A 72,089-nucleotide genomic window follows, 5' to 3' on the forward strand; every position below is an offset into this window, starting at 1 on the left:
TGATGTAAAACCTCTATTGCTCTCCCTCTTGGGCCGACATCCCACTCGACATGTGACTGCAAAACAGCTGCGACAGCGTCTTCAGCCAGAACCAAGGGATTCGGACTCTGTGTGTATTGGTACACGACGGAAGCTCCACCACCGGATCTTACATTTGCCTCGCAGTCGGTGGATGACCGAAACGCCCTCTGGATTGATGCATGTGAAACATCTTTTGCCTCATCAAGGAAGTCTGCATACCTCTCAGCCAGCAGTCTGTCACTTACATTATCCTTCACAAAAGGCAATCGGCTCAGGGCATCTGCCACAATGTTCTGACGGCCTGGGACATATTTAATATCAAAGTCATAGCTTGCAAGTTTAGCCACCCAACGTTGTTCACAACAGTCCAGCTTTGGCTTGGTTAAAATGTGGGTCAAGGGGTTGTTATCAGTCCAGACGGTGAACTTGTGACCTTTGAGCCAATGACTGAACTTGTCGCAGACCGACCACTTTAACGCCAGAAACTCCAGTCTGTGTGCTGGATAGTTTCTTTGAGACTGAGACAGTGATTTGCTGGCAAAAGCAATCGGTCTGGGCTTAGTTCCACCGTCCTGGATTTGAGCCAACACTGCTCCAATGCCATCCAGGGATGCGTCTGTTGACAACAAGAAGGGGCGAGAGAAGTCTGGGTGAGCCAAAACGACTGTATTTAACATCAAACTCTTGAGCTTCTCAAAAGCCTCCTCTTCTCTGGATGTCCAATCCGAAGCACTCAACTTCCTGCACGGCCGCCTCACCTTAGTTGTTCCCTTGCCCTTCTTCACAGCACCTCTCAGGAGTTCGAACAGAGGTCTGGCAACAGCAGAGTACATGGGGACAAAGTGTTGGTAGTAATTAATCATCCCCAAAAATGATCTGACCTTTCGTTGGGAAGGAGTCACTCCATCAGTGTCCATGAGGTCCACGCTCCTCATGTTCGTGATAACTTCAACCTTGGATGGGTCTGTTGATACTCCATTTTGATCGATGATGTGACCAAGGAACTTCACAGATTTCCTCAGAAAGAAGCACTTTCTGGGAGCCAGCTTCAAGTTATGCCCGCGCAGCCTCTCAAACACCATTTCCAGGCGCTGCAAGGCAGTGTCCTCGTCTGGAGCAAACACCAGGAGATCATCCAGATAACACAACAGGCTCAAATAATTCTGGTCACCAAAGATGCTGGTCATCATGCGCATGAAGCTCGCAGGGCTGTTGCACAGACCCTGCGGCAGCCGATTATACTCATACAGGCCCATGGGCGTGGTGAAGGCAGAATATTTCCTGTCATCTTCATGCAGCGTCATGTTGTAAAAGCCAGACGTCAAGTCCATGGTACTGAACAGGCTGTTTCCCCCCAAAGCAGCCAGACAATCTGCTTGATGTGGAAGAGGATGGGCATCCTTCAGGGTTCTCTTATTGAGCCAGCGGAAATCGTTGCAAATGTTTAGGTCACCATTCTTTTTCCACACGAGCACCAATGGTGATGCATACTCACTGGTCGATTTCCTGATGATGTCCCTCTCCTCCATCTCAGTCAACACTTGTCTCAGCTTCTGGTACTGACTCGGGGGCACACGCCTGTAGGGAAGTCTGAACGGTCTGTTATCTGAGAGGCGGATGCGGTGCACAAAGTCTTTGGCTTCCCCGCAGTCGAGATGATGTCGGGAAAAGACATCCTCGTACTGCAAAACCAGGTCAGCCATCCTCTCTTTACACTGTTTCGATGTCTCACAGGACTCTATGTCAACATCCCCAAGCCCAACAAGTTTGAGTTTCTCCTCCATGTTGGTGGGCGTGACTTGTGGCGACATGGCCGACTGATGGCTGCTAGCCAGAGTTGTCTCGTGGAGCGCTGAAGCATCAAAGTCCTCAAGCGCCACACAAGTGTATACGTCCGCTAGTTTGGCGTTACGCCGCAGGTGTACAGGCTGCTCAGACACATTGATCAGTTTCAATGGGACCCATCTGTCACCCCACAAGGGAGTAACCAATCTAGCAACCAAAATCCCTCTGGGTGCTGAGCGGGATGATGAGGGCTCTGTCATCACTGTGCTGCCAGGGGAGACATTGACATTCTTTGGTAGTTTTCCCCATAGCAGATATTCGCGACCCGGTTCAAGGGACACAGCTGAGTTACACCTAACCGTGCCTACTCTGTCCGGGACGTCCAAATCTTTCCATGGGGTCAAACCAGAAAGCATAGACAGAAAGTTTTCAGTCTCAAGGTTGGTCTTAAAGCAATTACTGGAGACCGTGCTCCAGTAGGGCTCACAACGTTTAGACTGGTGTAATATGTGCTTTATGACATTCGTCCCCAGTATCAGGCCATCAAGCTGCCCCTGAACTACCAGGATGGGAACCATCATTCTGCAGCCATACACCTCCATCTCCACATTGAGGGCATACTTAGGCTTCACACGCAGCCCTCCACACCCAACAAGAGTCACATCCACTTTGATAACATCTTGATCAGTTATCAGTCCAGACTCACGCAGCGTCACCTCAGCTACTTCATTCATGCTGCAGGCCATGGAACCACTGTCCAGCATACCACCCATTTTCAAAAGCCCACCGAAAGTGACCGGAGTGTAGAAAAGACTGTCACTATTGCCGACTTTGTGAATATTTTGAAAAATAACTTCAGAATCATTGCATTTTTGTCTGGCCTCTTCATACACTGACTCCGCATCACAGATATCAACAGTTTGGGAGTTACCCGTAAGACCTGCACTGCCTCCCACCGAATACAGGTCGGCTAGTTTCCCTCTGGCTGGACCTGGTTAGACGTACTAGCCGGGCAGGACAACCGAACATGGCCAGGAGCAAAGCATGAAAAGCACAGTTTATCAGATAGGCAGTGCGATGCTGTGGTATGTCTCGGATCACTGCAGACTCTGCAGGCATCCTCTCTCCTCCGTCCATTTCGTGAGAACTGATTAAACGCCCCTCTCCTAGGTCTCTGAGTGTTGTGGTGCTGCATTCTCTCCATCATGGCCTGAAACATATCCACCATCTGACCCATGAGCCTTTGCTCTGACTGTTGAAGATTTTGGCTCACTGCAGTCGAAGGGGGGAAACTCGGGCTACCGATGAGGGGCTCTCGTGTTGCGGTGGAGGGGAACGAGTCCACCAACCCCTGAAAACCTGAGGATGGGGGCGAGAAGCTTCGGAAGCATCCCTCCGGCGCAGCAGCCGCAGTTGAGGCGTTCGGGTGCACGGCAGTGATCGTAGAATTACAGCCCTTCAACTGTGCAGCGCCGCTGGCTCTGCCATTAGCTCTCACCTCCCTTTGATAATCATCAATCCGTTGTTGCACGTCCCGAGCAGTCCACTCATGGACGGGCTTGCACTTGAAGACATAAGACAACTCGGGGTCAGGACAATGTTTCACGAACATACATGCTACTTCATGGGTTAAAGGGGTCGCTGTCTGCCCCTGTCTGCGTAGCCCCTCTATGGCTAGTTCAGCAGCCTTGTTCAGTCTTATCCAATAATCTACCGGGTTTTCACCTCTGGTAGGGAGTGTTGCATAGAAGTCAGCAAGAGGGAGGCACGATGAAGAGTCACTGAAATAATGGCGAAGGACACCAAAGACCAGATCAGGCTTCTGTTTGACATCAAGACCTGGGTCACTACGAAGAGCCACTCTGACCACATCCCTGGCCTTCCCCATTAAGTGGCTAATAATTTCGTCAGCCTGACCATGAATGGGGACCTCTTGCTTCCATAGGTAAGTCGTTGCCATGTCAATCCAGTCCTGGACCGAACATCTGTCTGTGCCATCACCCCTAAAAATTTGAAGCTCCTTATTGGGCTTAACATGAACAGTTACATGTGGTACATCTCGAGCTGTACTGTTACATTGCTCAGTTTGAGTCTTAGAGTCACCAGTCAGATTCACAACACCAGCTGACAACAGTTTAGTAACAATGGTTTCACCTATCTGGGCTCCTATTTGCTCAACCATGTCAGTAAAGCTGTGTACAGCATCACTGTCTCTAATTGGAGTGGAAACTTGAGGCAAATCACCCACACCTCTACCGATGTGAATAAAACTCGGGCTTTGGCCTAGCCCAGTGTCACTGCTCACAGGACCAAACTGTGTGACATTACTGGTGTCAACTGCATGAACTAGTCCGGCACCTCTACCCTTAGGTAGTACTGGAGTGACAAATTTATCCATCCTCAAGTCACACACTTAAGATAATAACTGCACGTGCACTCCGTTAGGGGGAGAAAAAAAAACCAGAGATAAAAATATAAAAAATAACAGTATAATAGCAGCAAAACGAGGGAAAGAAAAAAAATAATTTCCAAACAATTCAAGCGTATAACCACACGTTGTATATCAAAACACAGACACTTTTACCTTTGTCTTATTTCAATCACACCTCTTCACCTTGGTTTTTTTTTTTTTTTTTTTTTCTCCAAAACTCACTTGGTTAAAACAACCCACATTCAACTTGTGAACAGCAGGGGAGCAGAACAGCAGCCACGGCGATGAGCATCAAGCTGATCTGAAGATCCGAATGGTCACGGCACCAGTGTAACGCTTCCGTTCTTCACAAATCACAGACGCTCAGTAGGGTTGGCTGTTCACGGTTTATTCTGCACAGTACAAACGTGCCTGCAGAAGACATAAAACACATTCAACAGGTGTCTTCTGATGGTACCACGATTGCAGCTCCCTCACAGTGCAAGTGCGCGCTGTCAGTTGACAGTCTTACAATCTGCTTTTTAACAAAGAAATAATGGAAAATAATAATTTACTCCCATTTTACAGACTGTCACACCGTACTTGAATACAAAAAGAAATCTTATCACTTATAAAAATACATTTCACAACTGTATAAAACAAAATAACAGGATAACAGAAGTATCACTGGCTAAACATTTCCCTCTAGTGGACAAATTAACGGTAGTGCACTACATTTTCACTTGCTTGTGCTTTACAGACAAAATGACTATTAACAAGCTCACGTACCTGCAGAAGACATAAAACACATTCAACAGGTGTCTTCTGATGGTACCACAATTGCAGCTCCTACAATGTAAAACAATATTACAAAAAGCACAGAAAAACAGTAAATGCAAACACATTTACTGCTATGCGCAGCAACCACTAGAGGGCTAACAAAAGCTTACTGCCAAAGAGCATAAATACGGCAGAAACACTGTTTAACAGCAACCATCCTTTGTTTCGGTTACACAGAAACATTCTAACATCAATATAAACCTATATACATCGGCATGTACAACTTCTGTAACAACATTCACACCAGAAACCATAAAAATGCCAGAGCCTTTCATTACCGAACTTACCCTCACAGTGCAAGTGCGCGCTGTGAGGAGCGGAAGCCTTAGCAGCTTCTAAACGTTAGAATGAGATCCGGTTTCTGGGTTTTCAAAATAAAATACAACAAAAATGATAAAATTCACACTTAAAAAAAATAATAATTAAGACCAGGTAAGTGCATGTTTTTCAGATGTCTTTTTTAACTCCGTTACAACAGCACTTTCAGAAAGACATCTACTTTGATAAAATCTACTCTCCACTGCTGTGTAATCAATTATTGTAAATGTAAATGTTATCAGGAAATGATCAGATAGCAGAGGGTTTTCAGGAAACACTGTTAAATGTTCAGTTTCTATGCCATATGTTAACACAAGATCTAGAGTGTGATTAAAGTGGTGGGTGGGTTCTTTTACATTTTGAGAGAAGCCAATTGAGTCTAATAACAGATTAAATGCGATGTTGAGGCTGTCATTTTTAGCATCTACATGGATGTTAAAATCACCCACAATAATTATTTTATCTGAGCTGAGCACTAAATCAGATAAAAAGTCTGAGAAATCAGAGAGAAACTCTGTGTAAGGCCCAGGTGGACGATAGATGATAACAAGTAAGACTGGTTTCTGAGTTTTACAGCTGGGGTGGACGAGGCTAAGCATCAGGCTTTCAAATGAATTAAAAGTCTGTCTTGGTCTTTCGTTAATTAATAGACTGGTGTGAAAAATTGCTTCCACACCGCCCCCTCGGCCTGTGCTTCGAGATTTCTGGTAGTTAGAATGACTCGGGGGTGTTGATTCATTTAAACTAACATAATCATCCTGCTGCAACCAGGTTTCTGTACGGCAGAGTAAATCGATTTGTTGATCAATTATTAAGTCATGTACTAACAGAGACTTGGAGGAGAGAGACCTAATATTTAATAATCCCCATTTCACTGTTTTACTCTTTGGTTCAGATGTGGATACTGTATTGTTCTTTCTTTGTGATTTTTTATGTTTAAGTTGTTTATTGCTGGTTTTTAGTTTGTTTTTTGTCTGTTTGGGAGCTGACACAGTCTCAATGGAGATGGTTTCTTTTTTGGGGGGGGGGGGGGGGGGCGGGGTAGCAGGAGGAGAGAAGCTGCAGAGAGGCGTGTAAGACTGCAACTCTGCAGTTCTTCCTGTCCACTTTCTGTTCCAATACTGAGTGCTTGCTCATAATGGGTTTCCTGAAGCATGCACTGATAATGTATTTGTTTAGCAGCCAACCCAACAAATCCTTACTTAAAGATGGCCCAAATTAAATATTTTTTCTACTTCTGCTATATTGGAGGACTGACGTCTACCGTTAAAGTGGAGTGGATCACATAGATTTTACTCAGGTTTTGATCATGTGGGGGCATTTTGAGAAAACTGGATGGAGCATGTATACTGTTTTAGAGCATGTGGTGAGGTTTTGCGATCTGATTTTAGGTCCCCACCGTGAATCAGGTCACAAGGGGTGGTGTGTATTCAGGTCAAAGTCCCCACCTGGAACTGTTTACAAGTACACTAACTCTCACACACTCACACATGCACTCACACACACAGAAAGTGAAAGTAAGCAGACCTGCTGACATATACAGGATTTACTGTAAATCACGTGGTCGATGTGTGTGGGGGTGGAGTTGGGTTTCTTTATATAAGGAGGCAGTTTGAGCAACTTTGAACAGAAGATCAGCGGTTGGGAAACTGCAAAACTGGAAGAGCAGAGCTTCTGAAGGCTGCAGGTAAATATTTCTTTCTTCACTCTAAATTGGTTTTGGTGACTGAATATTAACCTGAATGCTGTCAGATCATTTCTATCTGCAGACTTCTGTTCATTTAAAGCTTTTATGTTACTGATTAGCTCATTAGAGGACTGTAAAGCAGTTATTAGTCCTCACCAATAGGTGTTGTGTTGGTTTCCTTTTAAGAGAGAAGACAAATAAACTGACAGTATATATGTTCTTCAATTTATTAAACATGTCCAGGTGTGAGTGGGCTCTGTGTACGAGGTACAGGATGGCATCCTACACTACGACATAATGATTCTCTGGAAAAGAGTAGAATTCTTAGAACATAGTTTATTACACAGTGTCATATGAACAGCAGACTAGTACATTTATTGCAGAAATAACACATAGAAAGCAAGCAAAACAAACAAAAAGCAAAGCAACCCCAGGGTGAAGAGCCTTAAAACATAGACAGAAACAAACAGAAAAGACAGACAGGAAAGAAGCAGCAGAAAGAAGAACCAATGCATATCGTACTCATCTTATATATCCCCCCTCCCATTTTTAGGTTTCCTTTCATCCTCCGTTTTTTCTCTTTTCATCTTCCACTTATGATATACACAACCCTACACCATACTTTCTTGCAAACCAATCTCTCATCCATCATTGCATAGGGTCTCTTTGTCAGCTTTATGGCCAAAGTGAGTCTGAAAGTCTATAGAAAGGCAGTTAATCAGTTAATCCATCTAACATGGTAGACATAAGTTGCTATTAAGACTGGGCGATATATTGAGTTTAAAAAAAAATATATCAATATACTTTTATATGAGACATAAGGTGTGACAATATTGTTTATATCGATGTAGTCTATGTTGCGTTGTAATTACACTTGTGGAGCCTCTATTTTGCCTCTCTCTCATCTGGGTTTGTCTGCCTTGCCTCTCACCCTCACTGAACACAACACCCCCTCCCCCATCACTACACCTGCAGTCTGTGAAAAGATGGACATGGTAGCTAGCAGGACCTGGTTGGCAAAAAGAAAACCAATGACTCAATTATTTGGAGATGGATTGGATTCAAAGTGTCAGATGAGCAGCAGAATAATGTATTCTGTAAAGAATGTATATGATAGAAAAAGTGAGAAGTGCTGGGAAATTCCTTGAGCAGTGGTCTATCACATCGCTAAAGACATGGTCCCCATCTCAACTGTGGAAAAGAGGGCTTTATATAGCTGCTAAAAACCCTTGACCGAAGATACCATCTAGTCGGAAATACTTCGCCAGAGAATGTATACTGAGTCTCGATGCCCGGCTCACCAAAATGTCTCACTTCGCACTGACCACCGACATGTGGTCCAGCAGGACGAGCATACATGAGTGTGACTATACATTTCATGGAAGACTTGGGAACTGAAAACTGCCTGTCTCCAGACCAGCTCAAGACCACACCGGAGAGCATTTAGCTGAAGCCCTGCATGATGTCCTCAACAGCTGGAAGCTCAACCCGACGGGACTGGTTGCTATAACAACTGACAACGTACCTAATATTGTTAAGGTGGTTAACTAAACAAGTGGCCGAGGGTCCAGTGTTTTGGTCACAGGCTTCATCTGGCCATTGGTGAGTGCAATACTGAATCAGTTCATTTGAAAAAAAAAATGCTAATAAATGAAAAGTTTATAGAGTCACTTGCCAAGCTAAACATGCCTATGGACCACATGACAAATATTTTCACAAGTCATAGACAGCAAATACATCTATCACTTAGAAATTGAAAGTTAGTTGAATAAATAAATAAACTATCCCTATTAAATCCAGTAAACTTATTGGAGTGTATTTGTGTTTGTATTAGATTGAGGATTGTGACACTAAATGAGGACCCCAGCTGAGAGGAGACAGGGATACATTTTTAAATACATAGTGAGACTGAGAGGATGTAAAAATATACAGTGGCTTGCAAAAGTCTTCGGCCCCCTTGAACTTTTCCACATTTTGTCACATTACAGCAACAAACATGAATCAATTTTATTGGAATTCCACGTGAAAGACCAATACAAAGTGGTGTACACGTGAGAAGTGGAAGGAAAATCATACATGATTATAAAATATATCATATAAAAATGTGTTGTTTATGGGCATAATGTGACGAATCTTTTGTGCGCCCTATTAATGATCAATGGTAATTGAAGAGGAAGCTTGAACCCTGGCTCTGGACATAATCATGACAAGTGACAATGCAGACATCTACTAATGAGAGAACATGTTTTTTCATCATAAACACTGTGACATGAAGCATCATTAGTGTCACTTCAGTAATGCTGATGGTAGAAAGAAGTGTTGACTCATGTTTTTTAATGAATGGATGACTTAAAACACTAAACTCAAATTTTAGGGGTTAATGAATGCTTGAATGCTTAATGGGACAGAAGTAGAAGTCACTTTTTACTAACACATTGTAGATAAGTTTATTGCTGAAAGACACAGCTAGCAGTCTCACACACTCTAGGTTTTTGAAGTTTTGTGTGTAATGTTTTAGTCTCTCACACCTTACAATTTTCAGTTTCAGTTTTCAGTTTTCAGTTTTATTTGTCATATGCAAGTTAGCACAGGGTCAACATCGCAATGAAATGTGTTTGACGAGCAGCGGTCTCTCAGCAGCACGATACAGTAGGAAAAAAATATAATAAAATATAATATAATATAATAAAATAAAATAAAAATAGAAAAATAGTAAAGAGCAAAATATTAGAGAGACATGGTAAAAGAGAAAAGATGACTAAATATATATGTATCTATAAATATAAATATATGTACACTAGTGATTAAATAAGAAATCTTGAAAAGAAATATGAGGGGGGGGGGCAAATGGGATATTGCACAGGAATGAGCAGCAGAAATTTACAGTATTGCACTTTTTAAATATAAATATCAATAACAATAAAGTGGAGTGACCAGTGCAGATTAAACAGAGTACTTGTGAAGCTGCAGGGTAGCTTCTGAGTCCTGTGGACTGTGTGTGTGTGTTTAAGTGTTATGGTTGAGGTGTCGTATGGCTTGGTGGTAAAAACTGTTTTTAAGTCTTGTAGTGCGAGCAGGCAGACTCCTGTAACATCTGCCAGATGGTAACAAGGAGAACAGCTGATGTGCTGGGTGGCTGTGGTCCTTGATGATGCTGTGTGCTTTACGGAGGCATCGCTGGAGATAAATGTTCTGAATGGCAGGAAGCCTCGTGCCAGTGATGTGCTCTGCTGCCTTCACCACCCTCTGTAGTGATTTACGGCTGCTGGCAGAGCAGCTTCCGTACCAAACTGTGATGCAGCTCGTCAGCAATCTCTCAATTGCACACCTGTAGAAATTTGAGATGATGCTGGCGTTCATGCCAAACTTCCTCAGCCTCCTCAGGAAGTAAAGCCGCTGGCGAGCTTTCCTGATAGCAGTGTCTGTGTGAGGGTCCAGGAGAAGTCCTCAGTGATGTTGACTCCAAGGAACTTGAAGCTGCTGACCCTTTCGACCTTGACACCGTTGATGTGGATGGGCTGGTGTTCTCTGACTGGTCGTTTCCGGTAGTCCACTATCATTTCTCTAGTTTTGCTGATGTTGAGAGTCAGGTTATTTTCCAGGCACCACTCGTACAGTGCCATCACCTCCTCTCTATAGGCCGTCTCATCATTGCCTGTGATGAGGCCTATGATGGTTGTGTCATCAGCAAACTTGATGATGATGTTGGACTCATGTTTAGCAACACAGTCGTGTGTGAACAGGGAATATAGGAGGGGGCTAAGCACACAACCCTGGGGCATACCTGTGTTAAGGATGAGTGATGAGGAAGTGTGCTTACCAACTCTCACCACCTGGGGCCTGTTTGTGAGGAAGTTTAGAATCCATCTGCAGATCGGTGTTCCCAGCCCAAGGTCGACGAGCTTCGTGGCAAGTTTTGAGGGGATGATGGTTTTAAATGCCGAGCTGTAGTCGATGAAGAGCATCCTTGCATATGTATTCCCTTTCTCCAGGTGAGTGAGGGTGGTGTGTGTTGCCAGGGCGATGGCATCCTCTGTGGCTCTGTTTGTCCAATAGGCAAACTGAAGAGGGTCCAGTGTGTCAGGGAGGGAGGAGCAGATGTGACCTTTGACCAGCCGCTCCAGGCACTTCATGATGACGGATGTTAGTGCAACAGGACGGTAGTCATTCAGACAGGAGAGCACTGATTTTTTGGGAATGGGAATGATGGTGGATGCTTTGAGGGACGTGGGGACCACTGACTGCCTCAGGGAGAGGTTGAAGATGTTGGTGAACACCTCTGCCAGCTCGTCTGCACACACTCTGAGTAGCCGGCCTGGGATGCCGTCCGGTCCTGGAGCTTTGTGAGGATTGACCTTTTTAAAGGTCCATCTCACAGCTTCTGTTTTCAGAGTTAAAGTTGCAGCCTCACTGTCCTCCTGAGGGTAGAGGATCTGCTCTCTGTTGTCTGCATCAAAACGAGCATAGAAGTTGTTAAGCTCGTCTGCGAGAGATTTTCTTCATACAACAGCATGATTCCCAAAGTTCGGCTCAGTAAACAAACGAGGATACAGAAAGATACAGTTGGAAGATTAATTATTGTGTTTTGTATGATGTGTTTGTTTGAAGCTTAAGTTAAAAACAAGAGAAAAAACTCTAAATACTTTACATTAAAGTCGTACATTGCGTTTCTGCGCAGTGTACCAGGGGCATGTGGAAACGTTGTCGTACCATATGCACGAGGAGTGTGTGTGTGTGTGTGTGTGTGTGTGTGCCTTAGAATTATACATTAGCCACACTTACAAAAAATGTTTTTAATTTCATTCAGAACTGAGATTCTAAGTTGTAAGCAGAAATCTTATGCTCAGCCAGAAGCGTGTTTCCCAAACATTCACAATCCTGAGGTGTCAAATCCACGACCCTCAACACATGGTTTGTCACACGCGGGGCAAAAAGGGCAAGCTTTACTTACACAGCCTCACACACTATAGATTTTTAAAGTTTTTGTGTACAATGGTTTAGCCACAGATGTAACTTCTACTTTTGATAAAGGTCACTCCATCTGCATATTTCTTAAGAAATTAAACATCTTTATTAAGGTCTTATTTAAAAATGTCTGTAGAATAATAGACACCATGTGCTATGTGACATTATAGTCTTCTACTTCTGCTTTCATTGGTTTGCATTTTAAATTCCCAACCTTTCAGGTTGTTATGAGCGGCTTATATTTCTAACATTTTGTGATGTAAAAGTGAACCATGCGGCTTTTTTTATTTTCTGTATGATGGAATGACTTAAGACACGAGTTATTTAAACAATTAGAAATGACAGTGTGATGGCCATAGTACTTTACGTGGGTCAAATATGTTAAGGATAATGTTTCTCAATGTAAAATTGCAACAAACTTTTGGATAGGATACAACATCTTGTAAACAGTTGCCTCAGAACTTGTCGAACCTCCTCAGATCCTGTTTTTTCACCCCTATGTATGTAAGGTAAAACTTTCCACAGTACTTCCACTTAAGTAAGTAACTAAACACATAAAGTCACCCTTACCAATAATCCACTGCTCCTTGAAAAAAGTAGCACAAACAGACAACTGACTCAGCAATGATAAGCAGTGTTGGGTAAGTTACTTTAAAAAAGTAATTAATTACTAATTACTAATTACTTAATCAATATTGTATTTAAAATACTTATCTAATTACTGTGTCTGAAAAGAAAACTTAATTACTCAATAAGTAATTTAACTAAATACTTATTAAAATCCCTATAAACCTTGAGTGGACAAACAATAGAAATTAAACTCTTTAAATAATAAACAATTTAAAAAAAAATACGAGTCAACATGAAATAGTTTAGCCTTTTTGCTTCCTGAATCATCTTTATTACATTCTTTAAAAACATTCTTTAATAATTACATTTTTACATAATTACATTACTCAAAGCGTTCACTTGACAGTCTGTTCCTTCTGGGTGTCAGCACAAGATTGCCGAGGCTAAAAAGCCTTCGACTGGTGCGCTCGATGGTGTGGCTGTGTTGTACCTCAGTGAAATGGCCTTAATCCTGGGAAACTGGCTAAGAACACCCAGCTCAGACCCAGCAGATTTCAAATATTCCATCACCTCTGTTTCAGCAGAGTAGGTACAGTCGTCCTCCTCAAATGAAGAAAAGTCATCAGTGGAGTTAGCAGGGTTCTTGTGATCTTGAGCAGGTTGTTGGTCTTCAAGAGACAACCCACGGCACTCTGTAGTAAGCATTGCCCTAACCATGTCTTTTTTCTCTTCTTCTCTGATCCAGCGTAACTTAAATTTAGGCAAAGTGACTGCAGCCAGGAGAGCTTCTTTATTGTCCATCATTGAGGAAAAGCGCCTTTATCGCCTATGAGAAAAAAATACATCAGACACTTCACATAAGAGCATGATAAATAAAACAAAAATGTATTTTAGGGTAAGGCTATATATAGATTACCTTAACAATGATATCAGGGAGGGATGCTGTCAGCTCGTCCTGCAGTGCGTCCTGGACATTAGAATCTCCAGAGTTGGAAGAAGGATTCCAACATAGCAGTTCTCTTCTCCTTGCAATATGTCTAGTGCAACAGTGAGTGGCTTCAACACGATACAATACTCCTTTAGGAACAGATACTCCCGATCAGTGAAGCATTTGATTCCAAACTGAGTGCAGACAGTATTTAATTCAGCAAGGGGAATGTCAGTGATACTGGAGCGTCGTGAAATGAATTCCATCGTGTTGAAACAGGTACTCTGAGTTTTTTCTTGAAAAAATTATCTACCAACTCTGAAGCAACAGAAGAACGGTTTGCTTTTGTCCACATTGCAGAACACTTTGAAGTTGCACTTCTGTAGATGAATTTTGCTTGAAGCCATTTCTCAACATCATGAAAAATTAAGTTCAGTGTGTGTGATGCTCACCTTAAGTGTGGAGGGAGAGAAAACTGTCCTTCAGATTCTGTGGAGAGGGTCTGCTCAACATCAGTAAATGTCACCTCTTCATCTTCTGATTCCTCATCAGAGTCTGATTTCTGGAACATTCTAAAAGCTTTGATAAAATAGGACCCGTTGTCTGTTACGGTGGCTGTCACTTTAGAGTTCAGTCCATAAGCCGAATGTACTTGCTCGATTTCATTGCCGATGACATCATATGTGTGTCTCCCTGGAACTCTTTTACATGCTAGCGCTGCATGTCCTCATACAAAAGTAGAAGGATCAATCCAGTGTGCCGTCATTCCCAGAAAACTTTTGTTATGGCAGGTCCAAATGTCAGCAGTCGTGGAAATATATTCCAAACTCTCGAATGTCCCTTTAAGGTCCATTTCCATGTCAGCATAACACTTATCTAAGTAAGTAGAAAACGTTTTTCGATCATGCAGTGCTGCTTTTTTGCCACACACAGGTATTTTGTTTAATGTGCACCTAAAAGACGGAGACTCTACAGTACGCAGCGGTAGCATCTCTTCCACAACGTAGCCTGCAATCATTTTCTTAAGCTCACCTTCAGACACTTTCTGTGTTGCTGAAGTGAAATCAAAGTTTCGTCTGCTTAGCAGGAGTTCCCGCGGTGTTATCCATGGATGATGAAGATGGCTCCCTCAGAAGGCTTTGTCTGTGCTGCCGTGTCAGGTGCTTCAGCAGAGTACTCGTGCTATTGACAGCGGCCGATAGTTTTTTCTCCCCAGGACATAGCTTACATATTACCGTAATGTTTTTGTCTGCTTGTTTTAGAAAAGTGAAGTGACGGGAATATGTCCATTTCATAAAACAGCCACTCGCTTCAGCCGAGTCCGACATCTTCCGCTGTAGAATACGACTATGCAGCAAACTGGCGCGAAATGACGTACAGCTGCACTACAGCGATGTTAAAGCGGCAGAGTTTACTTCTACGTTTAATAATGATTTTCAGCGAGTTTAGTTATTTTACAATGTAATGCAAGTACATTTTAAGTAACTGTAATTAAAATACCTAAAAATGAACAGTAATTAGTTACTCTACTTTTTCAGTGGAAAAGTAATTTAATTACAGTAACGCGTTACACCCAACACTGATGATAAGTAGAGCTACCTGAGGCCGAGACTCAAACTGAAGAAAATTAAAAGTTGTTTACACACACACACACACACACACACACACACACACTCCTCGTGCATATGGTATGACAACGTTTCCACATGCCCCTGGTACACTGCGCAGAAACGCAATGTACGACTTTAATGTAAAGTATTTAGAGTTTTTTCTCTTGTTTTTAACTTAAGCTTCAAACAAACACATCATACAAAACACAATAATTAATCTTCCAACTGTATCTTTCTGTATCCTCGTTTGTTTACTGAGCCAAACTTTGGGAATCATGCTGTTGTAAGAAGAAAATGGTAAGGTGTGAGAGACTAAAACATTACACACAAAACTTCAAAAACCTAAAGAGTGTGTGAGACTGCTAGCTGTGTCTTTCAGCAATAAACTTATCTACAATGTGTTAGTAAAGAGTGACTTCTACTTCTGCCCCATTAAGCAATGGTTTAACAAATTTCACTGCAAACTATAAAAGGAATCTGGATTAAAATAGAACATAGTAGTGATGGATTAAGTTTAGGAAACACTAGTATAAGGTGTCTATGAACACCAGCCATAGTGTTCATCTGTTGTACAGATTAAAAAAACAAAAAACAAAACAGTACTGGAAGGAATGGCTTGTCAACGGCATACACAGGATAAGTGATCTCTATTTGTGTTTATGTAATTTGCGGAAATAACCCCAAAACATGGTTTGATAAGAGAAAATATGTTTTGGAAATATTTACAAATAAGGGATTGTATTACCAAAGGAAAATTTACTCAAAGCACAAATATCGTGGTGGAGTTTTTAGAATTGCCCAGTGCAGCACAAAGAGCAGCGGTTTTCTACAAACTCTTTAGCAGTCTAAAAAAGGAAATATGTGAAAACTTGAAGACTAAATATATGAGAGGCCAGGGTTAAATTTACTCAGTACAAATTAACTTACAGATGGTACTTCACTCCTTCTAAACATCACAGAATGGGAATCATGCCCAGTAATATCTGCTGGAAATGTAGCTCAGATCAAGGGACATTTATGCATGCTATTTGAGAATGTGGAAAAGTTCATCCCTTTTGGCAAAAAGAATTAGACAGAATAGGAAGTTGAATTGGTTTGATAATACCCATGTCACCAAGACTGTGCGGCTTAAGAATTGGGAGTTTGCCTTGTAATCGGAAGGTTGCAGGTTCGAGCCCCGGCTTGGACAGTCTCGGTTGTTGTGTCCTTAGGCAAGACACTTCACCCGGTGGTCAGAGGGCCCGGTGGTGCCAGTGTCCGGCAGCCTCGCCTCTGTCAGTGCGCCCCAGGGTGGCTGTGGCTACAATGTAGCTGCCATCACCAGGGTGTGAATGGGTGGATGTCTGGATATGTAAAGCGCTTTGAGGTCCTGAGGGACTAGTAAAGCGCTATACAAATACAGGCCATTTACAAGAAGTCCGTAAAATCCTTTAAGAACACAGTAGCGGGGCCAGGAGGGCAATAGACTAAAACACAATAAAAGATGTTCGTAGAGCCAACCTTAATTTTTTTTAGACTCAACAGAAGAATAGTTTTCAGTTTGCATGTGTAACTGTCCTTAAGGACGAAGGCAAGTCCTCCACCACGGCGACCTAAACAAGGGGGGCCCAAGTAGTAAGGTGAATAAATTAGGAAAAAACAGCTCTCTTTTCACCATGACGGGCTGGTACAGTGTCCACATTACTAGACCAGTCTGTCTGTTGATATCCGCAGTTACCCTCTTCCCTCATTTGTGAATGAGACCCAGAGACACTTAAACTCCTCCATTCCACTCCTCCAAGTTATCCCTGACCTGGAGTGGGCACTCCACCCTTCTCTGGCTAAGAGCCATGGCCTTAGACTTGAAGGTGCTGATTCTTGTATGACAATTGGCTGCAAACTGTTCCGGTGTGATGCTACCACCAATGAAGCCAACAGTACCACATCATCAGCGAAAAGCAGAGTCGAAAGAATGGCTTCAACTCAAGTAAAAGTCTTCCAGCATGTGGCTACACCTAGAAATTCTGTCCGTAAATATGAATAGAATTGTGACAAAGGACAGCTATGGCAGAATCCAGCACCCACCAGGAGCAAGTCTGACTTGTTGCTGGCTATATGGAACAAGCTCATGTGAAGATAGAAGATAAGAAGATAACTCTTTATTGTCATTGCACAGTCATACATACAGTACAGTACTGTAGTACAATGAAATTGGAAACCTGTCCTACATTGGCACTACGAATAACACAACACAACACGATACGACACGATACGACACATCACAACACAACACAACACAACACAACACAACACAACACAACACAAACAACACAACACAGTAAATTAACTCAGTAAAAAAAATGAAGAATAAGTGTATTTGTATTGCACACTGTTATTATTGCACATTAATTACTATTGCACCTTGTTATAAATATGAATATTATTATTGTTATTGTTTTTACCGTTGTTACCTCCCCCCAAAAAAAGTCCTGGGAGGTAGCCAATCAGGTCAGCTATTTGCAGAATTAATTATTAATTCTATTAAAAAACAATATAATAATAATAATAATACTATCTCCCTGAGAAGTTTTATTGTGATGCTTAAGTTGTTTCAGTTTGCTGGAATAAGTTGATGTTAATTTCAGTAGACTACTGATGTCACCTCTACATAAACCGTTAAAAACACCTAGAAACAAATCTAATCAAACTCTTTCTGAGAACTGCAGCATTTTTGTTCATCATGTGCGGAACTTTGAAGTTTTACTGTGAATTCTAAACTGGTAACCTTCCCAGAGTGCAATCCACTCCCCGCCCTTTGGTAGCTGGGATAGGCTGTTATCGACTTTTCTTTTGAGCTTCTGGTAATCCAAGTAGTGACAGCCTGATTGGTCCTGCAGCATCATTTGGAGTAAACCGTAGTGCCATCTCCCGACTAAAGGCCACGTTCCATATAAGGGATGTGGATGAGGGATGTCAGAGACAGACTGTGAAGTGTGAAGTGTGTCTTAAGAAGACAACAGCACTTAGGAACCAAAAGCAGTCTTCCACAGACTTCCAGTCAAGGTTTGCAGGATCATATGATCAACTGCTCTCTACACTACTATTCAATCAAGAATAGTTGATACATAGCCAGTGTCTGGTCTCAGAGGGCTGCCAGGAAGCCTAGCATGACTGCCATTCACCATCAGGCCCATTTGTGATGGTGTCAGTAACATGTGCACTAGAACCTGAACATGTGGAGGAATGGTATGTTCACTAACAAGTCCATATTGTGTCTACAGCTGTCTGAATACATTTTTAAATAACCAATATGTCTTCTTTTATCAGACTTCCATCATCCAATCTAATAAATGACACAAAATAAGAGTTAATAGCAGAATACACTATTTGGCATTTTCAGATAAGAGGTGAGATTTATAAGCACAACCCACATACTCAATTCTGCTGTCCAGCCCTCAAATGCATTTTCCTTACAAATGTGGCACCATTTAAAGGGAAATAAACAGACTTTCCAATTGTATAAGATTTATTGCCAAGGAGCATAGGTAGGGTTATTGTAGGTAGGACCATAATCCACCAAACACACATTTCCGGACTTTTTCTGCTACAATTACAATTTATTTCACTGTCATATCACTATAGAACCTTATAATGTGTTTTTTTTTACTTCCATGTGTACCCTTTGTAAAGAGAAGGAGCGGACGAGATTGAGTATTACACCACAATGGCAGAAGGTGAGGGATAGCCTGAACTCAAACCTCAGATCCTACCTTTGGAATCTTACATTCATTGATCCATGAATGAAATTTAACCAAACATTGATTATTGACCAAACATTGACCAGAAATTGATTCTGTGTTTTCTTTTTCTTCATCCATGAAGATGCCGTAAATGAGAACAAGGAAAGCTGCAACCAAAGTAAGACCATCTTGTCCGATGAGCTGTAAAATGTATTTCCATGATTATGTGGAAGTGATTAGATTTTTAGTTGTACATTTTGTGTTTGCTGGAAAATCTGGAATGTTTTTTTAATGTTTTTTTTTATGTGTGTACTGATGCAAAGTTTTGTACAAATTGGTGGATCAACTTTATTATACTTTTTTACTGACTTCTAAAAAACATATGATTCCAAGTATGTTGTTTGACATTTTGAATCATATGAGAAGAAAAGTGCAAATACATGATTGTTTACTGTTATGAAATTCAATAAAATCACATTTATATATTTATAAATCACAACAACAGTCGCCTTAAGACATTTTATATTGTAAGGTAAAGACACTTCGATGATACAGATAAAACCCAAACAATCATAAAACCTTGTGGGTGACGGTACTTGGTCACAGTGGGAAGGAGCCTCCAGCAGAAATGGGCTCAGCCAGGGGCAGTCATCTGAGAGACTGGTTGGGGCTTTGTGTAGCTATGGATGTGTATATTTATAGTGTGTGAATGTGTGTGTGAATGGGTGGATGACTGGATGTGTAAAGCGCTTTGGGGTCCTTAGGGACTAGTAAAGCGCTATACAAATACAGGCTATTTACCATTTATTGAAGGGTGGAGCAGCTGCGTTGGCTTCATCCTTCTGCCGTGACCTTGTTCGGACCATCATCAGTCTCTGAGAGGCTGAACCAGCTTTAGTCCTGCTCTGTCTCCAAACTACAAACTACTAAACCCTGACAGGACTATGTGATAAGAAAGATAAGAAAATAATGTCACATTGCAGGCCTGCTTACACCCTCCACTCAGGATGGAGATCACAGGGAGAAAAACAAGAATTAAGCTGAATGAAACTGAGTTTTGCAGTAAACCCGATGCATGAAGGAGCGTTTCCGCAGGTCCTTCCTCCCTGCAGCTGTCAGACTGTACAATCAGAACTGCTCCCAACAATCATAGATGTTTACATCTGCGCTGTAACTTGCACTATTTTATCAACCGATTCACACTATAACCAGGGTTGCCTCTTATCGTTATTTAATATAATAACAGTATGGTACTTAGTTTTTGGTAACCATTGTCCTTCATGTAAATATGTAAAAATTGTGTATATTTCTGTTCTGTGTCTTGTGTACTGCTTGTTTGTATATGTGTCTTTATCGCTGCTGTTACACCCAAATTTCCCCTTGTGTGACAATTAAAGGATTATTCTATTCTATTCTATTTCATTCTAAACACCTTAGACCAGGTTCTCTAATGCAAAGTCTGCTTTGGCATTGTCAGGGGTTTATTAGGTAAAGATAATGCCTGCACTGAAGAACAAGGAATGTCTGTGAAGATTCTCAGTCATCCAGGTCATCGTAGTCTAAGGAGCTTGGAAAGAAAAGCGTCTGGACTTCTTTAGGTTGCTTGAAGATGTTTCACCTCTCATCCGAGAAGCTTCTTCAGTTCTAGGGTAAAATGGTGGAGAGTCCCAGATTTAAACCCAGTGGGAGTATCCCCCTAAAAGAGGAAGAAAAAGACCCCCTGATGATCCTCTAATCACCTGAGCCAAGGTGTGAAAATCGGTGTGGGTCACAATCAGCCAGGGTTTCGGGTGAGCTCATTGTGAAACCTAGCCCCACCCTATCATGTGATTTCCTGGGGTCAGATGGCCCAGGGTGTGAGTGGGCGTTAAGTCGTCTGGGGAGGGAACTCAAAACTGGATTATAGATGGCAGACAGTTGGTGTTGTAAGCCACCACCTCTGTTCAAAGATGGTCGCTCACAGTGGACATAGATGGCCTCTTTCACTCCTCTTTCAAACCATCTGTCCTCTCTGTTCAAAGTGTGAACATTGGCATCCTCGAAAGAGTGACCTTTGTCCTTTAGATGCAGATGGACTGCTGAGTCTTGTCCTGTGGAGGTGGCTCTTCTATGTTGTGCCATGCGCTTGTGAAGTGGCTGTTTGGTCTCTTCAATGTAGAGGTCTGGGCATTCCTCACTGCACTGTACAGCATACACCACGTTGTTAAGTCTGTGTTTTGGAGTTTTGTCTTTCGGGTGAACCAGTTTCTGTCTGAGTGTGTTGCTGGGTCTGAAGTACACTGGGATGTCGTGCTTGGAGAAAACTCTCCTGAGTTTCTCTGATACACCGGCTACATAGGGGATGACAATGTTGTTGCGTCTGTCTTTCTTATCTTCCCTCGCTGGTGTCTGATCTTCTTTTCTGTGCATCTTTGCTGACTTATTAAACACCCAATTAGGATAACTGCATGTTTGAAGTGCTTCCTTTACATGTGTGTGTTCCTTCTTTTTCCCTTCAGGCTTAGAGGGAACATGTTCTGCCCGGTGGTGTAGGGTCCTGATTACTCCAAGTTTGTGTTCCAGAGGGTGATGGGAGTCAAAGAGGAGGTACTGGTCCGTGTGTGTGGGCTTCCGGTAAACTTCGATGTTGAGGTTGCCATTCTCTTCAATGTGCACAGCGCAGTCCAGGAAAGGCAAACAGTCGTCCTTAGTGTCTTCCCTGGTGAACCTGATGTTCTTATCCACAGCGTTAATGTGCGCTGTGAAGGATTCCACTTCTTGTCTTTTGATTTTGACCCAGGTGTCGTCTACATATCTGTACCAGTGGCTGGGTAATCTCCCTTAAAAAGAGCCAAGAGCCTTTTTTCCTCTTCTTCCATGTAAAGGTTGGCTACAATAAGTGACACGGGGGAGCCTATGGCACAGCCATGTTTCCATCTGTAGAAGCCTTCGTTGTATTTGAAGTATGTTGTGGTAAGGCAGAGGTCTAACAGTGTGCAAATCTGATCGGGTGTGAAGTTGGTCCTGTCTTCCAAGGAGCTGTCTTCTTGTAGTCGTTTTCTGACAGTCTCCACTGCGTCCGTGGTGGGTATGCAAGTGAAGAGAGAGACTAAATCAAAGGACACCATGGTTTCATCTGGATCCAGGGTAAGTTTCTGGACCTTGTCGGTGAACTCGGCGGAGTTCTTGATGTGATGTGGGGTGTTCCCCACGAGTGGTGCTAGGATGGTAGCAAGGGGTTTTGAAATGTTGTAAGTAGCTGAGTTTATGCTACTGACAATAGGTCTGAGTGGGACTCCTTTGTGGATCTTAGGAAGTCTGTAGATGCAGGGTATGGCATCCCCTGGGTAAAGGCGGTGATATGTAAGGCGGTCAATGATTTTGTCCTTTTCCAGGTCTTGAAGGCAAGCTATAACTTTCTTTTTGTAGCTGCTTGTGGGGTCTCGCTTTAAGGCTTCTTAGGTATTGTTGTCACTGAGGAGAGTAGTGATCTTTGTGTGGTAATCCATTGTGTTTAGGACCAGTGTTGGTCAAGTTACTTGAAAAAAGTAATCAGTAACTTATTACTAATTACCTCCCCCCAAAAAGTAATCCCGTTACTTTACTAATTACTTATTTTCAAAAGTAATTAATTACTTAGTTACTTAGTTACTTTTTAAAAACACGATTTACAACCTGAATAATGGTAATAAAGCAATAGATCTTTCAGCCCAATTCTGCTTTTTCTGCATAATCCATCATACAAAATGTATTTAAATGGAAATCTCCAAAAGTTTATTCTGTTCATCTGGACGTAGCGTTTGTGAGAGAAACATTTCGTCAATCATCCAAGTGACTTCTTCAGTCTCAGCTGACTGCAGGTTTCCCCAAATCTTATAAACAGTACATTTGCATAATGACTGAAACAAGCCCACTGAAGGAACAATGGGCTGGGAGGTCAAAAATCAAATGGAAAAGTCTCTTTTTAAAACTTGTTTTATTAGTTTTAATCTTTTAACTTTATGCTTCAAGCAAAAATTAAATTATATGCAACATTCTTTGACTCGAAGAAATTTGTTTAACATTTAAACAAATGGTGCAGGTATGCCGCAGCAGTCAGTGGAAGAATCCGCGAGTTTGTCTGTGAATATCCCATTCCCTGGTAGTATACTCGGAGGTTTAGGGGTTTTTTCGCTGTAAAAAGAAATTTTCTTCCCAGGCAGTGGACAGCAGACGCTAATGTTTTTGTCACTTTTTACAGAATCAAACTCAAAGTAAGGTCAGTACTTCCACGCTTTAAACGCTGCACGCTCATACTATCTCCCGCACTACATATATTATCCATTGTTGATCTGCACACAGCTGCTGCCACGAACGTCGCACTCGCTTACATCATTGTCATGAGACACTCACAAAAGAATTACGGTTTTAGTAACGAAGTAACGCAGCGTGCTTACGGGAAAGTAACGGTGATCTAATTACCTTTTTTGCAATAGTAATCCCTTACTTTAATGAGATTCTGGTCTGAAAAGTTCTTCACCCGTTTTTCCTGACTGTCCTCAGGTGTGTGTTCTTCTCTGAGTTGTGTAGGTTCAGACTGAAAGCAAGGTGTGGAATTTCCTGTGTTGTCTTTCTTTTCAGGAAAAGAAAGACAACGCTGAGCCGTTGAGCCTTATCTACAAACTTGTAAACCTCTTCTAGGATAGGAGAGGGTAGAAGGGTTTTCAGTTCCTGCAGAGTCTGGCTAATCTTGCTCTGGAGGGCATCTGTAGTGAAATGGACCTGTCTAATCCTTTCACTTAGCTGATTTTGTGCTCTCCGTAGAATCAAATCTGCTCTGTATCCCCTGACAGTGGATCCAAAGCACAAACTCTTAGGAACAACTCTGCTTTGTCTGCATCTTAGGTTAAAACAAAGATGGTTCCTATAATCCTCTAGTTTCCTTGATACCTTTTCATACTCCCACACCAGGTGAAGGGTGTTCCTTAGTCACGTCCTTAGTCACCCATGGGGCCATCAAAGCCCTCCTCAACGACAAGAAGAGGGCTTTCAGAGGGGGCAATAAAGAGGAGGTGAGGAAGGTCCAGGGACAAGATCAGAGAGGCTAAGGACAATTACAGGAGGAAGCTGGAGTGGAAACTCCAGCAGAACAGCATGAGAGAGGTGTGGAGGGGCATGAAGACCATCACTGGATTAGGCCAACCAACAGCAGGGGAGCTGAGGGAGGTGAGGATAGAGCTAACGAGTTGAATCTGTTTTTCAATAGATTCGACACCACAGTGTCACAACCTCACCTGTAGTCAGCCTGGAATCCAGAGCCACACCACTTTGCCAGCCTCTCTCTTAACATGGCCCTGTTGCCTCTTGTGAGATTCCTGACACCCCTCCCCCACCCATCACCTTCACTCAATACCAGGTTGAGATGCAAATGAGGAGACTTTACTCAGGCAAGTCTGCTAGACCAGACGGAGTGAGTCCCTGCGTCCTCAAGGCCTGTGCCGCCAGCTGTGTGGAGTCTTTCATAAACTATTTATGCTGAGTCTGAGTCTGAAGAGGGTACCAATGATGTGTGAGACATCATTCTTCGTCCCTATTCCAAAGACGCCACGTCCCAGTGGCCCCCAGGATTACAGGCCTGTGGCACTGACCTCCCACATCATGAAGACTTGGTGTTCGCTCGCTTTGTGGTAGAGTATCACTTCCTGTTCCAGCTCAAACACCGTGGTGTTTCTGAGTAGCTTTTCTGCTTAGCAATTTAATTAAAAACTTTTAAATACATTCCTTTTTCATAGTATAATCTTTACGTGCTTCATCCGAAGCACACTTTCTGTGTGCTCACTACCTAATTTATAGCCAAAGTATTCACTCACTGTCTCTTTACTGTTTCGCTAGCTTAGCTTAGCTCGTAGCCGACTCGTTAGCACCATGGCTACTTCACCTGTCCCTCCTGCACTTTCCTGCTCATTGTGTCAGATGTTTAGTTACTCCTCGGCCTCCTTCAGCAGTAATGATACCTGTAACAAATGTAGCATATTTGCAGCTCTGGAGGCCAGGATTACTGAATTGGAGACTCGGCTTCGCACCCTTCATTCACCCGTAGCTAGCCAGGCCCGAGTAGCTGATGCAGCCGAAGATAGCGCAGGCCCCGCTAGCTGTTCCCCGGCAGACCCCAAGCAGCTGGGGAAAGAGGGCGGCTGGGTGACGGTGAGGAGGAAGCATAGTCCTAAACAGAAGCCCCAGGTACACCACCAACCTGTTCATCTGTCTAACCGTTTTTCCCCACTTGGCGGCACACCCGCCGGGGGTCAAACTCTGGTAATTGGTGATTCTCTTCTCAGACATGTGAGATATTGAATATTGAATCTGTGTGTAACTTTGCCAAAACAATGTGGGACTCTGTAGTTTTCTCTGGTCCCTTCCCCAATCAGACCAGGAGTGACATGTTTAGCCGCATGTTCTCCTTAAATTGCTGGCTGTCTGAGTGGTGTCCCAGAAACGATGTGCGCTTCATAGATAATTGGCAAACCTTCTGAAGGAAACCTGGTCTTGTTAGGAGAGAAATATGGACAAATTTATTAAACCCCCCAAAATATGACTATCCAGAGTTGGGACCAGGAAGCAGAGTTGCAGTCTTACACGCCTCTCTGCAGCTTCTCTCCTCCTGCTACCCCGCCCACCCCCAAAAATAGAAACCATCTCCTTTGAGACTGTGTCAGCTCCCAAACAGACAAAAACAAACTAAAAACCAGCAATAAACAACTTAAACATAAAAACTCACAAAGAAAGAACAATACAGTATCCACATCTGAACCAAAGAGTAAAACAGTGAAATGTGGATTATTAAATATTAGGTCTCTCTCCTCCAAGTCTCTGTTAGTACATGACTTAATAATTGATCAACAAATCAATTTACTCTGCCTTACAGAAACCTGGTTGCAGCAGGATGATTATGTTAGTTTAAATGAATCAACACCCCCGAGTCATTCTAACTACCAGAAATCTTGAAGCACAGGCCGAGGGGGCGGTGTGGCAGCAATTTTTCACACCAGCCTATTAATCAACCAAAGACCCAGACAGACTTTTAATTCATTTGAAAGCCTGATGCTTAGCCTCGTCCACCCCAGCTGTAAAACTCAGAAACCAGTCTTACTTGTTATCATCTATCGTCCACCTGGGCCTTACACAGAGTTTCTCTCTGATTTCTCAGACTTTTTATCTGATTTAGTGCTCAGCTCAGATAAAATAATTATTGTGGGTGATTTTAACATCCATGTAGATGCTAAAAATGACAGCCTCAACATTTAATCTGTTATTAGACTCAATTGGCTTCTGTGAAAATGTAAAAGAACCCACCCACCACTTTAATCACACTCTAGATCTTGTTTTAACATGTGGCATAGAAACTGGACATTTAACAGTGTTTCCTGAAAACCCTCTGCTGTCTGATCATTTCCTGATAACATTTACATTTACAATAATTGATTGCACAGCAGTGGAGAGTAGACGTTATGAAAGTAGATGTCTTTCTGAAAGTGCTGTAACTAAGTTTAAGAATATAATCCACCCACTGTTATCATCTTCAATGCCCTGTACCAACATAGAGCAGCTATCTGAATGCTACTCCAACAGAGGTCGATTATCTTGTTAATAATTTTACCTCCTCACTACGTACAACTCTGGATACTGTAGCTCCGGTGAAAACTAAGGCCTCAAATCAGAAGTACCTGACTCCGTGGTATAATTCTCAAACACGTACCCCAAAGCAGATAACTAGTAAGCTGGAGAGCAAATTGCGTGTCACAAATTTAGAGGATCATCATTTAGCCTGGAGAAATAGTTTGCTGATTTATAAGAAAGCCGTCCGCAAAGCCAGAACACCTTACTATTCGTCTCTGATTGAAGAAAATAAGAACAACCCCAGGTTTCTCTTCAGCACTGTAGCCAGGCTGACAAACAGTCAGAGCTCTACTGATCCAACCATCCCTTTTACACTAACTAGTAATGACTTCATGAGCTTCTTCACAAATAAAATTCTTATCATTAGAGAAAAAATTACCAATAATCATCCCACAGATGTAATATCGTCTACAGCTACTTTTAATACCATTGATGTTAAGTTAGACTCTTTTTCTCCAATTGATCTTTCCGAGTTAACTTCAATAATTACTTCCTCCAAACCATCAACGTGTCTTTTAGACCCCATTCCTACAAAACTGCTCAAAGAAGTCCTGCCATTAATTAATTCTTCGATCTTAAATATGATCAGCCTATCTCTAATAATCAGCTATGTACCACAGGCCTTCAGATGGCTGTAGTTAAACCTTTACTCAAAAAGCATCTCTAGACCCAGCTGTCTTAGCTAATTATAGGCCAATCTCCAACCTTCCTTTCATATCAAACATCCTTGAAAGAGTAGTTGTCAAACAGCTAACAGATCATCTGCAGAGGAATGGCTTATTTGAAGAGTTTCAGTCAGGTTTCAGAGCTCATCACAGCACAGAAACAGCTTTAGTGAAGGTTACAAATGATCTTCTTATGGCCTCTGACAGTGGACTCATCTCTGTGCTTGTCCTGCTAGACCTCAGTGCTGCGTTTGATACTGTTGATCATAATATCCTATTAGAGCGATTAGAACATGCTGTAGGTATTACAGGTACTGCGCTGCAGTGGTTTGTATCATATCTATCTAATAGACTCCAGTTTGTACATGTAAATGGAGAGTCCTCTTCACACACTAAGGTCAATTATGGTGTTCCACAGGGTTCAGTGCTAGGACCAATTCTATTTACATTATACATGCTTCCCTTAGGCAGCATCATTAGAAGACATAGCATAAATTTTCACTGCTATGCAGATGACACGCAGCTCTTTCTATCCATGAAGCCAGGTAACACACACCAATTAGTTAAACTGCAGGAATGTCTTAAAGACATAAAGACCTGGATGGCCGCTAACTTTCTGCTTCTTAATTCAGATAAAACTGAGGTTATTGTACTCGGCCCTGAAAATCTTAGAAATATGGTATCTAAGCAGATTCTTACTCTGGATGGCATTACCTTGGCCTCCAGTAACACTGTGAGGAACCTTGGAGTCATTTTTGACCAGGACATGTCCTTCAACGCACATATTAAACAAATATGTAAGACTGCTTTCTTCCATTTGTGCAACATCTCTAAAATTAGAAATATCCTGTCTCAGAGTGACGCTGAAAAACTAGTTCATACATTTATTACTTCCAGGCTGGACTACTGTAATTCTTTATTATCAGGATGTCCTAAAAACTCGCTAATCCAAAATGCTGCAGCAAGAGTCCTGACAGGGACTAGAAAGAGAGAGCATATTTCTCCTGTTTTGGCTTCCCTTCATTGGCTTCCTGTTAAATCCAGAATTGAATTCAAAATCCTGCTCCTCACATACAAGGTCTTAAATAATCAGGCCCCATCTTATCTTAATGACCTTGTAGTACCATATCACCCTATTAGAGCACTTCGCTCTCACACTGCAGGCTTACTTGTTGTTCCTAGAGTATTTAAAAGTAGAATGGGAGGCAGAGCCTTCAGTTTTCAGGCCCATCTTCTGTAGAACCAGCTTCCAGTTTGGATTCAGGAGACAGACACTATCTTTACTTTCAAGGTTAGGCTTCAAACTTTCCTTTTTGCTAAAGCATATAGTTAGGGCTGGACCAGGTGACCCTGAATCCTCCCTTAGTTATGCTGCAATAGACGTAGGCTGCCGGGATTCCCATGATGCATTGAGTTTTTCCTTTCCAGTCACCTTTCTCACTCACTATATGTTAATAGACCTCTCTGCATCGAATCATATCTGTTATTAATCTCTGTCTCTCTTCCACAGCATGTCTTTCATCCTGTTTTCCTTCTCTCACCCCAACCGGTCGCAGCAGATGGCCCCGCCCCTCCCTGAGCCTGGTTCTGCCGGAGGTTTCTTCCTGTTAAAAGGGAGTTTTTCCTTCCCGCTGTCGCCAAAGTGCTTGCTCATAGGGGGTCATATGATTGTTGGGTTTTTCTCTGTACCTATGAAGCGCCTTGAGGCAACTTTTGTTGTGATTTGGCGCTATATAAATAAAATTGAATTGAATTGAATTGAAGACCCTGGAAAGGCTCATCCTGGACCAGCTGCGACCCATTGTCAGACCACATCTGGATCCCCTTCAATTTGCCTATCAGCCTCGTCTCGGAACACAGGAATAATAATAATCAATAAAGTATTCTGATTCTGATTCCTCCCAAAATGTACGGCAATATGTCTGTGAACGTTCTCAGTCATCCAGGTCATCGTAGTCTTAGGAGCTTGGAAAGAAAATGGTCTGGACATCCTCGAAGGAGTGACCTTTGTTACCTTTGTCACGCTTTCGAGGATGCCAATGTTCACATTTTGGACAGAGAGGACAGATGGTTTGCTATAGGAGTGAAAGAAGCCATTTACGTCCACTGTGAGCGACCATCTTTGAACAGAGGCGGTGGCTTACAACACCAACTGCCTGCCATCTATAATCCAGTTTTGAGATCCCTTCCCAGACGCCTAAACACCCACACACATCCTGGGCCATCTGACCTCAGGAAATCACATGATAGGGTGGGGCCAGGTTTCACAATGAGCTCACCCGAAACCCTGGCTGATTGTGACCCACACCGATTTTCACACCTTGGCTCAGGCGATTAGAGGATCATCAGGGGGTATTTTTCTTCCTCTTTTAGGGGGATACTCCCACAGGGTTTAAATCTGGGACTCTCCACCATTTTACCCTAGAACTGAAGAAGTTTCTCGGATGAGAGGTGAAACATCTTCAAGCAACCTAAAGCAGTCCAGACGCTTTTCTTTCAAAGCTCCTAAGTGTAAATAACAAGGAATGGACATGAACCACGGCAGCTGTCTGGTCGCAATTTTAAAGCCAACATGAATTTTATCCAGTCAATATTAATTAGGTTTAGCTTTTTAGGTTAAATTAAAATTAAACCGATCAAGTAGATCCTCTGGAACAGGGTAGCGTTCTTGAAACAGAGTTCACCGAACAGAGTCATATGAACATCAAGACATTACATATGAGCAAGAAGATTACAATACACAGAACAGCCAGACAACACAAAGCAAAGCCAATTTCCAGGGTGTTGAGCCTTAAGCACAAACAGCAGAGAGAGATACAAAAACAGAAGACACTAGTTGGAGCATATCTGACTAATATTATTAGGGTCCGTAACCCCTCCTCCCTTTTTTAGGTAACTTTCCATGCTTTGACTTCACACTTACTGCATTTAAGTATAATGTTAATATATATGTATTTTCACAATTATGTCTGAATCTCTGAGCTTTTTTCACAGACCTTAATCTTCCCTCATTTTTATGGCTAAGGTCAGCTCACAAGGTCAAAATAATGGCTTTTAAGCCAGCCTTACAGTAAAAACAAATCATCCAACTTGAAATTTTTAAAAATTTACTTAAAAAGAAGTTTTGCTGCCAAAAGTAATTGTACTAAGCGTAAAAAGTTACACTTTAGTTCTAATTATGAGATCTCAAAACAACTCATGTGCATCAGCACGTGCTTATGCAAGAATAGTGTAAACTTATGCAGATACTACTTGACCTCAGTATATGGGCCATAAATAATTTCAATACATGTTTCAATTGCTTAACATTGATATCCCATAAAATATAAAACAATCCAGAATGGTCATGGCTGCATAGCTGTAGCTCAGTCATTGATTAATTGGAAGGTTAATGGCTTGATCTCTGGATGCTCCAAATATTCTTGGGCAAGATACTAATCCAAGATGCTCTCCAATGCTCTGCATTCAAGTATGAATGTGTGCGAATGTTAGCTAGAAAGCATAGAAAGCACTTATGCATCAAAGAAGTTCTAGCATGAATAGGTGCGAAAGGTTAAATAAGACCTGTTGTGTAAAGTGCTTTGAATACTCCAGGAGAGTAGAAAAGCATGTTATAAGAATCAGTGCATTTACCATTTGTAATGTAAACTGAAAAGACCACAAAGTCTTCTTTAGTCTCCAACATAAAACGATGACTTTCATTTTCACCTCTTATACTGCCCTTATCTTGCATTACAATTACATAAAAAATAATGATAATAATGTAATTGAAACTGACTTAAATTAATGCCTGAAATTGGCAACAATGATTCATATATGAAAAATGGAAAACCAGCAATATCCTGTATGTTCCACATAGAATCTTTCTGTCAGATTTTTCCATTCTCACAGGCAGCAGAAAGAATAATCACTTCTTTACATTTAGAATGATCCTTCCTAAACACTGGTTCAGTTTTGAAGTTGCACTGTAATAACACTGAGTTATTCATTCCACCTGTTGTTTTTCTGGTTCAGGCAGTCACATTATCTGTCTTTCTGCTCCATTTTTATCATGCAGGTCCCTCACATGATGAAGACAGTGGAACAATGGTAGGAAAGTCCACATCTCACAAGATCTTAAATACTATTTTTATGTTATCACTTGTAAAATTCTGTATTCTGTAATCTATATTCTTGCTTACAAAGAATGATGAACATCTACATTTGTAAGTTCAGGTGCTGGGTGCATTCACTGCCTCTGATCCTCTTCCAAAATCATCTGCCAGAGCAGTAGGTTTGGAGATGAAGCCTGTTTCACTTAGTGTAGACATCATGTTCATCTGTCTTTTAGAGCTTTTAAACAGAGTGGTGCAGTACAACATATCCATTGATACAGGTTCTTCTAAGATTTCTGACAATGCCACAGTAGGCATTGTTTGCAGGAGAACCTGATTAAAGTGGTTACTAAAACTACAGAAAGTATGGCTCACTAGTCCTGCTTTGATTATTGATGGGAAATTATTGAATGCTGGCCTATATTACTGCTGTTTTCACGACCCCCCTGAAATGTTCTCACCATTTTCACACTTAGAATAAAAAAAGAACTGAAACTCTGCTCTTACTGGTTTATTTTCTAAACACCAGTAATTTCAACAATTTAAGATAAGATAAACCTTTAATAGTTCCACACAGAGGAGATTTTCTGGTCATGGCAGAAAGTACAAGTTTAACAGCAGTAAAAGTTAAGAAAAACACAAAAGAATAGGATAAGATAAAATATTATATACAACAGAATAAAGTACTATACAAAATAAAATAAGATACTGTACAAAATTGTCATCGTCCTGGGTTGGTGACCCAGTGTTTTTCTGTTTTGTATTATTTATCTTTGATTTCATGATGTGTCTTGTTAGTTTTTTGGGTTTGGGTTCTGTGCTCCCTCGGTTTTGGATCTTGTCATTCCCTGCCTGGGTGTTTCCTCCATGTAAATCACTGTAAATCACACAAGTGCAAAGTCTGTGTCTTTGCACTTGTGTTGAGTTTCCTGTTTTATTGTGAAGATCAATGTCCTATGTCAGTTTATTCAGTTTGTGTCCTCCTTGGCTGTGTCCCAATTAAGAGACCGCACACTTGAAGTACACGCACTACGCGTACTACGTACAGTGCGTACTATAAGTATGAGAAGTGCAGAAGTGAGAGCCTTGTGAAATGGGACGGTCTAGCCTTCGTCGCGCTGTTCAGGTTGACTAGCAACCATGATACTAACCGCGAGAAACGTTACATACAGCTTTGTGTGACAGAAATGAAGGAGAAAAAATGTTTTTTTGTTAGTTCATTTTTGTCATGACATCACTTTGATTAGTTGAGTATCTGAGGCTGAGACCACGGGACTGTAAAACATGATTGTTGGGCTTCATTTCTGTGCTGAACAGTCATTTCAAGATTAGTTAGTAAATAACAATTAGCTAATGTTGTTCATGAGACATCTCACTTTGGTAATGTAAATATAATACGGCCAATATTATAGTTATTGTCAGAGTATTATGATATATTACAGCAGTGAGCTTGAACTCTGGGTCAAAGATTCAAGTTGCAGTTATTTATATTTCTAATCACCTTATATCTTCACTCTTTTTTTTTTTTTTTTTTTTTTTTTTTTTGCCTGTCCTGTTTGGCTCTTTTGCCATCAGAATTATTGTCTAAAGGCGAAGAAAGATGTCGAACGGATTTATTTTACCAAATGGACCATCCCAGCCTTGCCGCTATGGTCTGTTTGATTCACCTTTTATTGTTTATTTTATTTTATTTTTACTTGTTAAATACGGGACAGACTTGACTGGGGAAAAGAAAGGGGAGAAAGAAAGAGGGAAAGAAAAACAGCGGGGAAGAGGGACGGGGATAAAGGGCAATAAACAAAAAACAACAAACTAAGCAGACAAAAAATACATCTATCAATCACCTGGATAACCTGTTGAGAAAGAAAAAAGAAAACTAGCAGAAGAAAGAAAAAAAGAGCAACATAATAAACATCATCATGATGATCTATGGGAATGTAACAGTAAATACTAAATATTAAACATTATTGTGCAGCAAATAGGCCTCCATACCTTGGAGGACCTGAGATGTCCCTAGAGAGGTGGCGTCTGATACCCGACCTGACATATAGACACAGACATACAGGCACACACAGATACAGACATCCATTCCCACCCTCATGCTCTCAATTGCAATTACTCCACACTCACCCAACGTGGAGACAGACATAAAGAGATACTGTACACAATATAACACAATCACACTCCCCAAGCGTACTCTAAGCCCCAGGTCTAGGTACCCTTGCCCCCAAAGGGGGAAACTGCACCAAGACCCAGGTGGTGTTACCCTCTTCCCTGGGGTGGAGAGAAGCAGACTGCCCCGGCTTAGCAGCAGCAGGGAGGCCCCACATTGCAGACCCCAATCGGACGGCCAACTTCTGCTCCCAGCCCCCCCCCCTCCAGCAGGCCGCAGAGAACGGGGGTGTGAGAAGACTCCAAACCTCCCTCCACCCGCTCATATGTAGTGTTGATGCATGTGTGTTCTAAGGTACATTTAAAACCCAGGAGGGCATGGAGCTACCTGCCAGAGAGCAGCAGGTAAGCGCATAGCCCCTCCTGATAGCCCTCAATGTCTTTAAAATTGGGAGGTGGGCAACAACGCCAGGGGTGAGGTTGTACACCCTGATGGTCTTATGGAAACCGTGTAGCGTGCCCACCTCCAAGATCCTATATGTATGTGTAATGAGAGTGTGAGTAATGTGAATGTCTAAGTTGTGGGATAAAATTGAGGCACAGGCAGCCAGAAGGGGACAGGGGGGGGGATGTCTCCTCTGCACCCTGGTTACACACCTTTACCCCAAGGCCCTGCATGTGCGGGTGATTGTGGTGGAGCGGGAAGAGGGAGGCAGCTGGAGATGGGGAGGGAAGGAAGGGAGGGGCAAGTGACCCCTCCCTGGGGCCAGCTCCCCCGCTGACCCCAGTAGGCACCCCCATACTCTGCAACCCTCCAGGGAAAAGGGGGCCCAGGCCCATCTGGACCGGGAGTCTGGGACAGCCCACCCGACCCCACCACAGAGAAAATTGCACCCACCCCGTCATCCACTCATCTTCCAGACTACACAAGACAATAGACGCCCAGGCTGAGATCTTCCTCCACCTCTCCTATATCTCCCCCTCCTGTAGAGTGAGTTCCTGAAGAGAGGAGACCTCCTTCAAGATGTAACAGCCTCCCCCACCAGTTGAAGAGCCCCCCAGGTGGCTCGATGAGCTGGCAGAACCCTGCGCCAGGGCTGAAAATCATACCATGTCATAACTGCTTTAAGTCATACAGAATAGATATCAGAGCCTTAAACAGACTGACTTCTGCTAAATGGGTCAAACTGGGCAGAAAGTCTACAAACACATAACATCCTTATAGAATATGATGTAACACTATAGATCAACTTACCTCCGAATATGTAAAGCATATAAAAAATTACAGCAATATGATGCAACAAACACAGTAGTACTACTAATCCAAAATACTCAAAGCTTCATAGAACTGAAACAAACATTTATTTTTAGGTCCATTCTGCTGCTGATACATACTTTAGGTTTCTGGCAGAGGCACAGAGGCAGCAATATAACATAGCTAACATTAACAGTGCAGTGAATCCTGCTTGTGCCGTGATATTCAGGACTGCAAACCGAGCAGCATCACTGACTTTCAGCTTGTTGTGTTTGTGGATATGTGACTGACTTTAATTATCCATAAAATCATCACATCTCTGTAGGATTAAGGTCGACTATAAATATGTTTAGAAGTACTGGCTTTAAAACCAAGCTGACGCTCAAAGTACAAACATCACTAATGTCACACAACTTTGCCGACATGTGGCCAACAGTAATGTTTTAATGTTCTTCGTTATTAAACATTTGCACATAAATAAGTGACATATTCAGTACTTACTTTTGACAGTTCACTCTTCGGCCGCTCTGCTTCTGCCATATTTTGTGGCAAAATTATCCACACCCACCGTCGCGCTATGAATTGTGGGATATATGGGACCATGAAGCGTGCACCGGACCACGGTTGATATTTGGGGAAATCTACGGCGCATTTGGAGTACGCATTTGAAGTACACTTCGAATTGGGACAGCCGTCGTCGCGTGACGGTGACGTAATCACACTCAAAATGCGTACTTCCTCTCCCCAGCAGAGATGCTGCCCCACACTGTAAAAGATGGCTGAGGCGACCACAAAGTCATAGAAGGTCTTCGGGAGTGGGCCGTTCACTCCTGCTCTGCCCTTTTCTGTAGAGGGCGTCTGAATTATCAGTCCAGTCGAGTTTATTGTTCAGATAAACACCAAGGTACCTGAAGCTGTCCACAGCCTCAATGTCCATACCTTGGATGTTTAGTGGTTGCAGTGGAGGATGTTTGTGCCTGCGGAAGTCTACCACCAGCTCCTTGCTTTTTCTGGTGTTGATCTGGAGGTAGTTCTGCTGGCACCAGTCCACAAAACCATGGGTCAGTTCTCTGTACTCCCTGTTGTCCCCATCAGTGATGAGGCCCACTACTGCAGAGTCATCAGAGAACTTCTGCAGGAAGCACTGGGTGGAGTTTTGAGAGAAGTCGACAGTGTAGATGGTGAAGAGGAATTGGGCCCCTGTACTGCAGACCAGCCTGTTGGACACAAAGCCCTGAGTTCTCTCATACTGTGGTCGGTTAGTGAGGTTGTCCAGTATCCATGTTGTGAGATGATGGTCCACTCCTGAATTCTCCAGCTTCTCCTTCAGAACTGTGTGAAGAACGTTGTAAAAGGCTCTGGAGAAATAAAAAAAACATGATTCTCACAGTGCTCCCAGTGGTCTCCAGGTGAGAGAGGGAACGATGTAGGAGGTGAATGACTGCATCATCCACGCCAGTGCCAGGCTGGTAGACAAATTCCGAGGGCTACACTCCAAAAATACCCATATGTTTCCAAAGTCAGTCATTAGCCATTCTTCCAGAAGTGACCATCTGCCAGTTTAATACCTACCTCCCTTTAATATATTTTAACACCTTATTCTCCTCGATATGAATTTCTGACTTTTTAAGGCCTTTTCATGGCCTTGTCCCGAGGACACCCAGTGGATGTTGATAGTCAAACTTCAAATACTGAACCGTATGCGTAGGTTTACGGTACACATCAGCTTTTAGATGTCCTCCATTACTGATGGAAATTTCAAAGTCTAAGAAGGCTAACCTGACACTTTTCATATCCCCCTGGTGAATTTGATGTGTTGGTCCACCGAGTTAATGCCATCTGTGAATTGTGATAGGTTCTAAGATTTGATTTTCACCCAGGTGTCATCCACATACCTGAACCAATGGTGGTGTTCCAAGGTAGGATAGCAAAGCCCTATTTCCACTTATTCCATGTACAAATTGGCCACGATGGGTGAAACTCGGGAGCGCATGGCACACCCATGTTTCTGCCTGTAGAACTGACCCTTGTATGTGAAGTAGGTGGAATGAAGACAGAGTTCCAAGAGCAAACACACTTGGTCGATGCAGAGAGGTCCTGTTGCTGAGGTTGGGGTCATCCTGTAATCTCTTATGAACTACATCCACTGCTTCCGTGACTGGGATGCAATTGAAGGTACTGAAACATTGTAAGAGACCATTGTTTCATCTGCCTCTATAATGACATCTATCACCTTGTCAACAAAATCCAGGGTGTTCCGGATGTGGTTTTTAGAGCTGCCCACCAGCAGGTTGAGGATTGAAGCCAGAAACTTGGAGATGTTATAGGTGACCGAGTTGATCATACAGACAATCGGTCTTAAAGATGCATCCTGTTTATGTATTTTCGGTAAACCATACAGACATGCTGTAGACTCCCTGGGTATGAGGTCGGGTCAATAGCCTTGTCTTGTTCTAACTGCTTCAGACAGTCTATCACCCTCTTCCTGTAGCTACTTCCTGGGTCTCGTTTCAGGGGGCTGTTGTCATCACTAAGTGATGTGAGTGCCTTCTTCTCCTCTATGGTGATGTTGGATGCTGGGGGCTTTGCATTGCTGAGACAGGCCGAAACTTTGGTCCGTAGTTGCTCTGCTTCCACTTCTGCAATATTGTTGTTACAAATTGGTGTTTCTGTGGCTGTGAGTGGGTGGATTATATTCTTAAACTTAGTTACAGCACTTTTACAAAGAGATGTACTGTGATAAAGTCTACTCCCCACTGCTGTCTAATCAATTATTGTAAATGTAAATGTTATCAGGAAATCATCAGACAGGAGAGGGTTCTCAGGAAACACTGTTAAATGTTCAGTTTCTATGCCATATGTTAAAACAAGATCTAGAGTGTGATTAAAGTGGTGGGTAGGTTCTTTTACATTTTGAGAGAAGCCAATTGAGTCTAATAACAGATTAAATGCAGTGTCGAGGCTGTCATTTTTGGCATCTACATGAATGTTAAAATCACCCAAAATAATTATTTTATCTGAACTGAGTAATAAATCAGATGAGATTTAAGGGGCGATCGTAGCTCAAGAGTTGGCAGTTCGTCTTGTAATCAGAAGGTTGCTGGTTTGAGCCCCGGTTCAGACTCAGTAGTTGTGTCCTTGGGTAGTACCTGGGCAGCTGTAGCTACAATGTAGCTTGCCATCTCCAATGGGTGAATGACTGAATGTAGTGTGAAGCGCTTTGGGGTCCTTAGGGACTAAGTAAAGCGCTATACAAATACAGGCCATTTACCAGAGAAAACTACAGACTCCAAAATAATTTTGGCAAAATTACACACCGATTCAATATTGATTTTAGTGACCTCCGATTGATGTAACTGGGTGTCATTACTGCCGACGTGAATTATAATTTTACTGAATTTATGCTTACCCTTAGCCAGCAGTTTTAAATTTCCATCAGTTTCGCCTGCTCTGGCCCCTGGAAGACAATTAACTATGGTTGCTGGTGTCTCTACCTTCACATGTCTCAGAACAGAATCGCCAATTACCAAAGTCTGACTTGCAGCGGGTGTGTTGCCGAGTGGGGGAAAATGGTTACACACATGAACAGGTTGGTGGTGTATCTGGGGGTTCTCTTTAAGACTATGCTTCCTCCACACCGTCACCCAGCCGTCCTCTTTCCCCTGCTGCTCGGGACCTGCTGGAAAACAGCTAGCGGGACCTATGCTACGTTCGGTTGCCAAGGCTACTGGGGCCTGGTTAGCTACGGGTGTATCAAGGGTGTGAAGCCAAGTCTTCAGTTGGCCCCCAGAGCTGCAGACAGGGTACATTTATTACAAGTATCATTACTGCTAAAGGAGGCCAAGGAATAACTAAACATCTGACACAATGAGCGGGAAAGTGCAGGAGGGACAGGTGAAGAGGCCATGTTGCTAGCAAGTCAGCTACAAGCTAAGTTAAGCTAGCGAAATAGTAAAGACACAGTGGGTGAATACTTTGGCAATAAATTGGGAAGTAACTACACAGAGAGTGTGCTTCGGATGAAGAACATGAAGATACTATGAAAAGGAGTTATCTAAAGGTTTTTAATTAAATTAATTAAAGGTAAAAAAGAAAACAGTTTAAATGGAAAGTTTACTGGTACTATCACACATTTACCCTTTCTTTTACCTAATAACATGAAAATAGTCAGTTTCCTTATATCTTCTAACAAATTTGTTTATGTCCAACTGCCCTAAATAACATTTACATCCTTTATAACAAACTTTATGTTGACCTTTATGTAACCACTTTTACATCCAAAGTTTTGTCATCAGAGATCTTTGAGAGTAAAACTGATCTACAATTTGGACTCCTGAGTAAGAAGGGGCAGCCAGGGTCAAGCATCCCATGAATATCATTATGACACCTCTGACCACTCATTCTGTCTTTATTGGCTTTCATACATGAAACACGCTTAAAGTCACCATTGAATTTAAACTGGATGAAAGCAGCTGTGAGTCACTGCAGCAGCTCTACACCTGTGCCGACTCTCAAACACAAAGTTTACCCATAAAATCATGAAATGAAAACACTCCACTAAACTATCAGCACAGTTATAAGTTGCTTCTGTTTGTTTCTGAATTCATGTTTTTTTAAATGCAGTTGCCTGGAGAAATGACTGAAGTTCTTACAAAGTTGAAGTCTTTGGTACAAAAAAGGGTTTTTGAATGTATGTATGTACAGCTTCTTCTTCTTTATTTTTATTTTTTTTATAAATACTATCATTATATATATATGTGTGTGTGTGTGTGTGTGTGTGTGTGTGTGTGTGTGTGTGTGTGTGTGTGTGTGTTATTTAACATGTGCAAAGTTGTGACTGTGTGTGTCTTCTTTGTAGATGCTGAAGAGTTGTTGAATAAAAAGTCAGTTAGCCAGAATGAACTATTGAAGGTCTTTAGTGATTTTGTGGATGAACTTGAGCAAGCATACAAAGGTGAGTTTGAAGCTAACATTAACATGCTGGTAAAAATATAAATCTGTTATTAAATTTTTACTTTTGAAACACTGAGTAAATAAATGTGATGAGACCATGTTTCACTTAAATTGTGAGAAAATCATATGAACATCTAGCATTTACCACAAGCAGGTCACAATGCAGAAGTGTTAAACTGTTTGTGTGTGAAATACTTCAACACATCAGTGGTGTCATAATTTGTAGATTAAGAATGTATTTTATATCAAAAATAATAATAAAAAAAAGATTAAGATACAAGAGGCAGGCGGCAGGATTTAACAAAAAGCAAGTTATCTAATTTGGCATATTTACAAAAGTCCAAAATACACTAAATCCATAAAGGAAATCTACAAAATAATATAATAAACCTGTTTGACAGCCAGGAAACACTCAAGGGCAAGTTAACAAACACTGAGCCAAAGACTAAGGAGAAGACAGCTCTATTTGTACATGTGAGGGAGTAACACACGTAGACTGTGGTTGCAAATTTTCAAGCAAACGTGATAACGTACGGTTACGGTGTAACCTTGGTTCTCTTAGTGAGAGACTATCTCTCCACACACGGGGTACAACCCCCCTTGGTCGTGGCGCATGGATATTTCGTTAAGACACTCCGGCACGCCCGGCTACGCCCCACAGCTTATGTATAAAACAGCTGTGTGGACGTGACACCGGTGATAGTTTGATCGGAACGCGTCTCCGAGTGGCCTCACGGTGGAGAGATAGTCTTTCACTAAGAGAACCAAGGTTACACCATAACCGTACGTTCTCTGGCATATCGAGACTATCTCTCCACACCGTTACATATTCCATATGTACGGGGTAACTCTGTAAGACACCCCGCGAGGAGACAGTGCAACCGAACCGCCAAAAGTGAAGACCAAAGAACTATGTACAAATACACATATGTACACACCACCCCTTTCAGGGCCAAGCCAGTCGCGAAGGCCAAGCCGGGGGGTGACGGCGCGGTCCAAGACTGGCCTGAGCTGGTCCCACCAGACGTAGGAACTGCAACAATCCGCCGCTCCCGGGCAACCAGCAGGAGCTTGGCAGGCCGGGATAAGGCTACCACTGAGAGGCACCCAGCACCCGGTCCCCGAAGGACAGGCCGGACGCCACATTCAAGCGGTAGAACCGCGTGAAGGTGGAGGGCGAGGACCACGTCGCCGCCTCACAGATAGTGGAGAGGGAGGCGCCTTTCCACAAAGCCCAGGACGTGGCCACACTACGAGTAGAGTGGGACCGAACGCCCAAGGGGAGAGGGACACCGGCCGAGGTATAAGCCTGGCGGATGGCCTCTACGACCCAGCGGGACAACCGGAGCTTGGACAGGGGCCTGCCAAGCAACCCAGGATGGAACGAGACGAACAGTTGGTCCGTGGAACGAAACGGCTGAGTACGAACAACGTACAGCGTCAGCGCATGAACGGGGCACAGGGCCTGGAGATGCTGCGCCGCCTCCCGATCCAGACCATCAGTGGGAGCTGACCGCAGCTCAACCGACTGGGAGAGTTGAAAATCAGAGAGCGACTTCGGTGGGAAGGCTGGGTTAGGCTGAAGGACCACCCCTAGACTGTCCGGCAGCCATCTGCAACAGTCACGATGGACCGACAGGGCCTGCAGCTCGCTAATTAGTCTAGCAGATGTAATAGCGAGGAGAAAAGTGGTCTTGAGCGACAGCCACTTCAACCCTGCTTCCTGCAGAGGTTCGAAGGGAGGGCGCTCAAGGGCACCAAGGACCAGGTCCAGATCCCAGGGGGGTACTGTGGACCCTGGCGCACGAGCCGTGAGGCGACGGGCACCTCTCAGGAATTGGGAAATCAAGATGGCATCGGCGTCACTAAGTGCTGAGCGACCGAGGCAAACAGCCTTATTGGCAGCCACCAGGCCACGCAATGTGGCGGCGGCCCTGCCAGCCTCCAGCTGGGACTGCATGAAGCGCAGGATGGCATCCACTGTCGCACCATGGGGGTCCTGCCCGTGGGCCGCGCACCAGGTGGCGAACAGTCCCCAGCGGTAGCGGTAAGAAGCCCTGGTGGAAGGCGCCCGAGACTCCTGCATGGTATCAAGTCCACACAGCTGTTTTATACGTAAGCTGTGGGGCTAGCCGGGTGTGCTGGAGTGTCTTAAAGAAATATCCACGCGCACACTCACACACACAGTGCTCGCTCACACTCCCCTGCGGTCTCACACAAGAGCTAGTTATAGGAAAAACACAAACACACATATGATGCAGCATTAAACTCTTCTCCTCTAGCTTATGCAACTAACTTTATTTTTCACAGTGTAACACTCTCTTAGAATAAGAGAAACCGTTTGATTAAAGTCATTTTCACGGTTAGGCAAAATCTACTTGGAGCATAGGTGGGAACCCCCCTTCTGCAAACAGACAACATCAACATTCTCTAGAAGAACAAACTCTGCTTACCTTATTGTAGTAGCCACTTGGTGTTATCTGAAGTGCAAGGCTTCCCCAAGATTCCCAGCAATCACCTCAATTCCTTGTCCCTCCGTAGGGAATGGTGATGGGAATTCTGGCACTTTTTAGAGAACCGGCTCTTTCGACTCGGCTCACTAAAAAGAGTCGGATCCTTCCCAACCGGCTCTTCAGGTTGTTTTGTTGCTTTAATTAATTCATTATCAACAACAATATAAAATTATGCACAAAAGGAATTACTAATGTAAAACAAAACATGGTGTTATTTATATATGTTTATATATATACGGTGGCAAAGCAGAGAGTGAAAGATAGCCAGCGACAACAACAAGAGACAACATCATCACATTAAAAAGTTATAGTAATCATCCACAATTATTTTCTGTTGCGGATGATAATGTATGCAATTCCAAGCAGGATAACACTCTCCCAAAAAAATCATCCCAGGCTTATATCCTTTTTTTCATATTTTAATTTATATTTTGTTGTATTTTGGTTTGCAGTGTTTTGTGTTGTCTCACTTTAAATTTGTTTAAAAGACAAAAGCTGAAAATGTAAATAGTTAAAAGTTGAAATGTAAATAGTTGTTTTTTCTATTATATAATTTATTTATTTCACTTTATGTGGAGTGAGTAAATGAAATATTTATGGTGGCCCCTGGAGACAAAGCAGGTACAAACTCCAAAACACAACGGAAGTGCTCCAGGATGCTATGGGCAGTGTTAAGGTTTTGTTACCTAGTGGCTACACCAGCCATGTGTTTTGTAGTTTGTATGTGCTTTGGAGTTTTTACGTGCTTTGGAGTTTGTACATGCTTTGTCTCTAGGGGCCACCGTATATATTTATATGTAATAATAATAACAATAATAATGTATACTTTATTGATACCCGTGGGGAAATTCTTCTCTGCATTTAACCCATTCACTCATTCACACACCCATAAATATATATAAATAAAAGCATGTTTTTTTTTTTTTACAATATAATTCCTTTTGTGCATAATTTTATATTTTTGTTGATAATAAATTAATTAAAGCTACAAAACAACCTGAAGAGCCGGTTGGGAGCCAAAAGAGCTGGCTCTTTTTAGTGAGCCGAGCCGAAAGAGCCGGTTCTCTAAAAATAGCCAGAATTCCCATCACTATTGTACAGAGGACGGGGATACAGGAAACACAGAGAGAAAGTGCTCTAAAACATTTACAAAGAAAATTAATGAAGATGAAAATGTTAAAAAAAAAAAGAGCAAAGTATCTGAGAGAGAATATTTCATTTTAAAAATCCCAGCCAGTAAAACCCTGCAGTCTATGGTCAGATGTCAGGTTACACAGTGATAACTTATTACAAATCATCATCTTTCATTAATTTTTTTTAGTCAAAAGAAAGAATACAACATCATGGTGGACGACTCACACAGTGAGGGTCTGCACTGTTCTTACTGGTCGGACCTTGGGTGTTGATGCATCCATACTAAAGAAAATGACAAACATATTAAATAGAAAGTTAGTGGAGATCACCAGCTTGGAGGAATGTGACATCATCATGGTCTTCTGTCCAATCACGTCCCGTATTGTATCAGATGTGGAGGCAGCGCTGAGAAGAGAGGAAGGTAAAAACGAGATTTTAGATTCTTGCAAGAAATGTTCACAGTGGACAGTGAAAGATTTATTTCTGTCTGCAACCTTCTGCAATCTTCTGCTACTACAAATGTTCTTCTTATTGTTCCTTAGTCTGTTTCCAGGTGTAAATATCAACACTTCACCAAGTTCTTTTGATTCCTATGGAAGATCCTATGGAAGACAAAACACTGCTCAGTAGACCATTTAACACTTTTCCTCTTTCACATTACTTCTAGAAGGGAGATGCGTCCTGCATGACACGTTGCCACGGATGTCAAAATGGTGGCGTGCCCCTAACAGTTTTATTACAGAAGTGCTCTCATTCTAGTCTAAACAACAGTGTCTCTGTAACTTTCCACTAGAGATGGTCCCCTCTCCTACTACATTTTCCCAGGCAAGCATGAGCAAGAGTCTGCGGCTTTCTACTCCCCAAGGACACATGGTCTTATGCCTTTATTTTCAGGGCTGTGTCCACTTAATACTACACTCTATAACTTCATAACACTTATTAATCAAAAAGCATAGCATTATTGAGGCACTGAAAAATGATTTATTTCCAACACAGGTTAATGTCTTCCTCAGTCTGGAAGTCTGCCTCCTTTTTAGGATACTGTTATTGTTGCTTACTGAAGTTCTGAACATGAGAAGGAGGCTGTAAAATGAACTCAACATGTAATACATGCATGTATTAAGTAGAATGATATTTTCAGGTCCAAGTTCCAAGAAATGAATCCACAAACTTGATGTTTTATCTCTTTTGTCCTTTAGTGTCTTTGAGTGATAAGCCCATCATTCTGGTGCTGATGCATCACACCCGAGATGTTGAATACTCAACTGGAGGAAGAAACAGGACTGAAATGGGTCCAAATGTTAAACTGCAGGTTGATGTTCTCTTCCATGAAACTCAGCAGGGACTACTGCAGTGTGCAAGAAACAAACAGGCTGTTGAAGAAATAAAAAAGGAGCTATGCAAACACCGTAAAACTTGATGTACACTAAGGTCCTAGTTTCATGGTTTTAAATTAGAATGATAAAATCACATTATTAGCATTTATTAATCACAGAGAAATACAGACTGATTGAAAAGTGCTTGCTTACTGTGTGTTATAAATCCTACTGATTAAAGATGTTCATAAACATAAAGGTTTATCGTGGAGGTTCCTCCTGCAAACATGTCATGGTCAGTGTTTGTTTCACTGAGTAAAAATAATCCAGACTTATTAAACTTATTAACTTTGTGGATTTGTTTCTAAAAACAGAGGTTCAAACTTCAGTTTGTAAAACTTGCTCCTTCTTTTTCTTGTTTATTGCAGTTGACAGATGGTGAAATGTTGAATTGCTGTCATCAGCTAGTGTGGAGTGGAACAGACTGGTGGCGATGTATATGCAGAGCCTCCGCATTCAGGCTACGTCCACACGTACGTGGGTATTTTTGAAAACGCAGATTTTTCTAATGCGTTTTGGACCCTTTGGTCACTGAAAACAGAGATTTTTAAAAACTCCTGCCAGGGTAAAGATTTTGCAAAACTCTGTTTTTGCATTTAATTGCTCACGCAACGTCAAAGGTGTGCGCTCTTTCTGACGTGACACTGAGCGCCACATTTTTGTTTACATGAGATTAATTTCTACAATGGCGGACATACAAAAAAATAAAGTTGCTGTTAATCTTCCTATCTGCAGTTTTTACACACTTACATATACATATGCAGTTACTGTCCCTCTATTTAGAAAGACAGAGGCGAACTTTGGATGTGGCTTCTACATTCAACACAGATGCTCTCCCAACCCAAATTCTGACGTCGGTTTTGAATAAATGTACTTTTTTTAAAATTAAATATATGTATGCTGTATGCATTTTGTCCATTCCTAAGTTGCGAGTCTACACCAACTAAAATGCTGTCTTTAGTTATTAACATTTGAAATAAAGGAAATTGAAAAGTAACACGAAATTATCTGTCGTCCCAGAAAAACAAAAACTTTTCAGAAGTACTGAAGATTGGCCAACATTTTGTTTTTACCGTTTACATGTGGACGGAGATATTTTTTTTTCAAAACTGCACATGTGGATGGGACTTTCTTTTAAAAACAAAAACAAGAAATCTCCGTTTTCAAAAATACCCGTGTACATATGGATGTAGATGAGAGAAGAGAAGAAGAACTTTATTTATCCCGAGGGAAATTATTTTGTCATACACATGCTCAATGCAGCAAGAGAGACAGAGAAACAGAGGACTAAGATACACAATATATACAATAAGAATACTAGTAAACAGTAATATAAAATAGGATTAGTGCAAATATAAAATATTCATATTACTCTAATGAAGTTAGTCTAATGAACAGCCTCAGTGAAGCAGTCTTGTTAGAAGGTATTCAATTACCACATTAAATTAGATTTAATGTGGTAGTCACTACAAGGTCGTTCTCGTTCGAAATAGAGCCTCGATCCAGAGTGACTCGCTTGGGAGGTCTACCATTTGCCAGAGTGTGTAGCGTATTTGTTTTTAATGGGGCACTTTTTTCAGGAACTGCAGATGATGAAATCCTCTTTATTTGAGAACGTTTCCCTAAGCTATTGCTGCTCATACTTACTGACTTCCCTAGCTACTTCTTTACTATGTCAGTAAACTTTTTGAACAAGAAAGGTATGGTAGATTTAAAGACACATCTTAATTGAAGCAAAGGCAAAACATTGGAATAAATTTTATGTAGCTGTTCATATTAAATCCAAAAAAGAGTGAAATTCCTGCTGCTGCAATCATTTGTATTAAGGATCTCTCTCTCTCTCTCTCCAACTCTCTGTATGTGTGTGAGTGTGTGTGTGTGTGTGTGTGTGTGTGTGTGTGTGTGTGTGTGTGTGTGTGTGTGTGGTCATGGCAGGAGCTTTTTTTGGATGCATTTCCACATTTCCAATCAGCTTTTCTTTTCTTTTTTTTACAAGAAGTGTAGCTCATACAGTGGAATAAATTTATTCTTTTTAATACTTTATAAGTATGAAACTAAAGATTTTGAGTTCATGCACATTGTTAAACCAGACTCTAAATATTTGTGTTGCAATTATTTCTATAAAAGCATGTTGTTTATGCGGATAATGTGACAAATCTTTTGTGTGCACTATTAATGATCAATGGTGACTGAAGAGGAAGCTTGAACTCTGGCTCTGGACATTTTTATGACAAGTGACAGTGCAGACATCTACTAATGAGAAAACATGTTTTTTCATCATAAAGACTGTGATATGAAGCATTGTTAAAGTGTCACTTCAGTAATGCTGCTGGGAGAAAGAAGTGTTGACTCATGTTTTTTAATAGATGACTTAAAACACTAAACCGTAATTTCTGTGGTTTATTTTAAGTTTACAGAATATAACGTCTGGTAAGACGATGAGTTTTCACTTCTCACTGTCCGTGTTATGTGTATCTATTCATCATGTATGCTACTTTGCTCTGTGGACTGTAAAATGTTTCATTGTATTCATGAAATAAAACAGAATTTCACTGTCTGCATCTTTTACAATGTGGAGCAATCTCAGTGTATTTAGCTGCTTTTCCCTAAACACAATCAGTGGACTCAGTGAATGTTGAAGGAGATTTGTTCCATAGACACCTTATACTAGTGTTTCCTACACTTAATCCAACACTACTACACTACTCCTTTTATAAATTGCAGTGAAATATGTTAAGCCATTGCTTAATGGGGCAAAACTACAAGTCACTCTTTACTAACACATTGTAGATAAGTTTTTTGCTGGACAACACAGCTAGCAGTCTCACACACTCTTTAGATTTTTGAAGTTTTGTGTGTAATAGTTTAGTCTCTCCCACCTTACCCTTTTCTCCCCAGTATCACAACAGTATGACTCCCAAAGTACGGCTCAGTAAATAAACAAGGACTCTAAAGTCAGAACAGAAATATACAGTTGGAAGATTAATGATTGCTTTTTTATGATGCATAGTAAAACTACCCCCTCTTCTTCTTCTCTGTGTTGTTGTTCTTATGTGTGTGTGTGTGTGTGTGTGTGTGTGTGTGTGTGTGTGTGATTGTGCGTGTGTGTGTGTGTGTGTGTGTGTGTGTGTGTATGCCTTACGGTGTGTTCACACCGAACACGATAGACGCAACCAGAGCGCCAGGTTTACATATAAAGTCAATGGAGAAGTGTGATGATTAAGGATTTGCGTCGCGAAAATGCCTCAAACGCGCTTCAAAGCAGCGTGTCTAGTGCGTTTGACTCGCGAATAAAACCACGCGCGTCAGTTTTTGTGTTGCATTTTGTGCATTCGCGCTTATCGCGTCTACTGCTCGAGTTGGAAAAATCTGAACTCCAGCGTCAAATCGCGCCGCGACAACCAATCAGGAGCCTGGTGACGTGGCTCTGACCTAGGTCAAAGGGGCAGATCCAGCCAAAGCTCTTCATACTTCATTCAATATGGAGGAAAGGCTAATCAACGCGGTAGCAAACCACCCGGAGCTGTACGACACCAGCTGCTTTCTGTACCGAGACAGGAATATAAAGGACCGAGCTTGGAGGAAGATAGGAGAAGAGATCGGGCAACCTGGTAAGTTCATTCATTTCTCTTTTTACATTTTTCACTGACCCGGGGAAGCCACACAAAAGCTAGCAAGCCACCGCTATTTTCCCACTGATGTACAAATACCGTTCTGCTTTTATGCATGTTGCCATATAGGATATTTTATTGTTTATTAATAAACAGCACACAGTGATCCCTCTGTTCAGTTTTTATTTTTCAGTTTTTATTGCACAGTACAACTGTCAACAATGCGCATTTCATTCTGCAGCCTGATTGACAAATCTCCTCCGTGTCGTGTCTCCTGCGCTTGCCAAATTTATCATGTTTGGTTTTGATCATGTCCAATAGAGAAAACAGCACAAAAACACTCATAACTATGACCCTCATTCGGAAATAGACACCTGCACCGCGAGGGAAAAAGGCGCACGAAAGTGGCAGGCAGATGAAGACAAAACGCGGCATAAAAATACTTTTACGTTTCGCAATCTACAAAGGTTTGCACTTTGAGAATCAACTTGTGAGAACTGTGACTAATGTTCATGTACGTGGCGAGGGGCTAGTTATTCTGAGAAACCCTGCTGCAATAAATGAGGGACCACTGTATATACTTTCTCTATGATTATTGTTTTCAACCTGTTAACATCTAATATTGTCTTGATAGAACCAACTGATTCTGCAGCAGAGCATCCCCTGTTGCTTCTCCTGGCTCCCCAGTCCCTCAGCTCCTGCTGCTGCACCCACAGGTATGTAATTGTAGCATCAGATGTACAGCAGCACTGATAGCTTTTTACTCGGTGGGATTCCTTTACTAAATATCTATAACCCATCTGATTATATCCCGTTTTGTTTTTTCAATGTTGAAACTAAAATCTAGTAGCAGCCTTCTCATTTCTTTGTGTTTTGTGCTGTTTTATAGGCCCACAGAGGAGGACCGCTCCGAGGCAGATGAGGGACGGGTCCCAGGATGGTCCATCGGCGGTGGAGCTGGCCATCCTGGTGTCCCTGAAGAGGCCACGCCAGTCTCCAATGGAGCATTTCCTCCTCAGCCTTGTTCCTGCTCTGGAGAGCAGCTGGGTCCTTTTTATTCCTGTCTCTCTGTAAATACTTATATTTTATATATTTATGTTTAATGTTTTTCTCTGTGAGAATTTTAATATTATTTCAAATAAATTTTTATAATGACTAATGTCTCAGTTCTACTACACAGCAAATGTTGGCACACGACTTGACACATGTAGAATTTATTTCATATTATACTAATGACAAAATATACTAATACAGTGGGATGCAAAGGTTTGGGCAACCTTGTTAATAGCCATTATTTTCCTGTATAAATCTTTGGTTGTTACAATAAGAAATGTCAGTTTAATATAACATATAGGAGACACACACAGTGATATTTGAGAGGTGAAAAGAAGTTTACTGGATTTAAAAAAAAGTGTGCAATAATTGTTTAAACAAAATCAAGCAGGTGCATAAATTTGGGCATCACAAAAAAAGAAATGGAATAAATATTTAGTGTATATCAATGTGTGTGTCTCCTATGTGATAGATGGGGTGCCTTTGTCTGGACGTGCTTCCCATCCAGAGCTCCACAGCAGAGAGGGAAGGTCCAGCGCTCCTGGAATCCCTCTGTGATGGACCGCCAGTCTCCAGGTGAAGGCACAGCCATGAAGTCGTCCACTAGACAGTCCCAGATGGCCGTCGCTACCTGGGGGGTGATCTGGCACACCGTGGACACACCGACTCTGAAACTGAACGCGATGGTCCTGAAGGAGTCCCCGGTGGCAAGGAACCTGGACAAAATTGTTCAAAATTAGTATTATGTGTACTGCAGTTACAAAATACATTATTCAAATTCCAAAATACTTTTGTGATGTCAGATTTAAATTACAAAACAAATCTTACATAAAACATTATGTAATTATAAGGATAATTACATAATATATATGTTAGATATAATATAAAACAGTTAGTGTTTTATTTTAACTTTACCATATCATAATTTGATTGGTAGCAACTTTTACCACTACAGTGAGCCAATCACTCATAATTCCTAAACATGTAAATCAGGCAGGAATGAAGTAAGACATTAATAGAAATAAAGAGTTGTATGTTGACATCTAGCCCTTTCCTTGCTTAAATCATTGTTAATATTTTTGAAAAATTAACCTGTGATAAGACAGCATATCAAGATAGAATATGCTAGATAGAACCATATAACTAAAGATGAACCAAACTGTTCACAATTTTATCTAGCTCTCAGATTTAAGAAAGATTATATAAAAATATTCAACTATACCAGAATTAAACCAGGTCTAAATAAAAAAAAGGAGTGACTATCACTACAAAGATTAACCCACAGTGGTCCTCATACCACAATTTGATATCAGCAAACACCGAGAGCATACACTGATAGGACTCCACAGCAGTGCTATCATTGCAAACACTGATAACAGCATAAATCGAATTAAATCAGGACTTTATGAGACCTTTCGAGCATCACTAGAAATATTATAAACAGTCGTCTCCGTACCACAGTTTGCTATCAGTAAACACCGACAGCATTCACTAATAGCATAGAACATCCACGTTAGCAGTGTATAAACGATAGCTTAGCATATATTAGCACAGGTATTTCAATTCAATTCAATTTTATTTATAAAGTGCCAAATCACAACCAAAGTCGCCTCAAGTCGCTTCATAGATACAGAGAAAAACCCAACAATCATATGACCCCCTATGAGCAGCACTTTGGCGACAGTGGGAAGGAAAAACTCCCTTTTAACAGGAAGAAACCTCCAGCAGAACCAGGCTCAGGGAGGGGCGGGGCCATCTGCTGCAACCGGTTGGGGTGAGAGAAGGAAAACAGGATAAAGACATGCTGTGGAAGAGAGACAGAGATTAATAACAGATATGATTCGATGCAGAGAGGTCTATTAACACATAGTGAGTGAGAAAGGTGACTGGAAAGGAAAAACTCAATGCATCATGGGAATCCCCGGCAGCCTACGTCTATTGCAGCATAACTAAGGGAGGATTCAGGGTCACCTGGTCCAGCCCTAACTATATGCTTTAGCAAAAATGATGTTATATAATAAAAATATAAAATAAAATATAATAAAAATATTATATAATTCCCCAACAGCTTGTGTCAGAACAAATGACCAGACATCCTCCAGCTTCTGTCTCCTGAGGGGCACCAGGCAGGGATGCCCTCTCTCCCCTTCACTGTTTGCAATTTTTATCGAACCACTAGCAGCAGCAATTAGACAGAATTCAGTAATTAAGGGCATAAAATGCAAGAACGTGGAACATAAAATCAGCCTTTATGCGGATGATGTGTTACTCTTTCTCCAAAACTCACAAACCAATATCTCTGGGGTGATTGAACTGATAAACTCTTTTGCAAGAATATCAGATTACTCAATTAACTGGTCAAAATCTACAGTCCTTCCGATTAATTGCTCCTTCCATAATTCTTCTTCTACACCACTGCAATCGGGAAATATAAAATATTTAGGTATTAATGTTTCTCCCAAGCTTGCAGATCTAACTAAATTAAACCATATCCCACTTTTAAAGAAGGTAGAAGGTGATCTAGCTAGGTGGAAATGTCTACCCATATCACTCATGGGAAGGGTTGCCGCTATAAAAATGATGGTATTACCAAAAATAAATTATTTATTCTCAATGATCCCAACTAAACCACCACAAGATTGGTTCAGATCTCTAGATTCATATATGTCCAAATTCCTTTGGAAAAATAAGCCCCCACGTATAAGCTTAAAAACACTACAAAAGACCAAGGATAAAGGAGGATTAGAACTACCCAACTTTCAGCACTACTTCTTAGCCAACAGGCTTCAGTTTATCTCAGGATGGCTAAAACATACCCTCTTAGATGAACCTTGGCTAGATGTAGAACAAGCACTTTGCAATAATCTCGAGATTTCAGATCTACCATTTATCAGCTCAAACATCCAACGACATGAATGCTTCAAAAGCGTCAACATCAGCTCTTCTCTGACAGCATGGTGGGAGTTTCTGAAGTTGACGGAGTCTTCATTAATCCCTTGCAAACGTACACCTATCTGGAACAACCCTGACATATTACAAAACAATAATATGATAAACTTTTCAGATTGGAGTAGTAAAGGAATCAAATATTTAGAACATATACTAGAAGGAACAGAATTTATTTTATTTGACAGACTAGTTACACAATATGGGATCAACAAGAAAAGATTTTTAGAATATCAACAAATTAAATCCATAATAAAAAAGAGATTTAAACCGGGTCAAGTTGAACTACAAACACCACCAAGTGTGGTTCAATTTCTTACTCTTAAAACCCCCAAATTACTATCGAAAATATACAGAATGCTTTCTAAAATAGATGAATCAATATCACTTCCTATTGCAAAATGGGAAGCGGATTTATCAGTTAACTTTGACCAAAACTTCTGGTCTCAGATTTGCTTAAAAACCTTTCATCTAATTAGAAATCCCAGTCTTCAATTAATTCAATACAAAATACTACATAGAGTGCACTATACAGGTCATCGGATGTTCAAGATGGGCTTTACGTCTACCAACAACTGCTCACACTGCCAAACCAATTCACCGGACAATTATATCCACGCACTTTGGTTCTGTCCACCAGTTCAGAAGTTTTGGCGCGAGATATGTGAAGACTTATCAAAGTGTCTGAAATGTAACATTCCAACTTCCCCTTTAGTATGTTTGTTGGGCAGCTTAGATAATGTCACTCCGGAAAAGAATATAGCCCATATGGTTTTCACTGCCCTATGCATAGCCAAGAAAACAGTCCTCATGAACTGGAAAAATAAAAATAATCTTAATTCTAACCAATATAGAAATTATCTATTAGATTACATTAGTCTTGATACAGCCTCTGCCACCACATCAGATGAATTGCTCTGGGCTCCTTTGATCAGCTCCATCACCTAGGGGGGGTGGGGGGTCTTAGTTTGGTCCCACCTTCACTGTTGTGATTGGTGTGGGGGTAGGGACAGGCTTAGGGCATCGGGGGGTTCCCCGGGAGCATCTTCCTTGGGGGGCTCAACCCGGGGTAGCGGTCATGGCCAAATGGGTCCGGGATGGGCGTGAGGTTCTGGGGGCACTCCGTCTCTGGGCTGGGGCCCTGGCCAGGCCTCAGGGGCTTGGGTCCTGGTTGGTGTGTTGCTGGGGTTGTGGGCGGGTGGGTGTATGGGGGCCCAGCACTGGCGCAGGGTGCCGCCTGTGCATCGAACCACCTGGGGGCTCTTCAACTGGTGGGGGAGGTTGTCACATCCTGCAGGAGATTTCCTCTCTTCGGGAACTCTCTCTGCAGGAGGGGGAGATACAGGAGAGGTGGAGGAAGATCTCAGCCTGGGCGTCTATTGTCTTGTGTAGTCTGGAAGATGAGTGGATGATGGGGTGGGTGCAGTTTTCTCTGTGGTGGGGTTGGGTGGACTGTCCCGGGCTCTGTAGGGCCGGGTGGCGCTACTGCATTGGGCCCCGGTCCGGATGGGCCTGGGCCCCCCTTTCCCTGGTGGGTTGCGGAGCATGGGGGTGCCTACTGGGGTCAGCGGGGGAGCTGGCCCCAGGGAGGGCTCACTTGCCCCTCCCTTCCTTCCCTCCCCATCTGCCTCCCTCTTCCCGCTCCACCACAATCACCCACACATGCAGGGCCTTGGGGTAGGGGTGTGTCACCAGGGTGCAGAGGAGACACCCCCCCCCCCTCTGTCCCCTTCTGGCTGCCTCTGCCTCAATTTTATCCCACAACTTAGACATTCACATTACTCACACTCTCATTACACATACATATAGGATCTTGGGGGTGGGCACGCTACACGGATTCCAAATTACCATCAGGGTGTACACCTCACCCCTTGAGTCGTTGCCCACCTCTCAATTTTAAATACACGTAGACATTGAGGGCTATCAGGAGGGGCTATGTGCTTACCTGCTGCTCTGGCAGGTAGCTCCATGTCCTCCTGGGTTTTAAATGCACCTTAGAACACACATACATCAACACTACATATGAGCGGGTGGAGGGAGGTTTGGAGTCTTCCTACACCCCTGTTCTCTGCGGCCTGCTGGAGCGGGGGGGGGCTAGGAGGAGGAGTTGGCCGTCCGACTGGGGTCTGAAATGTGGGGCCTCCATGCTGCTGCGGAGTCAGGGCGGTCTGCTTCTCCCCACCGCAGGGAAAAGGGTAACACCACCTGGGTCTGGGCGCAGTTCCCCCTCCGGGGGCAAGGGTACCCAGACCCGGGGCTTAGAGTACGCTTGGGGAGTGTGATTGTGTGTACAGCGTCTCTCTATGTTTGTCTCCACGTTGGGTGAGTGTTGAGTAATTGCTTATGAGAGCATGAGGGTGGGAATAGATGTCTGTATCTGTGTGTGCCTGTTTGTCTGTGTCTATATGTCAGGTTGGGTATCAGACGCCACCTCTCTGGGGACATCTCAGGCCCTCCATGGTTTGGAGGCCCATCTCCCCCCACCACTTCTCCTGCCGGTGGCAGACGCCCTCAGACATCGGTGCGTTGGTGGTTCTTTGTGTCCGGGGGTGGGCGCCCGGGTACCCACCGGCTCACTCCTTGGCGGCTGCTTATCGGGGCATGGAGCCTGGGGCTCGCTTGGGCCACTTCGGGGATGGGGTGCCCTCGGCCTCTCGGCCCGGGGCTCGGTCACTCAGGCGCAGCTGGCTGCCGGCGGAGCTCACGGGCGCGTCACTGCAACCCCCCCTAGCCTCTGCTCCGCGGCTGCAGAGTGACCCCTCATCTGGGACTCTCCTCAGCTCTTTCTGGGATAGTGGCGCGGCTGCCCCTCTGTTGGTCTTCCTTGGTCTCTTGTGTTCTGGGGGCCTCTGGATGTCTGGAGTTTTGATCTCCTCCATACCTGCTTCATGCCCTGGAGGACGGGGCAGTGGCCCCCCACACCCTCTAGCAGATCATTACATGAAAGAACCTTTCAAAAAACAAGCGCGTTCATGCTCGTAGGTGCACACACGGGTGATCACACACACAAACTACACCCTTTTTGGCTCTTACCTCAAAGCACACTGCACGCTGTCGATCTTACGTGCTGCACAATAATGTTTAATATTTAGTATTTACTGTCATATTCCCATATATCATTGTGATCTTGTTTATTACTCTCGTTCTCTTCTGCTTGCTTTCTTTTTTTTCTTTCTCAACAGGTGATCCAGGTGATCGATATATGTATTTTTTGTCTGCTTATTCTGTTGGTTTTTGTTTTTTGCCCTTTATCCCCGTCCCTCTTCTCAGGTTTCTTTTTTTTTTTTCTCCTTTTCCTCTTTCTTTCTCCCCTTTCTTTCCACCAGTCAAGTCTGTCCCGTATTCAGCAAGTGAAAATAAAATAAACAATAAAAGGTGAATCAAATAGACCATTACAGCAAGGCTGGGATGGTCCGTATGGTAAAGTAAATCCGTTGGGCATCTTTCTTCGCCTTTAGACAATAATTCTGATGGCAAAAGAACCAAACGGGACAGGTTAAAAAAAAAAAAAAAAAAAAAAAAAAGCAAAAAGGAAAGTTTTAAGCCTGACCTTGAAAGTAGAGATAGTGTCTGTCTCCCGAATCCAAACTGGAAGCTGGTTCCACAGAAGAGGGGCCTGAAAACTGAAGGCTCTGCCTCCCATTCTGCATTTAAATACTCTAAGAACAACAAGTAGGCCTGCAGTGCGAGAGCGAAGTGCTCTAATAGGGTGATATGGTACTACAAGGTCATTAAGATAAGATGGAGCCTGATTATTTAAGACCTTGTATGTGAGGAGCAGGATTTTGAATTCAATTCTGGATTTAACAGGAAGCCAATGAAGGGAAGCCAAAACAGGAGAAATCTGCTCTCTCTTTCTAGTCCCTGTCAGGACTCTTGCTGCAGCATTTTGGATTAACTGAAGGCTTTTCAGGGAGTTTTTAGGACTTCCTGATAATAAAGAATTACAGTCGTCCAGCCTGGAAGTAATGAATGCATGAACTAGTTTTTCAGCGTCACTCTGAGACAGGATATTTCTAATTTTAGAGATGTTGTGCAAATGGAAGAAAGCAGTCTTACATATTTGTTTAATATGTGCGTTGAAGGACATGTCCTGGTCAAAAATGACTCCAAGGTTCCTCACAGTGTTACTGGAGGCCAAGGTAATGCCATCCAGAGTAAGAATCTGGTTAGATACCATATTTCTAAGATTTTTAGGGCCGAGTACAATAACCTCAGTTTGATCTGAATTAAGAAGCAGAAAGTTAGCGGCCATCCAGGTCTTTATGTCTTTAAGACATTCCTGTAGTTTAACTAATTGGTGTGTGTTACCTGGCTTCATGGATAGATAGAGCTGCGTGTCATCTGCATAGCAGTGAAAATGTATGCTATGTCTTCTAATGATGCTGCCTAGGGGAAGCATGTATAATGTAAATAGAATTGGTCCTAGCACTGAACCCTGTGGAACACCATAATTGACCTTAGTGTGTGAAGAGGACTCTCCATTTACTTGAACAAATTGGAGTCTATTAGATAGATATGATACAAACCACTGCAGTGCAGTACCTGTAATACCTACTGCATGTTCTAATCACGCTAATAGGATATTATGGTCAACAGTATCAAACGCTGCACTGAGGTCTAGCAGGACAAGCACAGAGATGAGTCCACTGTCAGAGGCCATAAGAAGATCATTTGTAATCTTCACTAAAGCTGTTTCTGTGCTGTGATGAGCTCTGAAACCTGACTGAAACGCTTCAAATAAGCCATTCCTCTGCAGATGATCTGTTAGCTTTTTGACAACTACTCTTTCAAGGATGTTTGATATGAAAGGAAGGTTGGAGATTGGCCTATAATTAGCTAAGACTGCTGGGTCTAGAGATGCTTTTTAAGTAAAGATTTAACTACAGCCAGCTTGAAGGCCTGTGGTACATAGCCGATTATTAGAGATAGGTTGATCATATTTAAGATCGAAGAATTAATTAATGGCAGGACTTCTTTGAGCAGTTTTGTAGGAATGGGGTCTAAAAGACACATTGATGGGGTTGTTCTTATTTTCTTCAATCAGTGACGAATAGTAAGATGTTCTGGCTTTGCGGAGGGCTTTCTTATAAAGCAGCAAACTATTTCTCCAGGCTAAATGATGATCCTCTAAATTTGTGACACGCCATTTCCTCTCCAGCTTACGAGTTATCTGCTTTAGGCTACGTGTTTGAGAATTATACCACGGAGTCAGGTACTTCTGATTTGAGACCTTAGTTTTCACAGGAGCTACAGTATCCAGAGTCGTATGTAGTGAGGAGGTAAAATTATTAACAAGATAATCGACCTCTGTTGGGGTAGCGTTCAGATAGCTGCTCTGCTCTATGTTGGTACAGGGCATTGAAGATGATAACAGTGGGTGGATTATAATCTTAAACTTAGTTACAGCGCTTTCAGAAAGACGTCTAGTTTGATAAAGTCTACTCTCCACTGCTGTGGAATCAATTATTGTAAATGTAAAGTTATCAGGAAATGATCAGACAGCAGAGGGTTTTCAGGAAACACTGTTAAATGTCCAGTTTCTATGCCATATGTTAAAACAAGATCTAGAGTGTGATTAAAGTGGTGGGTGGGTTCTTTTACATTTTGAGAGAAGCCAATTGAGTCTAATAACAGATTAAATGCGATGTTGAGGCTGTCATTTTTAGCATCTACATGGATGTTAAAATCACCCACAATAATTATTTTATCTGAGCTGAGCACTAAATCAGATAAAAAGTCTGAGAAATCAGAGAGAAACTCTGTGTAAGGCCCAGGTGGACGATATATGATAACAAGTAAGACTGGTTTCTGAGTTTTGCAGCTGGGGTGGACAAGGTTAAGTTGTTAAATTGCTGCCACACCGCCCCCTCAGCCTGTGCTTCGAGGTTTCTGGTAGTTAGAATGACTCGGGGGTGTTGATTCATTTAAACTAACATAATCATCCTGCTGCAACCAGGTTTCTGTAAGGGACAGTAAATCGATTTGTTGATCAATTATTAAGTCATGTACTAACCGTCATGGTCCTGGGTCAGTGACCCAGTGTTTTTGGTTGTTGTACTTTTACTTTTGATAGTTTTATGTATTATGACTGTCGTGTTTTGGTTTTCCAGGGTGTAGTTGTGTTCCTTCTGTTTGGTGTTATCCCTGCCTGTGTATCCCCTTTAGTGTAGTAAGGTCGCTGTGTTTAGTCCGCGTCTCTGAGTCTGCGTCATTACGTGTATGTGTTTCCTGTTTTACTTTGAAGGTCTTTGTCTGATGTCAGTGCGTTCTGTTTACATTTCCCCTGCCTCGTCAGCTGTGATGTCTTCCAGGTGAGTTCCCCTCCTGTTTCTCATCCCTTGATTCCTGGTGTTAAGGTTCAAAATTAAGGAGGAGTGTATAAACAACCATGGTCCAGAAGAGCTTGGTCAAACGATTGATTTTAATGAACACACGCGTGGGGAGATGGTACGCTGTACGCAGACAGCATCAGATCTTTGCCCAGCAATGACGCAGCAATGCCTTTATATCATCGAGGTATGTTTACTGACGCCCTCTCATACGTCATCCGATACAATACATGCATACGTCAAATCAAAACCACAATGACTTTTAACATAGTTTGAAAAGAACATTGTCTTTGTCTCCACGTGCTGCCCGCGCTTATCTTCTGGAACATCAGGCACACGTTCTGCACAAACTGTCACTTATGCTGGCACAATTTTGCAGTTGCAAGCAAAACATGATTAAACTCTTACCTATAAAGGAATCTAACTACTGTGTGGTGTATGTGTGTGTGTCAGCCTCTGCTGCACTTTGTTTCACCTCTCACCTCACCAGCTAAACCTTGTAACCTTTCCGCCAGACAGAAGGCCAGCACGTACACAACTGAAACTATATGTGTAATATGTTGAATAAATCTTTTAAGCAAGAACCACTATTGTTTGGTTCTTTCACTCCCTGAAACCATCTTAATCATCAGTGTTTTCTCTGTCCAAAAGTGACCTATGACCTTGAATGCAGATGGGCAGTTGAGTCTTGTCCCGTGGAGGTGGCTCTTCTATGTTGTGCCATGCATTTATGAAGTGGCTGTTTGGTCTCTCCAGTGTAGAGGTCTGAGCTTTCCTTGCTGCACTGCACATCATATACTAAGTTTTTAAGTTTGGTTCATCCCAAATACAAAACTCCTAAACACAGTTTTTGTCTGAGTGTGTTGCTGGGTCTGAAGTACACTGGGATGTCGTGCTTGGAGAAGACTCTCCTGAGTTTCTCTGATACACCTGCTACATCAGGGATGACAGCGATCTTCTTTTCTGTGCATCTTTGTTGACTTGATGAAAGCCCCATTGGGATAACCAAAATTTTTAAGAGCTGTCTTTACATGTGTCTGTTCTTTTTCGTTCCCTTCTTTCCCTTCATTCCCTTCATCCTTCTTTCCACTGACTTCAGGTCAGCAGTGAAAGTTTCTACTTCTTGGGCTTTGATATTGACCCAGGTGTCAACCATGTATCTGTATTGGTCCTGTCTCTTTAAAAGAACCAAAAGCCTATTTTTTCTTTTCAAGCTCCCTAGAAATTAAGGATAAATCATTTATATCTCCATTAATTATATACTAAGGAGTAATGCTTTATAAATGATACATGAAGCAGTCACTAATATTTTATAATAATGACACAATATTAAAGATTAATAAGTGTTATGGTCCAACACTTAATAACATATGAAATACACCTGTATTATTGATCATTTGTGATAGTGTCTAACAGTATTTGGCATGTTTTTAAAAACCATTATAAAAACATTTAAATAAACAAACATATTTAAATGACATTAACGTCATAACCGCATTAACACGGCAAATATCCATTAGCGATTTAACGCGAATTGCCCCGTGCTTGGGGCTGCATGGCGCTAACACGTTAACGAGCTAACCACACTAACACATTGACACCATGAAGCCCCATGCACGGGGCGATCCGCATTAAATCGCTAACGGAGATTTGCTGCATTAATGCGGTTACGGCATTTACGTCATTTTAACGAGATTAACGCTGACAGCACTAATATTTTACTTTTTTTAGCCATTGTTTATTAATCAACAGTCTTAATTATGCCATATAGTGAAAGTGATTCCTTTCGAGTGAAACAAACAGACTAATCATCAAATGTTTGTAGGATAAACCTCCACAGTTAAGCTTTACATTTACAAACATCACATCTTTGATCAGTAAACAATTTTACATATTTTTTTTTATTTCATTTATACTGTAGGATGTCTCTCCAAATCAGGCATTAAACTCACTAAATTGCCACAGACTAATGTGTTCTTGAAGCTAGGAGAGGTGATGATGAATGAGCAGTAGTATGACTTCATACTGAGGAACAGAATGAAGATTACATATTCGATGTTTGCTTTAAGAGTGTTGATATAGATGTACAGAGGTTGGGGCCTTTTGTCTGTGTTTGTGTATCAGGGAAAGCAGAAGATAGCGTGCTGAGAAAGACACTGTAGTACTGCATGAGGAAGTCTGGAGTGGCAGAGAAGTCTCTTAGGGTGGTGCAGGACAGGTATGAAAGCAGAGAGACAGTGGTGAGCTGTGTGGTAAGGAGTTCATGATGGGTTCAGGATGGAGGTGGGATTACATTAGGGATCTGCTCTTCTTGTTTGCAGTGGTGATGCACATGCTGATAGATCAGGCCAGGCAGGAGTCTCTGTGGGATATGATGTTTGCAGACAGCTCTGTGATCTGTATTGATAGTAGGGAACAGGTGGAGGAGAAGACGAAGACCTCGGAGGAGGTTCATGGATACACTGAAGGAGTACATGCAGAATGTTGGTGAGAAAGAGGAAGCTAGGGATAGGGTGAGATATAGGGAGATTATCTGCTGTGCAGAAACCTAAAGAGAATAGCTAAAAGTAGACCAGGAGGAAAAACAAGTAAAAATAGCCACAAAATTCTTGGACATTTGTTGTGTTTGTTGTATACTTCATTGTATATTTCTTTGACAGCCTGTTTGTTTCTGTCACACTGCAGTAATCCATGCTCCGTCTCATGGAAGAGAACATCAACCACCAGTTTAACAATTGGAGAATTTTCAGACCACTTTCTTCCTCCAGTTGAGTACCCAACATCTCGAGTGTGATGCATCAGCACTAGAATGGCAGGTTTATCACTTGATGATACTAAAAGATAAGAGAAAAGGGTATTTTTGGATTTGTTTTCTTAGTACAATATGATACAATGTACTTTATTGTGGACTTAAGTACTGTCATAGAAGCTGTCTTCACAGAGTCAATAAACATAAGTATATGCAATTAAAAACATTTTTCCACCTGAAACACATATATTAGAAGTTCATTCTCATATTCATATTCGTTCTCATATTCAGAACTTCAATAAACTTTTTTTTTTTTTTATCACTTTATATCTTAAAGAACAGGAAACATGCAGACAGAAAAAGCAGAACTACCTAGAGTGTAGTCAGGAAGTAAAACTAGGCAAGAGTGCACGGCAGAGATGTTTTTATTGAAACTATGTGTGACTTTGTGCTTCAGATCTGCAAATGGCTTACGGCTGTGCACATCTCTCTTCCGGAAGATGATTGAATAAAGTAATTATAAATACTTTGACAACTGAGTCGCGTTCTCTCTGTCCAGTGAAAGAATAAAAAGAACAGGATTCAATAGTTTCAGTGGGAGAAACATTTTGTCACTCATCCAAGTGATTCAGTCTCCAAATGAACAGAATTAACTTTCTGGGAATCTAAAATCTCATTATTACCTTCCTCTCTTCTCAGTGCTGCCGCCGCATCCGATCCGATCCGGGTTGTGACTGGACAGAAAACTATGATTATGTCACATTCCTTCAAGCTGGTGATCTGAACCTCCATTAACTTTGTTGACAACTTTTGGTTCAGTTGTTCCAGTATGGATGCATCAGCGCCAAAGGTCTGACCAGTAACAACAATGCAGACCCTCACTTTGCGTCGAAACAATGAACACAATGAAGACTGTGACTGCTTTTCTGCTGAACAAGATGAAGATTTATTATAATTTATCACTCTTTAACTTTTAGAAAAAGTAATATGGTAACAAGTCTCACCCCTGACGCTGGACTCTGTAGACTGTGGTGGTTGTTTGGAGGTTTTTCCTCCTAATAATGGATTACGTTCTGATGCTGAACACAAAAATGTCAGTTGTTTACTCCAGGTAACTTTTTTTCACCAGATCTTTACAACACAAATAATACATGCATTAAATAACCATTATATAAATTGCCTCAAGGTGCTTTATTTTCTAACGTAAAAGGTACTATAATGATACAAAGACAGCAGAGAAAACCCTAACAATCATATGGCCCCCTATGAACAAGCACTTTGGCAACAGTGGGAAGGAAAAACTGAGTTGTTCAGTGATTGTTGGGTTTTTCTCTGTATCTATGAAGCGCCTTGAGGCAACTTTTGTTGTGATTTGGCGCTATATAAATAAAATTGAATTGAAATTGAATTGAAAATTTTAACAGGTCACCTAATTAAACCATAACTATATGCTTTAGCAAAAAGAAAAGTTTTTGGATTAGGATTACGGTTCATCTTTATTGTAATTACACATGTGTAAATACAGTTTGCATCAAATCAGAAGTGCAAGAGCAGTAAATGCAATAAAAGCAGATTATATACAGATAAGGATAGTATAGTAGTTAGTATTAGTAGGTAGTATATCCTTCTCTCGCCCCAACCAGTTGCAGCAGATGGCCCCGCCCCTCCCTGAGCCTGGTTCTGCTGGAGGTTTCTTCCTGTTAAAAGGGAATTTTTCCTTCCCACTGTCGCCAAAGTGCTTGCTCATAGGGGGTCATATGATTGTTGGGATTTTCTCTGTATCTGTTATTAGATGACTTTTGTTGTGATTTGGCGCTATATAAATAAAATTGAATTGAATTAGAAAAGGTGGGAATAAACAGATAATGTACAAATACGTATACAGCTGTTCATATCACTATACAGAGAGCAAATATACAGATGTTCTATCAACAAATAAACAGATGTACTACATATATACAGATGTATTGATGTGTGGTAAACAGATCTACAGAGTGCTATAAATATATATACAGCAGAGGAAGCACAGCTCTCTGAGCAAACTACAATAGTGAACAGTGTACGTACTATAACAGAGACTATACTATGTAGGTGTCCCAAACTAGAGCAGTAACCAATGTGAGGATATGGTAATGCTGAGAATGAAGTACAGTCATGATCATTGTCATTGGGAGGGATGAGGGGGAGGAGGAGTATAGAAGGATTAAGTGAGTGTGGATGGAAAGGTTCAGCAGGGAACTGAGTTCAGTAGGGTGACAGCTGTGGGGAAGAAACTGTTCTTAAACCTGCTGGTTTTTTGTCTGATGTGTCTTGTATCATCTAATCTTAAAAATCGAGGATTCTCCTGAATCCAAAATGGAAGCTGATTCCACTGAAAAGCGCTTTGCCTCCCATTCTACTTTTGAATACTCTATGAACCCCAACTGAGCCTGCAGTCTGAGAGCAAAGAGTTCTAAAGGGGTGATATGGTACTTTAAGGTCATTAAGATAAGATGGAGCCTGATTATTCAAGACCTTCTATGTGAGGAGCAGGATTTTAAAATAAGCTCTGTTTTTCTAGTCCAACTCAGTACTCTTGCTACAGCATTTTGGATACACTGAAGGCTTTACAGTGAGCGTTAAGCCCTGGACCCTGTGGAACTCCATAATTAACCTTAGTGTGTGTTGGGATTAAATTATTTGAAGTGCCTCAATTCTATGCTTTATATTAACTAAAATGCCATATAACCATATAGTGTAGTATTAAGTGGACACAGCCCTGAAAATAAAGCCATTAGACTACGCGTCCTTGGGGGGTAGAAGGCTGTGGACTCTCGCTCATGCTTGCCTGGGAGAAAGTGGATAACAGGGGACTATCTTCTAATGGAAAGTTACTGAGACACTGTTGTTTAGACCAGAGATGGACCAGCAAGCACCTAGATTGGAGAGAGGAAGGTTGTTGATTTCTGTGTGTCAATGTGTACTGTTGGAATGGCCCCAGTGGATTTTGATGCTGAGCTATGAAAATCCCCAAGTACACGTAAAAAAATTAATTGATTGTTTATTCTGAGAAAAAAACAGGAATGGAATATTACACTCTTTTATGATGCATTATACTGCTGATTTATAAGAAATGTCGTTTGTGTGGAATGATGGCCTTGTTTCTCTGATTAGGAAGAACAAAACATACTGCACAGGAAGCAAAGGTCATAACTTAGGCTCAGTGAGAGAGAGAAAGAATGTGAATGCTTAGTGTGGAGGGGGGGTGAAGCTATAAGAATGTGAGAAACGGTCAGACACTTCGAGTTTTTACCGGACACCCTCCTCTGCAAATCTCCCATTCGGACGTTTGTAATGCTCAAAGTGTTGTATGGAATAAAGAGAATTATATTGATTAAAGAGATTGTTGAATGAGCATTAAACACTGAGTGTTGTTCTTCCAACTCTGGATAGTTCATCCTATGAATATCTAGAGTTGGGACCTGGAAGCAGAGTTGCAGTCGCCTTGCTGCAGCTTCCCCCCCCAAAAACCCGTCTCCATTGAGACTGTGTCAGCTCCCAAACAGACAAAAAACAAACTAAAAACCAGCAATAAACAACTTAAACATAAAAAATCACAAAGAAAGAACAATACAGTATCCACATCTGAACCAAAGAGTAAAACAGTGAAATGTGGATTATTAAATATTAGGTCTCTCTCCTCCAAGTCTCTGTTAGTACATGACTTAATAATTGATCAACAAATCGATTTACTCTGCCTTACAGAAACCTGGTTGCAGCAGGATGAGTATGTTAGTTTAAATGAATCAACACCCCCGAGTCATTCTAACTACCAGAAACCTCGAAGCACAGGCCGAGGGGGCGGTGTGGCAGCAATTTTTCACACCAGCCTATTAATCAACCAAAGACCCAGACAGACTTTTAATTCATTTGAAAGCCTGATGCTTAGCCTCGTCCACCCCAGCTGTAAAACTCAGAAACCAGTCTTACTTGTTATCATATATCGTCCACCTGGGCCTTACACAGAGTTTCTGTCTGATTTCTCAGACTTTTTATCTGATTTAGTGCTCAGCTCAGATAAAATAATTATTGTGGGTGATTTTAACATTCATGTAGATCAGGAGTCCCCATTCCCAGCCAACGAGGGCCGGTGTCCCTGCAGGTTTTAGATCTCACCCTGTGTCAACACACCTGAATCAAATGATTAGTTCATTACCAGGCCTCTGGAGAACTTCAAGACATGCTGAGAAGGTAATTTATCCATTTAATTCAGCTGTGATGGATCAAGGAGATCAAGATATAAAGAACTGGATGACCACTAACTTTCTGCTTCTTAATTCAGATCAAACTGAAGTTATTGTACTCGTCCCTGAAAATCTTAGAAATATGGTATCTAACCAGATTCCTACTCTAGATGGCATTACCTTGGCCTCCAGTAATGCTGTGAGGAACCTTGGAGTCATTTTTGACCAGAATATGTCCTTCAATGCACATATTAAACAAATATGTAGGACTGCTTATTTCTAAAATTAGAAATATCCTGTCTCAGAGTGATGCTGAAAAACTAGTTCATGCATTTATTACTTCCAGACTGTAATTCATTATTATCAGGAAAACCTAAAAACTCGCTGAAAAGTCTTCAGCTAATCCAAAATGCTGCAGCAAGAGTCCTGACAGGGACTAGAAAGAGAGATCAGATTCTCCTATACTTTGGTTTCCCTTAATTGGCTCTCTGTTAAATCCAGAATTGAATTCAAAATCCTGCTCCTCACATACAAGGTCTCGATTAATCAGGCCCCATCATATCTTAATGATCTTGTAGTACCATTTCACCCAATTAGAGCTCTTTACTCACAGACTGGGAGTTTACCTGTGGTTTGAAGAGCATTTAAAAGTAGAATGGGAGGTAGAGCCATTAGTTTTCAGGCCCCTCTTCTATGAAACCACCTTCCAGTTTGGATTTAGGAGACAGACACTTCAAACTTTCCTTTTTGCTAAAGCATTTAGTTAGGGCGGAATCAGGGGACCCTGAATCCATCCCTTAGTTATGCTGCAATAAGTGTAGGCTGCTGCGGGATTCCCATGATGCACTGGGTGTTTCTTCGTCACTCAGTATGTGTTAATAGACGTCTCTGCATTGAATCACACTTGTTATTAATCTCTGTCTCTCTTCCACAGCATGTCTTTATCCTGTCTTCCTTCTCTCACCCCAACTGGTCGCAGCAGATGGCCCCGCCCCTCCCTGAGCCTGGTTCTGCCGGAGGTTTCTTCCTGTTAAAAGGGAGTTTTTCCTTCTCACTGTCGCCAAAGTGCTTGCTCATAGGGGGTCATATGATTGTTGGGTTTTTCTCTGTATGTGTAATTGTAGGGTGTACCTTACAATATAAACCGCCTTGAGGTAACTGTTGTTGTGATTTGGCGCTATATAAATAACATTGAATTGAATTATAAATAACATTGAATTGAATTGGTTGGGCAAAGTTACACACTGACTCTTGTTGTAACAGGAATAGGAAGTGATACTCTACCGCAGAGAGAGCCAACACAAATTGAGATAGTATTAGTGGAAAAAAAATAGTATTTGTGGAACAAAAAGAAAAAAAAAACCCTGAAAGAGTATTTGTTTTTGAACCCTAAAAATGTGAGTAGCTGTACATACTATGAGAACATCCTGAAGTTTCAAAGTCTTCCAGCGGTTCCTCTTTGTCCATATCTGCAATATCTGCATTTAAATCACAAGAAAACATACATTTTAAATAGGAAATGAACAAAAAGCACTTGCAGTAATACCTGTATTTTGGTGGAATGTTTTAATTTCATTGTTTTATTGGAAGGATCCAAAATGGTGGTATGCACAGGCACAGCGGCTCACAGCTCTTCCATTCAGAGTCCTTTTTGGGGGGGTTTCTACATCTTTTAAGCTCTTTTATCAATGGTCTGTCAGGCAAATATCATGTACAACTGACAAGGCCTCTTATTCCAGGGTCTATAGAGGGAAAGAACTGTTACAATGGATTTACTTAATTCCCATAACAAACCAGCGGGCATAACCAAAACACTGAGCTCTCCATGGTTCATAATGCTGGAAAACAATAGGAGGCAGTGGGCATCCTCAAGAAATGAAACAGAGATGAAGCTGTTGGAAAGGCTAAGCTCTTCCACTCCAACTTATTTATCAACCCAGACAGTTTTAATTCACTTGAAACCCTGACACTTAGCCTTGTCCGCACTATCTGGAAATGTCAAAAACCAGTTTATTTGTTGATAGCTATCTTCTACCTGGGTCTTACGCAGAGATTCTGCCTGATTTCTCACCGCTCATTGTTCGTCAGTGGTGTTAGTTTTAGTTATTATGCAAATGTACTGTTTATAAGGTTGGGGGATCTTGCAGTCAGCTGAGACTGAAGAAGTTGTTTGGATGAGTGAAAACACAAAGTCCAGATGAACAGAATCTGTTTTCTCTCAGGGCATTAGTTAAACCATTACTTGCCAGCTCTAGACCCAGCTGTCTTAGCTAATTATAGGCCAATCTCCAACCTTCCTTTCATATCAAACATCCTTGAAAGAGTAGTTGTCAAACAGCTAACAGATCATCTGCAGAGGAATGGCTTATTTGAAGAGTTTCAGTCAGGTTTAAGAGCTCATCACAGCACAGAAACAGCTTTAGTGAAGGTTACAAATGATCTTCTTATGGCCTCTGACAGTGGACTCATCCTGGTGAAAAATAAATTCAAAATCCTGCTCCTCACATACAAGGTCTTAAATAATCAGACCCCATCTTATCTTAATTACCTTTTATAGTATGACAGTTAGATGGATACCCTCTTAAATTTTAAGATTAGGCTTAAACCTTCCTTTTTGCTAAAGGTCACCTATTGGTGAGAAGTGACAACTGTTTTACCATCCTCTAAACAGCTAACGCTAACATAAAGGCTTTATGCAGACAGAAATGATCAAACAGCATGTAGGTTCATATACAGTTAGTACAGCACGTTACCGTGAGGTCAGAAATATTTACCTGCAGCCTTCAGAAGCTCTGCTATTTTACTGTTGCTGTTTCTAGACTGCTGGTCTTCTTCTGTTGACAGAAGAGCTGCCTGCTTTTATAAAGAAACTACACCCTCCCCCCACACACACATCTACCACGTGATTTATAGTAAATCCCTGTATTTTTCTGCAGCAATATTTACTTTCACTTTCTGTGTGTGTGTGTGTGTGAGAGAGAGAGAGGGAGAGAGAGAGATTTTGTGGACCTGTATTTTTCTGCTCACTCTCTGACTCCACTTCATAGGACAGTTAACCCGTCAAGTTTTAACTGCTACCACGGCAGGATGGGTAAGTGAGAATCAGTTTGGTTTTAGCATCATTTATGTATTTTTCCAGTTTTGAGTTGAATTTGTCATACACTGTGAATTAACTTCTTCTGCTGACACTGGCATCTCTGAAACCATCAGCAGTGGTAGTTACTTACAATATGTAGTTATTGGCAGTACACCAGAGAGATTTAAACTCGAACAAGTGAAACCAATTTTATGGTAAATTTAAGGAAACATTTAGTGTAATTAGAGTGATTATTTCTTTATAAACAGCAGTAAGGTCCTGCTGAAGATCCTTATTCTACTCTTTACCTTACTATACAAAGTGTCATGAGGCAACTGTTGTTGTAATTTTGGGGCTATATGAATAAAATACATAGAATTTAGTTGAATCGTTTAACCATTTGACTTTTTCCTCTTTAGGGGGTTCTTCGTCTACTGGTAAGTGACACAAAGCACTGAAGTGACTTTTTCTCAGTTTGAATGCTTTTTTTTTTATTTCTTTTATTTTGCAAAGTAAATCAAACAAATGGAATTCAGTCTATAATTGTTTATTTTTTCTTTAATTAGGATGGTTTAAATAAGTGAAATGAGCTTTTTTGTACCACTGATGCTGAAAGGTGCCAATCTGTGCATTTTGAACCTCTGAGGTTGAATTTATTTATTCTGGGATGTGTTTCATGAACATGAACCCTTTATTTAAACTCGTCTTTAAAGTGTTTCATGTATGTTGACTAAATGTTTGTCTCTATCCTAAAGAGCAGACCCCACCCTCTCCCAGTGAGTCACATGACTTCTGAACATTATTAAGATAAAATTCTATCATTATTCTTACTGCATATGGATAATGATTTTGTCTCTTGTTTCTGTCATCTTCTCTTCAGCTCTGGTTGAACAATGGAGGACAGTTTCCTGGGGGTGAGTTTCTTTCACACATATCTGAACACATCATTAATGAGCAACTGGAACCAGCTGAACATCAGTTAATGATTACAGTTACTCCTCTCATCCTTTTAAAATGCAGCAAAGAGAAAAGCCAGTGTACAGGTGTTTCAGTGTTAACTGTCAGGAGCTTCAGTAGAGCACTGCAGAGCATGTTTTATTAGACGGCTGTTGAAGTCTTGACACAGATCATTGCAGTTGCCACTGGTCTTATGTCTCTTCACTTTGCAGCTTCAACTTTTTGACACATGCCAACATTACTTCTGTTATTTTGTGTGCAGAATAAGTTATGCACACAGAACTCTGTCCCAGCTAGCTACTGTGTGAAATACTGGCCAAATCACACTATGACTGGCAGCTGTGGTCAACAAACCCCACTTTACCATCTTAAAACACCAAATATAAAATCCAGAAAGTTACAGCTCACTATTTTTTTCTTTTGAACAGAAATAACCAGGAGGATCTTCAATATGTACGGCGATACAAGCCTGAAAACAGTGGCATCAAACACCTCCGAGTTCTGCTGTACGGGCCAGTTGGAGCTGGAAAGTCCACCTTCATCAACTCTGTCAAGAGCATCCTGCAAGGCAGACCTGCAATTCCTGCTGCAGCCAGTGCAATTACCGCTACGAGAAGTTTCACCAAAAAGGTATGAAAACTTCAAAGCTTCAGCTCACTGCTTCTTCAAACTATTCCTTAACTTGTGTTGCTCTAGACAAAAATGAATCATATTCTGAACAAAAGGGGGACAGCTAATTACTGAACTGAAAATAAGAAGAGTAACAGAAATTTTTAAAAAGGCCAGGAAACACACAAGCACAGGAGTGAGGTGGGGGAAACCTGAAGAAAGGGTGTAAGGTGGGAAGAAGTGACTGTGATTCTTAAACAGAGGGAGAAACAAAAGGAGAAAACTGCTGAAATCTAAAGGTGGGGCATTTAAGACTTCACTGGCAATAACCAAGAAACCACTCTGTTCTGTTTCTGTCTCAGTATCAAACTCATAAAATAAAAGAAGGAAGAGGAAGCTCAGCTACAGTTTACCCTGTGGTCTTCAATGACATCATGGGTCTCGAGGAAGGGACTAACTGTGGTGTTCATCCTGAAGACATCAAACTGGCCATGATGGGACATGTGAAGGAGGGTCACCTGGTACATCTGCCATATTATTCACTTACAACCTGCGAGACCTGTGATCTGTATTAGGTGTTTTCAGTAGACCAGTACTAGTACTTTATCTCAGGCACTAACTCGAGTCCTCACTTCAGAGTTACTAAACATTTAGAGAAATTACTATTGTTGCAGTAAAATCCTCAAATGAAATGACCAGTAATCACCGATAACAGACTGTGAGGACTCCGGTGGCCTTAGCGCAGGGATCCCCAATCCCAGTCCACGAGGGCCGGTGTCCCTGCTGGTTTTAGATCTCACCCTGGGTCAACACACCTGACTCACATGATTATTTCATTACCAGGCCTCTGGAGAACTTCAAGACATGTTGAGGAGCTAATTTATCCATTGAAATCAGCTGTGATGGATCAAGGACACGTCTAAAACCTGCAGGGACACCGGCCCTTGTGGACTGAGATTGGGGACCCCTGCCTTAGAGTGACACTCTTATCCAACCACCTCTCACAGTTAAACTCAGCATCATAAATACACAACTTTAACGAACAAAGTATGAATAAGATGAATAAACAGCTTCTATCTGTAACTCCAAACATTAGTAGTAGGGTCACATGATTGTTGGGTTTTTCTCTGTACCTATGAAGCACCTTGAGGCGACTTTTGTTGTGATTTGGCACTATATAAATGAAATTGAATTGAATTGAATTGAAATTGTAGCCATGAGAAAGATCATCTCCTGTGTTAACTCTTAAAGGTCCTGAATGCAACTGATTTTTAATGTTTTTTTACTGGTTTCCAGTTCAATCCACTAGCTCCACTGACAGAAAAGGATCCCGACTACAACCAGACCCCTTCTGCAGATGATAAAATTCATGTTCTGGTCTGTCTGCTTTCTGCCAACGCATCAGAAATTAAGGAATCTGTACTGGACAAGATGAACAACGTCAGAGAGATGGCCAATGACCTGGGTAAGAACGCATCAGGCAGTTCTCAAAGAGCAGCAACTCTCATCTGTCCACTCACAAAACTGCACAGGACAAAGACTTTTTATTAGATTTAAGAAAAGGTTTCTTGGTCAGTTATGGAAAACAACTCCAAGATATATTAAGTCAAATGTTTAGTCAATGTTCAGGCCAAACATGGCATGGTCCTGACTTTAGTGATAACTATGCCAATGTTGTAGACCAGGGACTCAAAAATAACATGAAGTTATGTGAATGATGCATACATGAATCTCTTCAGCATCAGTAACCAGATGTCTCCTTGTAAACCTCATGGTTGGCAAGATATTAGCCTAAGCTAATATTTGTTGTTGTCTAAAATAAAATATTCACAAAAGGCACAGGAGCACAGGAACAGTCCAAAACAGAACAGGTTTCTATTGAACCTGGTTCTTTTATTCTTCTAACTGGACAGAGAAGACGCGACTCAGTGTGGTCAAAGTAT

At 41.7% G+C, this 72,089-nt stretch overlaps 2 protein-coding genes and 1 long non-coding RNA gene across 3 annotated transcripts in view; 2 read left to right on the forward strand and 1 right to left on the reverse strand.

Moving 5' to 3' along the window:
* Positions 1-7,018: 7,018 nt before the first annotated feature.
* Positions 7,019-44,653, forward strand: LOC134643833 (uncharacterized). Its single transcript, XM_063496420.1, has 8 exons — positions 7,019-7,061; positions 18,804-18,847; positions 18,996-19,031; positions 31,211-31,242; positions 39,238-39,304; positions 39,473-39,568; positions 43,402-43,635; positions 44,414-44,653. The coding sequence occupies exons 2-8, from the start codon at positions 18,838-18,840 to the stop codon at positions 44,632-44,634; spliced, it is 696 nt and encodes a 231-aa protein (XP_063352490.1). The 5' UTR covers positions 7,019-7,061; positions 18,804-18,837; the 3' UTR covers positions 44,635-44,653.
* A 15,820-nt stretch (positions 44,654-60,473) lies between these two features.
* On the reverse strand, positions 60,474-68,330 carry LOC134643660 (uncharacterized). The gene is made up of 5 exons (XR_010573948.1): positions 68,279-68,330; positions 66,920-66,982; positions 62,286-62,360; positions 61,965-62,207; positions 60,474-61,366 (listed from the first exon to the last, which is right to left on the reverse strand). It is a non-coding gene; the product is annotated as an uncharacterized LOC134643660 (long non-coding RNA).
* A 171-nt stretch (positions 68,331-68,501) lies between these two features.
* The window catches only part of LOC134643703 (interferon-induced protein 44-like), a 5,176-nt gene continuing 1,588 nt past the window's right edge, over positions 68,502-72,089 (forward strand). The window contains exons 1-7 of the mRNA XM_063496205.1: positions 68,502-68,595; positions 69,000-69,017; positions 69,336-69,356; positions 69,461-69,494; positions 69,966-70,167; positions 70,509-70,667; positions 71,443-71,611. Of these exons, the coding sequence (XP_063352275.1) occupies positions 68,592-68,595; positions 69,000-69,017; positions 69,336-69,356; positions 69,461-69,494; positions 69,966-70,167; positions 70,509-70,667; positions 71,443-71,611 (607 nt within the window). The 5' untranslated portion in view covers positions 68,502-68,591. The remainder of the gene's footprint in view (positions 68,596-68,999; positions 69,018-69,335; positions 69,357-69,460; positions 69,495-69,965; positions 70,168-70,508; positions 70,668-71,442; positions 71,612-72,089) is intronic.

This window comes from Pelmatolapia mariae, linkage group LG15 (genome assembly GCF_036321145.2).
Source record: "Pelmatolapia mariae isolate MD_Pm_ZW linkage group LG15, Pm_UMD_F_2, whole genome shotgun sequence".
Classification (NCBI taxonomy): domain Eukaryota; kingdom Metazoa; phylum Chordata; class Actinopteri; order Cichliformes; family Cichlidae; genus Pelmatolapia; species Pelmatolapia mariae.

Excerpts from the sequence above, each read along its gene's own strand:
- LOC134643833 (XM_063496420.1), top strand. Across the intron at positions 19,032-31,210 it reads CAAGGAAAGCTGCAACCAAA|GTCCCTCACATGATGAAGAC; the intron begins GTAAGACCATCT and ends TTTATCATGCAG. Across the intron at positions 39,305-39,472 it reads ACAAAAAAGGGTTTTTGAAT|ATGCTGAAGAGTTGTTGAAT; the intron begins GTATGTATGTAC and ends TCTTCTTTGTAG.